The 68808-nt window shown below is 39.3% G+C and overlaps 1 protein-coding gene across 1 annotated transcript; it reads left to right on the top strand.

Moving 5' to 3' along the window:
• Positions 1-15804: 15804 nt before the first annotated feature.
• Positions 15805-62912, top strand: LOC105298820 (coiled-coil domain-containing protein 6). Its single transcript, XM_011370245.2, has 2 exons — positions 15805-16760; positions 62697-62912. Exons 1-2 carry the CDS (start codon positions 16449-16451, stop codon positions 62895-62897), a joined length of 513 nt encoding a protein of 170 aa, XP_011368547.2. The 5' UTR covers positions 15805-16448; the 3' UTR covers positions 62898-62912.
• Positions 62913-68808: the final 5896 nt, after the last annotated feature.

The raw sequence follows: 68808 nt of genomic DNA, 5'->3' as shown, positions 1-68808 counted from the left end.
AATGAGAGACAACTGCTACTCTGTTGATGGCTGCTGACCAGCTAACGAAAGATTTCCCACATCCCTGTTTTGCCTGTTGGAATTTCGAGTTAATTTCCAGGCTGCTATTTCAGCTAATTATTTTATCCAGGCACCATAGAAGGTCAGGACCCTCCACTTGTTTCCTGGGGGGCGGTTTCCTGACTTCTGTCTCAGCTAATCCACAGGAGCAGACGTTTCTTTATGTGGACTCTACTATCCCAGAACTGGGCCTGCTTCACCTTACCCTACTTCTTTGCTTATGGCTCATGTAAATTCAGGCTACCTCCTTCTTCCTCTTTCCCCCTACTTGATGTATAAAAACACTATATAAAACTCTGGGCCCACTGGCATGCTATCTTTTCTACCTAGCCTTGCTGCTGTCTTTCGACTCCATGCCCCAAGACCAGTCATTTGCCCAGTATTTTTGATTTAATAAAACCTTGCTTACAAAAAGAATTTCAGCTTGGGAAGTTAAAAATTTTTGGTTTAACATATGTATTTCATAAGTGTCATCGTACATGTCCTATTGCATATTATTAATAGATACATTGTCTGTCTATATCACTATTTATAAATTTGGTGATTACGTCAAGACACTGATTGCTACGTTGCCTTAGATATTTTTCCCCTTTATGGGGTTAATGCTTTAGCATCCAGAAACCAGCTTGTTGCTAAACTTCCACCCAATTATTTAGCACCTGTTGATGACCCTTTCCTACATCAATTATTTCATGCAGGAGGGAGATGTAGAATTCTGACCTTCTAATTATATCATCTCTTCTAGATTCACTAGCTGATATTCTTTTATAAAGGAGCGTTTATCCTCATTAACTGGGGCTGAATTATATTCTTCCTAAAAAGGCACAGTAAATGCTTAATTTTTTCCTTTATTTAAAAAATGATGCTTTTTAGTGGTTTTTACTAAAAAGACAGTTTCTACTCTTTGAAATAGAATAAAAATTCCCCAAACTAAAATCAAGAAATTATTTCTAATCTTCTCAGTAAACGAAAAGAAAACAGAATTTTAAGTACAATCTACAAAATGTAATTTATTTCTGTAATTATTATGTCATTACGTAAGAATTAAACTGAAAACATCTTCAACAACAGATTTTCAAAAAGCAACAATTAAGTGGCTAATAACTCATTATCATGTATTATCATTGCAAACGTTACTTTAAAAATCATATTGAAATATCCTTCTTTAAAGGAATGAGTAACCAATTAAAACAAATGTTTTATTTGCAAAAATGTGAAGTTATTACACCAAAATTATATTTATTGTCATTTTATAGTCCAATAATGTTACCTTACTTAAGAAGCCAAATCACAGAGTTATGGGGGAATATAATACACATATATTAAGGTTAAAAAGTAAACTATTATTTCTTTAACAATTAGTTGGTCACACAGTTAAAAAAAATCAAAATTTTAGTAAAGAACATATGGTTTCTAAAATTTATTTTGGAGTAGATTCCAATAAACATTCATTCCAGGGAATGTTATGGGGCCTAAAATTAGAAATACATCACAATAAAATAAAAACAAAACCTATATAACCCAATCCCCTATGTTCATTTGGTACCTTAGTACCTTATCCTGTACCACTCCATTCCTTCTCAAATTATGGAAATTTCTTCATAAATTTGCTACTCCGAAAAAAAATACTATACTGGTATTAACAACATTATACATAGTTTTATCATTTTTTCCCCTCTGAGGAATAGGTAATACAAGGCCTTTAAATTTTTTGATTAGTAGTTTCCTAGACAGAAGAAATGTATTCCTAAGTGGTTAGCCCTTCCTGAGAACCTTATTAAGAATTTTTTTTTTTAATTGATGACCTTCGAGGAAAGATAAAGAAAAGAGAAAATAAAATGCTCACAGTGAACAACCTAAAAAATCAAAGGATAAAGGCAATTCTCCATATGATAGAAACTTCTCTAGAGAATTACCTTTCAGTTTTGACTACATGAGCTAAATATCAAAGGCATGTTTGAGTCTACCTCATTCTTTTTTGACAAACATTGGACATTGATCAATGCATTGACATCAAGAAAATGTGACTGAACTCCAGCTCAGGAATATCCATAGCACATAGCATTCCGGGAGTCGCAGGCAAGACAAGTAACTCGCCAGGCTCTCATAGTTTCCCAAAGTGTTTTTTCCCATGCTACTCAAAGGGAAGGTGGAAAATATCCTTTTCTGTTCTGAAAGTTCTGCTGTAACACTTGTTTTGAAATGAGAATTTATTCTAATGCAGTTGATGTATTAGAAAACGATTTGAGCATAATGCAAACTTTGCATTTGCTTATATGTAATTTTGTCTGTGAAAAGATTAGGTGAATGTAGAACACTGCACACAGCTGAACTGAGCTTTAAAATCGACTCCTCACCAGTTTACACTGAGGCCATGGTTCTCTTGGACTACTCTCAGGCAATGATTGAGTGTGGGAGACGTCGAAGGCAGGCCCATTCCTAGGAGATGCAGGACTCATCTTATATGTCACCTTGGCTCAAGAATTCCCCAAAGGCTTTGTTAAAAGTTTCTTAAAACTGTAGCGAGATCTAAGACTTTTCCTACCCAAGCTCATCCATCCCTCCTTTCTCTTCTCCACAGGGATTAGAACTAGCATTGCAGTTTCCTAGCCTCCTCTGGCTCCCTTCCCTTTTTCCCTCATAGGTGTTTTCCCCAATAAATCTCTTGTCTCTTTTATCCTGTCTTCACATTTACCTCTCAGAATACCAAACCTAACACAGGGATCAATGGGAATGTTGATGAAAAAAATTGGCTATGTATTGAAAGGTAGCTGGTGGGTATGTCTGACCATTTACTGTCCCCTCAAATGGAAGGGAAGTCATTATACAATCTATTTTGAATCTATTATAAAACTTCCATAGTGAAAAGTTCAAAATGGAAGGAAGGAAGAAAGGAAGGGAGGAAGGAAGAAAAGAAGGAAGGGAAGAAAAGATAGAGTAACAAACCTAGATGAGATGATCATTCAAGCTCAATACCCTATTTTGTGATCACTGGTTCATCATATGAGAACATGCATTTAAAAAATGAATAAACCAACTTTTTCTGTGTGTGTGGCCTTGAACATTAGCAGTCATCCTTCATTTCTCCCTCCTCCACACCTTGGAAACTACTAAGCTACTTTCTGTCTCTATTGATCTCCCTATTCTGGACATTTGATACAAATGGAATCATGCAATGCCATTTACGTCTGTCTTCTTTAATTAAGCATAATGTTTTTAAGGTTCATCCAAGTTGTGCCATGTTTCAGTACATTATTCCTTTTAATGGCTGAATTATATTCATTGTATGAATATACTACATTTATTCATCCATCAGGTCATTGACATTTGAGTTGTTTCAATTTTTTGACTATTATGAATAATGCCGTGATAAATATCTGCATCCAAGTTTCTGTATGAACATATGTTTTCAATTCTTTGGGGCATATACATAAAAATAAAAATACTGAGTAATACGTAACTCTATGTTTAACATTTTGAGAAACTGTCAACCTGTTTTCCAAAGTGGCTGCCAATTTACAATCCAACCATCAATGTTCTCATTTCTCCACCCCCTCACCAACACTTAAGAATGTCTGTTTTTGTTTGTTTCCTTCTTTGTGGTGTGAAGTAGTATCTCATGATTTTGATTTGCAATTCCCTAATGACTAATGATACTGAGCATCTTTTCATGTGCTATTAGCCATCTGTATATCTTCTTTGGAGAATTGTCTGTTTAAATCCCTTGCTCATTTTTTAATTGGGTTATTTCCTTTCTATTGTTGAGCAGTAAGAGTTCTTTATATATTCTAGATACATTCCATTGTCAGATATATGATTTGCAAATATTTTCTTTCATATGGGATAGCTTTCATTTTCTTGATGGTGTCCTTTGAAGCATGAAAGTTTTTTTAAAATTTAAGTTTATTATTAGTTCAAGTATACAGAAGCATGAACGTTTTTAATTTTAATGAATTCCAGTTTTCTACTTTTTTCTTTTGCCACTTGTGCTTTTGTTGTCATGTTTAAGAAACCAACGCTTAATTTAAATTCATGAAGATGTTTTCTTCAAGGAATGTTATAGCTTCAGCCCTTTCATTTAGGTCTATAATCCATTTTGAGTTATTTTTTCTATATGGTGTGAAGTAGGGGATCCAACCTCATTATTTTACAAATGGATAGCCAGTTGTCCCAGCACTAATTGTAAAAGAGACAATTCTTTCCATATTGAATTGTCTTGGCATTTGTTGAAAACCAGCTCACCATAAATGTAAGAATTTATTTCTGGACTTTTAATTCTATTCTGTTGAGCTATAGGTCTATCTTCATGCCAGTACTACATTGTCTTAATTTCTGTAATTTTGTAGAAAGTTTTAAAATCGGGAAAGGTGAGTCTCCAAATTTGTTCTTTTTAAGACCACTTTGGTACTCTGGATCCCTTGCATTTCTATATTAATTTTATGATCACCTGGAATATTTCTGTGCAAGAGAAAACTGAGGTTTTGCTAGGCATTGCATTGAATGTATAGATCTATTTGGGTAGTATTGCCTTCTTAACAATATGTCTTCCAATTAATTGTCTTTCCATTTATTTAAGTCTTCTTTAAGTTCTTTCAATAATGGTTTATAGTTTTTAGTGTATAGTCTTGCACTTCTTTTGTTAAATTTATTCCCAAGTATTTATTCTTTTTGATGCTGTTGTAAATGGAGTTATTTTGTTCGTTTCAATTTTAGATTGTTCATTATTCGTGTATAGAAATACAACCGATTTTTACATATTAATCTAGCATTCTGCAAACTTAGTGAACTTATTAGTTCTAATAATTTATTAGTGGATGTTTTAGGGTTTTCTATATTAAAAAAACCATTTTATTTGTGAACTGACATCTTTTTATTTCTTCCTTTCCAATCCAGATGCCTTTTACTGCTTGTTTTGCTTAATTGTTCTGGCTGGAAACTTTAGTACAATGTTTCTGAGTCAATGTGAATGAGTTTGTGGGTTGGCTGGGAGGCTCTGCTTCAGAATTTCGTTTGGCCATACTTGTCTGAAGTTAGCTGGATTCAGCTGGACTTGGCTATTTCCCAGCTCTGAACAGAGGCTCCAGACTACAGGACGCATGTTGGGTTTAGGTCCACTTCATATGTCTCCACATTCTCTTTGAACCTGCAGCTACCAATGGTTGATGGATCACAGGAGTTCAAGAGATAGACTAAACCATGAAAACACCTTTAAACCCTCTGCTCATGTCAATGGAACAGGAAGTGCACTCTGCTGCTGGAGAGAGGACACTGCGAAGGTAAGTGGGAAAGGGGTAGATGTATATTTTTATTAGAGAGGAATGAGTAACTGGGACCAATAAGCTCAATACTTTTTAAAAAGAATCTGGAGGTAAAGATGGCATTGAAACAGATTCAAGAAAGCGTATTAGATCTATAGAACTCTTTTCTGCTTAAGCATTTTGTATGGGCAGATTTTTTCAGCTCTACTATTTAATCAAACTAGTTCATTTGTTCACTTGCTCATTTATTCATTCATTCAACAATATTTACTGCTTTTATCAGGCAGCTGTCTTCATACAACCCTCTCCTCATAGGTGCTAGAAATGACTCCCTTGTCCCTTCAGGTCTATGAGTGCTATAGGTTCCAGCTCCACTTTTTGTGTGTTTCTTTACACTCTGCTCATACTTCTGTAGTGTTTTTAATTAACTTAATTTGAGACTGTTACTTGTTTCTTGTTGGAACCATGACTACTGATAAATCCGTTAATTGTTTCAAAATAATAATACTAGTGAAATACCAAAAATAAGACTATGTAGTATGAAGTTTTACATTTACTGTACTTCCTTTTGTCCTAACAATATATCCCTCTAGGAATACACAGCCAAAATATTGTGTTTTATAGTGTGTTACTTTTCTATTACTGCCAAAACATATCACCACAAATTTAGCAGCTTAAAACAACACAAATTTATTACCTCGGAGTTCTGTAGGTCAGAAGTCCAGGTTGGCTTGGCTGCTTTCTCGGCTTCAGGTTTCACAAGGCCAAATCAAGATGTTGGCCAGCCTGGACTCTCTTATCTGGAGGCTCTAGGGAAGAATCCTCTTCCAAGTTCATTTAGGGTATTGCATAGATCAGTTTCTTATGAATGTAAAATTGAGCATGGGGTCATCATTAGCTTCTAGAAGCCTCTTTCCATTTCATGCACAAGGGCCTCTCTATCTCAGTGCCAGCAGCCGTATGTTGAATCTTTTGCATGCTAGAATCGCTCTGATTTTCTTTCTGCCACGTGTCTTCTGTTTCCAGACAAAGTTCTCTGATTTTAAGCGTTTGTGTGATTAGATTGGACCTACCCAGATAATACAGGATAATTTTCCTATTATAAGGTCTATAATCTTAATTATATCTTCAAAGTCTCTTTTGCCATTTTAATGTAACATATTTACAGATTCCAAGGATTAGAGTGAGGCATCTTTGAAGGGCTGTTGTTCTGTCTACCACATATAGACATTTGAAAAACCTTTCTCTCTGTGGTTCTGCTACCAACTTGATATATAATTAAGACTATTTATTTCAGTTAGTCTTTTTTACACTTTTTGTTTCAAAATAATTATAGAAGAGTTGCAAGGACAGTACAGAGGACTCCTATATTCCTTTGTTTGAGTTAGTTTTTGATTTTTAGGAATTTATTTTTTTAATTAAAACACTTTGTTGTCTTTTTAATTATGTAAAACATTGACATGGTTCTAAATTCAAAACTGTATAACCAGGTAGCTTCCAAGGTTTGGCTTTCATACTATCCCACTTTGCTCTTCTTTTTCTTGTGTTTATGAAACTACTCTCTTCCTCCCTGTAATCTGCTGATACTCCCTGTTTCTGATACATCCCTCGGCCTTCTTTACCTGAGACAATTATTCTTCAGAGGTTATTCTCTTTTTCCTCCTATGTCTTCTATCAGGAAAGGGGACCGAAAAAGTATGATAAAGCTAAAAGAATCTACTGCCTAAGTAGGGCAGAGGCTGGTAGAGGCTTAAGAGGGAATGTTCAGGGCACATTCCTAATCACCAACCACACGCCTGCCTCTGCTCGAAATCACTAGATATCAATAACTCTTATTAGAATTACTTAAACCAACCTTATTTCCTACACTGTAAAACATCACCAATAGTACAACCCATGGTCAGTTGAGTGCAGTAAAGAAACACTTCCGCATTAAAGAACACATAGACCATAGGGTGCATCCATGTTTTGAAAGTGTAAAAAGTGCAATATAAAATTATATCTTAGAATGAGAAATATGGTCCAAATCATCCTGTAGTTAGATTAGATCTATCATGAAAACTGTCTTTATTATTTACATTCTTTCCATTTTTTTCCAAATTTATCAGAGAGATACCACAGCCTATACTTTACTTGGAAACCATATTTTAAATTAAATACAGTTGATTCTTGTTACTCATGGTAGTTATGGTCTATACTATCTCTGCAAACAGTGAATTAGTCAATTAGCAAACACTTAATTGGGAGCCACTGCTCCTAGGGGAAATGCAGAGCTAGGTTCCTGAGAGCCTCTGGTCATAATGTTTTCATCAGTCTATCAATACGTAAACTTGTTTTATGTACATTTCTCTTTAAAGACACCTTATTTGATATATGTTATGTGTTCAATAACACTGAAATCATGGCCAGCAGCACCATAACTCATGCCTAGAGGCAACTTATCCGACACACATTGTTTTTTCCCTAAGGCATGTCATAGTCTTCTGCTTAACAACACTGGACCACACGTCAGTGCTACACTTGAGGGCCATTTTAAACAGTGAAATCATCAACAAAAAGCACAAAAATACAAAACACAAAAAGGCTCTAAAAAGATCATGAAAATGATACTTTGCACAGTATAAGAGCTGAGATGCAGAGTGTTGCCTTGTTTTATTTCAGCTGGGAATGTGTGTTTCAGGTGTCTTGAGTTTTTCCATGCTGCACATGTCTACAAATGCACACAAAAGCACCACATGTATTGATTTGGGAGTTACAAATAAATTTTAGGGAGTAAACAAATTCACAAATATGGAATCAGTGAATAATTAAGATCAATTATATTTCAAACATATGGAAAAATATTAAACAGCCAGGCATACAGAGCCAGTCTTGTCAAATCTTAGCATTTTGTTACGTTTACATATACTTATTTTTTAAAGAAATAACACATTACAGACACAGTTGAAGCTCTCTGTTATCTTCTCTCTCTTCCTGGAAGCAACCACTGTCCTGAATTTAGTGTTTATCATTATATATGCCTTTATATATTTACTACATATGTAAGTGCTTACAAATGATTATTGTTTTACCTACTTTTGAACTTTATATAAATCGTATCATATGTACTATGTTTCTGTTACTTGTTTTATTTCCCTTTAGCATGTTTTTGAAAATTATCCATGTTGATACATATTGCTCTAAAGAATTTATTTTTCTTCTGATACAGAATGAGTTTGTCTACTTTCCTGCTGATAAACATTTACTTGTTCCTATGTTTTTCTCTTTCATACAATTCTACAAAGATTCTTGTTAATGTCACTTTGTATAGAAGTGTGGTTGTTTTCTAGAATGTATACCAAGGAATTGTGGGCTTATAAAAAACATGCATTTTCAACTTTATTAGATATTACTGAATTGTTCTCCAGTCTATATTTCTATGAGCAATGAATGAGAGATGAGAGTTCTTATTACTTCATATTCTCACCAACTCCAGATTATGTTAGATTTAAATTTTCTTGCCAATTTAAAGGCTATGCAAGAGTATCTCACTGTGGTATGGTTTGAATTTCACTTATTGCTAGTGAGATTGAGCATTTTGTCATTTGTTTATTGGCAATTTGTTTTTCTGCTTCTGTTGAATTGTCTCATCAATATCCTTTGCCTTTTTTTAAATGCATTGTCTTTTTTCTTATTCACTTGTACTCGTTGTTTACATATTCTGCATACTAACCCTTTGTCAAATATATGAGGTACAAATATCTTACCTTCAATATGTAGTCTTTCAGGGATCCAGGCTGACAGGGTTTCTGCCATCCTGAGCTGATGTCCTCTATGGTGTTCCTGGTGGGTCACCATTACAGTTACTTATGAAAGAAAAGAGCATGAAGGACTGTGCTTGAAATTTTTTATTCCTCATGTGTGGCAGTGAGTGGCATGTATCACTTCCATTTGTATTTCACTCTGGAGAATATTATCATATGCCTACACCTAACCGAAAGGTTGGGAGATACTGTCTGGTTGTATGCCTAAATAGGAGAGAAGAAGTCTGGTGAATAGTTAGCAGTCTAACAGCCTTTAACTTTCTTTTTTCTTTCATTTTTTGTGTCTGTCTTTCTTTTTTTATTTTCTTTTTTGCACTGCCCTTTTCTGGTTTCAGTATCAAATTTATTGTTCTCATAAAATAGCTGTGACTTATTTCCTTATTCTCTAATTCTCTTATTCTGGAACAATTTGTAAAAGACAGGGATTATTTGTTCTTTGGTAGCACTTTCTTATAAATCTTTCAGACCTCAGGGGAGAGAGTTTTTTGTTTTTGTTTTTTGGAGGAACATTTTAAACTTTTAATTGAATTTGTTCAATGATTATATTCAGGTTTTCTATTCGTTCTTGGCAAACTATTTTTTTCTACAAAAACTGTACATGTTATCTAAATTTTTATTTCTTGCTATAAAATTGCTTAGAAGTATTTTGCCCCTTGTCCTTTTTTCCTTGCTGAAACTTACTGTTTGTCTGGTATTTTGCTACTTTAGCAGTATCCCACATTTTGATAAGTAGATTTTAAATTATCATTGTTTTAAATGTTAATTTTCATATTTAATTCACTTTGGACATCTTATTTAGAAACTATTTGAAATTTCTAAATATACATATTATTTAAATTACATTTTATTAATAATTTCTCATTTGCTTGCATTATGATCAAGAAGATTGATACTGATTCTTTGAAAAGGTAAGAGATCATGGTTGTTAAGAGTATATGCCCTATAATTAAGCATTTATCCTACCTTTCCAGTGGGAATTGTATATCAGGGCAATCAAATAATGAGAAAAGGCTCTTCTTACAAAAAAAAAAAAATGACAGCTAGTTGATGTAGAAAAAATTACAGAACTAAACAAACGCCATTTTCTAACCTTTAAAGAAATTACTAATTGAAACTAGGGTCATCTATGGGTATTGAAACCATTAGGTCACGTGGCGATGGGAGACAGAAACAGAATGTATCCACTGCCAAGATATCACTTCACCAATTATTTTCTGGGAGAAAAACTATAGCATTGCAATAATGAAACCTAGATGTCACCACTTTAACTCAGTGATTAATTTCAGCGTTCATTTTTAGACAATAACCAAGCGTATATGCTTCCTGATGTATTGCGATCACCTATGATGCAAAAATTTCCACTTGAATGTAGATAAACTTTAGCCCCAAACTCTGGTTTATAGGAAACACAAAAGGCAGAGGAAAAAGTTAAGACAATATAAAAAGGAAAAATTGGGCAAACCTAGAAATAAAACACTCTACAAGTGTCTTCAGTATTTTAATGACCTGCAAAAAGTGAAGGAAGGATACATATCTGTCATGGAGAAGAGTTTGGGAATCGAACTGTGAGTTAAAAGAGACTTAACTGTAAATGCTCTATGTCTTTTAGGAAAAAAAAAAAGGGAAAATACCAGAAGAAATATGACCAAATGGCAAAACTTATAAATTTAGGGTATTGAGAATGTGTACTTTTGTGGATCTTTTTAAATTTCCTCTGTAAAAAAAAAACACAAATGTATGTCTGCACACTGCATTAGTTTAAACCCCAATCTTCCAACTAGTCAGTGGATGACCTTGGGCAATTTTCATAGTTTCTTTTAGCCTGAGTTTCTTCATCTTTAAAATGGGGATAATAATAGCACCTACTCAAGTAGGGTTGTCGCAAAGATTAAACAAATTAATAAGCCTGAAGCACTAAATCATTTAGCCAATGCCTGGCACAGAGTAAGCACCTAATAAATATGAGATATTTTGAGATGAGCCCTGCTTTGTGGTCTAGTTCACTGTCAGTTTTGGTAAACTGTGCACCTGAACAGAATATTTGTTCTATAGTTGTTGGGGGTATATACGTATTTTAAACATACTTAATTTTATCTAAGTCAGCTCCAGCCAACACTTGTCCTAACTGAAGTTCTAGGGATACCATCCAATTCTTTGTTTGCTACTTTTTGTTTAAGATAGATTATTTTTCTGTGTGTTTTATACTTTTTTATTGTAATCTCATTTTATTTTTGAGACTGCTTCCAGAGTAAACTTTTGCTTGCTTCTGCCAGCTGCACTTACAGATATTACCATCACAACACCAACTATTTTTTGTAGTTTGGTTTTTTTTTGCTTGGATTTTACATAGAGTAAAAATACCCTTTTTAGGTATGTCTGATGAGAGTTTACAAATGTTTATATTTATGTAACCACCAGCACAGTCAAAATATAGAACATTTCTATCACTCAGAGAGTTCACATTTTAGCCCAACTTTTAAGATATAATGTCATCTTGAGGATTTCTGGATCATATTAGTACAAATTGTATTTGTGAAGCTTCTGACTCCATGAGGTTTAGGTCTAGATTGTAACTTTTCCAAAGAGATTTAAAAAAAACAACAACAACTCTGAATCCAGTTTAATGCAAACAAGCTTCCTTGTTATTTTCCTGTTTGCTGGTAGGAAAACTTTTCCCCTAGTCCAGTCTTTCAGTGTGTGTGTGTAGCTCTTTGATAGTCTAGCATTATTTAGGTGTCTTAGTTACATCTTCCTGCCTTGCTCCAAGTTCTATCCCTGATGGACATAAAACTCAAATGTCATGGTTAATAAGACCCACAGTGCTGTTGCCCCAGTTTCAGCTGACAAGTTTTTAGATACATTTTATTACAGTCTAACATACATATAGAAAAGTACATAGATCATAAATATATATAGCTCAATACCTTTTCAGAATCGAACATACCTATGTAATAAGTACCCAGGTAAAGAAAATGAACATTACTAAAAATTTCCTAGTATCTTTTCCAATGGATACTATCTCCTCCCAAGGAGAATCATTATATTGACTTCTAACATTATAGATTAATTTTCTTTATTTTTGAACTTTAAAAAATGCAATCATGTGGTGTATACTCTTTTATGTCTGGCATCCTTTGCTTATCACGTTTATGAGGCTCATTCATGTTGCTTCATGTAGGTGTAGTTTGTTCATTGTCATTGCTCTGTATTATTCCATTGCATGAATATAACAGGATAGTACTGTAGGTGGATATTTGGGTTGTTTCCAGTTTTTCTCTTTGCTTTTGGAAACTTTCTAGCTCTGCTCCCTATTTAGTAGAATTTAAAAAGCATTTCCTGGTCAGCAATTCTGTATGATCTGTGTCAAGACAAGTTTTAGGTTTTACAGCCTGCCAAATCTCCTGACATATAAGTCATATGTTTCAGTTTTTGTTAAAATTCTTACTTCATTCTCATCTGATTTACTTTTAGCCTTTGACTTATTTCTTTAGAAAGCCATTTCGAAATGGCTTCGATTCTGGTGAACTAATGAGTGAAAGCAAACATGAAGCTAGAGATGAAATACATAATTAATATTGTATACATGATCCCTTGCCTGGGCGGGATGCTGCATATGCAAGGCTAGTTTGACGTTAATATGTGTGAAATATTAAAAAAGCATGTTAAAGAAATGGGGTGGTTGAAGAAAAGCAATGGTATGAAGTGCAGATATGGTTGTTTGGGTCCAGGATCTCCTGGCTAGTTGACACTGGGAATATGAAATGAGAGGGAGACTCTCTTGATGAGTCAGTGGGATGTAATCTATGTGTTGCCAGAAGAGCCACTGCAAAGTGGCTCTACTTTTGTCCTGCAGAAGTAATTGTTCTCCTAGATTAGTGGTTGTCAAAGCGGGGCAATTTTGCTCCCACCATGGGATATTTGGCACTGTCTGGAGACATTTTTGGTTGGCACGCTATTGTAATCTAGTGGGTAGAGGCTAGGGTAGAGGCTGCTAAATATCCTATAATGCACAAGACAGACTCTATCCTCACCCCCTAAACAAAGAATTTTCCAGTTCCAAGTGTCAATAATGCCAAGGTTGAGAAACCCTGTACTCGACCTAGGGACTAGACATAACTTCTAAATCAGAAGCATATTTAAATAAACACTTTTTATTTAAATCAACTACCTTTCAAGAAATGATAGCACCACAGTGGCAGATTCTTCTATGATTCCGTACAAATTCTGACATTCTGCAAAAGCTACTTCATACTTGTCTCACTTGAATTCTTTTCAAAACTGTAATGATGGGTCCTTCAACCACCAAATCCATTCAGAATTTGAATAAAATCATTCATATTTGACATTAATGTAACTAGATATGTACAGCATTTTATTTATAGACATTAAAAATTAAACAACAAAATTTGCCTATGATTTATGTCATTGTCAATTGCTATTGAAAAGTCCAAGGCCATAGAGTAAATCAGCTGCACAAATGGCATAAGACAAAAAAAGATTTTGATGTTGTGCCTTGCAATTAGACTCTAAGGCATTCTTTGTTGTTACATTTTTGCAACTCGAATTTAGGGTAAAGGTAAATTTCATTATTTATCAGATAGAAGTGATTGTCTAAATTTGTCTCTTCTTCCTCCAGGCAGCACACACTACCATTTATTCTTCTAATTCATTTCCCCCAGAAAGCTGAGAAAGGTTTATTATGATATTATTGGTTTTGTAACTAGTTTTTTTTTTTATTGTAATGTGATTCCTGAACAAATGTCTGTTTATAAGGGGAATCACTTTTACAAGAAGTAGAAAATTAGACATGCTTCTGCTTTGCAATAACAATAAAAACCACAGTGAAAAAATATTCTCCTGTTTATTCCTACCGGTATCAGCAGGGGAGCTTTAGAAGATAGCTTTCCCCCTAAAGTCTCCTAAACACGATTACTGCCTAAAAGCACCATGTCAAAATGCAGTTTTCCTCCAAATCCCATTGAAGCCCAATACATTCTCAAGCTTGCCCTGACGTGGGCCCTTTAAGAAAGCCAGGCAGTTAAAACCCCACCCCTCTGCTGACTTGAAGCAGTAAGTCTGCCTTTCTGGGGCAGTTGGTGATAAAGCTGAGACTGAGCGGGCTTTCCCTCTGCTCTTCCTGGAAGGACTGTTTCTGTTGCAATAAACTCCAAACGTAGAAGCTTTAACACACTATGGGTTAGGGAACAATAGAAACTTGTGAAGTATAGAAGCCAGACCCACTCTTTAGATTCTATCATGGTGTTGAATAAAGTGGAAAGAATGCTGTTAAATGTTGGGTTTTCCCCTGTAGTGCTACTCCCTGCTAGCTTTACTCTTCCATCTCACCCAGCAAGTGAGTTTTCCAGAAGCCATGTCCAATTTAAGGAGTTGCTTGTCTCATGTACCACATCTCCAAAATGAAAAGTCAGGGAGAGAAATAAGTTCAGTGAAAATTAAACTGGATCCTTCTAACCGAATTATTTACATTGGCTGTATATTTCTGAAGAGCAAAGCCAACTTTTTTCCCCACGCCATACCAAAAGTGACTAAGTTCAGAAGTCCTCTGGAACTAAACTAAAAAAAAAAAAAAAAAACACCCCCCAAACAAACAAACAAACAAAAACCTAGGAGAAATTTGGGGCTTAATTGCATTTGGCATTTCCGAGCTGTCTGCTAAAAGCAGCCATCTTGGTAAAAGATGATGTCATTTGGAACACTTGGATTCGTTTATTCCGAGGTACCAGTTTCCATTAGCTGCTGAATAACAGTTTAATCATTAGATCACATTTAGGTTTAAAGATGATGGAGGAGTGGTTGATTATAAAAATCATTTCTTTCCCCACCTCTTTATCCTTGTTAACACATTACAAACTTTTCCACAAGTTCAAAGCAATAGGAAAAATTTTGACATTTTTTCTTGTTGTTTTGTTTCCATGTGTTTGTTCTTCCCTTGAATAAGCTTGGATAATAAAACCAGCCTGGTCAGTTTCACTTTCCAATTTTTATACTTTAGTGAAAGCTGTTTTGTGTCAACAGTGTCAAGTGTTTAGAATCATCACCTGCTGGGCCAATTTCCAGCAAACCTTTCTTTTGGAGGGGAAAGGGGTGAATAAAATTTTTGATTTTAAATTTCTTATGCTACAAAAATAGAACCGTGAATTAGACCACATTAATTAATCTGATTTATTTTCGACATATTAAAGTTTTTTAGGAGTGGGCAGGACTATAGTAAGGAAAAGTGGTGGTTATATTGCATTCCTATTTAATCATTGCTGTTTTTATAGCATAATGCTGTGTCTGCAGTTATTTTAGAAAATTGGCACTTAAAGAGAAGTCTTTCAATCAACCAAGTGTTTATCTTTTTTTTCTTTTTGGATTAGACATCAGTGTCTTAATCGTATTGCGTGACATGTCCTGGCACCGTTTGCAAGATGCAAAGAGAAAAAAAGAGTTGCACCTTGTTTAAACAATTGAGTGCAGTGTGGTTTATGAGATTGTTAGGAAGAGCAAAGAGGGTGTGGTGTGTCTCTTCTGCAAATTCTTCCTTAACCAGGTTAACCTGTGGCTGTCGTTTCATCCCATTCTGCTCCTTGCAGGGTAACTTTCTGTTCTCTTAACGCTATTCAAAGCCTCTCAGTCAGTCAGGCTCACTAAGAGAAAACTGAAAGCGCTGCGTGTGTGTTTGAAACAGACAGAGGGAGACACCAGCACACACAGTTGGCGGAAGATGGGGCCACGACTCAGCTGGTGCTGGATGCCGGAACCCGGCTGACCTTTCCACGTGTCCCCAGCACCTGCAAGGCTAGTAGGGCATTGGGTTTCCTTTTCCCAGGAGCGGGGGCGAGCCCGGAAGAGGCCCGACGGCCGTCTGCTTAAATCAGGGCGCTCGGAGGCCCTCTCTCGGAACACGTGCGACCCGCGAGCTGCTGGTGCGGAGGTTGGCCTGGCTTTCCCGCAGCGTCTGTACCCGCGCGTCCCCAGCCCGCCGGCCGACGCCAGGAGGCGGGCCGCGGCGGCGACGGGCGGGTCCCAGAGCTTTCCGCAAGCTTGCAGGGCGGCCTAGCGAGCGCGCCAGGCCGGGACAGAGCGAGCCTCAGTGCAATACTGCCCGAGCCCGGGCGGGGTCTCTGTTCTCTGGCAGAGGAGGTCCCTTGGCAGCGGGAAGCTCCCTCTCTTTCTCTCGCCGCCGCTCCGAGTCTGCGCCCTGGTGCCAGGCGCCCAGCTCGGCGCTCCCCTGTGCTCGCCCGGCGCCCACTCATTCGCAGCCCAGCCTTCGCCGCTGCCGCCGCCTCCCTGCTCCTCCTACTTTCTCCAGCCCGCCGCGGCCATGGCGGACAGCGCCAGCGAGAGCGACACGGACGGGGCGGGGGGCAACAGCAGCAGCTCGGCCGCCATGCAGTCATCCTGCTCGTCGACCTCGGGCGGCGGTGGCGGCGGCGGTGGCGGCGGGGGAGGCGGCGGCGGTGGGAAGTCGGGGGGCATTGTCATCTCGCCGTTCCGCCTGGAGGAGCTCACCAACCGCCTGGCCTCGCTGCAGCAGGAGAACAAGGTGCTGAAGATCGAGCTGGAGACGTACAAACTCAAGTGCAAGGCGCTGCAGGAGGAGAACCGCGACCTGCGCAAAGCCAGCGTGACCATCGTGAGTGCCCCCCGGGGGCGCGCCGCAGCGCCGACCTCCGCCCGCCCCAGGGAGAAGCTGCACCCTGACCTGGGCAGCCCCTGGGCTCCCCGAGGCTCCTAGGGACCCGCAGCGAGCACAGTCCCTACCGAGACCTGCCGGCCTCCGGAGGGTGGGGGAGAGGATGGTGTCCCTTCGGGGGCGCGCGGGTCTGTCCTTTTCAGGAGTCGGGGCCCCTCATAGGGTGCGGGAGAAGGCACTGGGACAACCAGCCGCGTTCCCTTTTCACCTCTGCGGAGGAAGCCCCTCCCGGTCAAAGCTGGAGGCTGGCGGCGTGGCTGGGGGGCGGGGTGGGACTTCTTCAGTCCTAGCCTGCCTGAGGGGTGCGTCCACAATCTGGAGAGCCCTATGCTGGGGGAGAGGGAGGAAGATGGGGCCTGTTCCGGGGGCCTGGCTTGAGGTGCGGGGGGTGCGCAGCTGGGCTGGGCACTTTGCTGGCATCAGGACGGCGCTAGCTGGATCGCCCCGGGAGGAGGCGGGAGAGAGTGGCTGGGAATCCGGGAAGTGGAGTTTTCTGGCCAGGATCGAGAGGGAAGGGCGGGTACCGGAGCTGATGCTCCTACCTCCGTTGGTAGTCCTTTCCTTGGTAGGGAGGGTGGAGGTGGGTGGTGGCGGAGGCGGTATACAGCCGGGAGAATGCAGTAACTTACACTGGCCTGGACAGAGTGAAGGGTATGAAACCTGGGCAGGCTGAAAGCAGAGTGAAGGGTAGCGACTCCTTCGCTGAGCAAGATGTACGTGTGTTTGTTTTATTGGTGGTGAGGTGTCTGGGGGTATTTTGCCTTTGAGTCCAGATATTTGATTGGAGAACTGGCTGTCTGTTCTGTTTCCAGCCGTCCCCCAGAAGCTCCCCGGGAGAGGGTAGGATTAGATGTGTAGGTCTCCTTCCCAGTGTAGCAGGCGTTTAGAAAGGCCACTATAGTTGTGATGGGGCGAAACATACCTGGAAAAAGTACAGTGTGTGCTCTCACCTAACATCCTTGCCAGCTAGCCGCATCATTAACATGCAGAATCCCCATACAGACAACTCTATTCAGATCAAAACAGTTTCCCAGCGAGGAGCAGAGAAGAACATGTTAAGAAATCAAGGGGATAAATTGCTGTAGCTGCTGCACAATGGCTGATAGACTGAACTTCAGATGGACAAAAAGGCATGAATTGGGGCATGGATCAAAGATCACACTGTGGAACTGAACTGGGGAAAGTTTGGGATGCCCCTGTGCCAGGAAAGTCTTTGGTGGAGGAGTGTGTATATGTGAGTGGGCGTATATCGGCTCCCAAATCTGGCTTATACATCGGAAGTGGATGGCATTCTGAATTTTGTTTAAAAAGCAGGTTGCCACCAAAGTTTCAGTATGATTGGCAGCCTAAATAGAAATTGATCATAGAAAGACACCAGTCTTGGTGAATGGAATTGGAACTGTGAAGTTTTTGAGGTGCCCTTTTGGTAGGAAGGGGGAGGAATTTGCAGAGGCAGCCACTTCCAAGCCTCCTCTGTAACTTTCTTGGCCAAGAGAGTTGTCCGCTGAGTGAGGGTTTGAGAAGAGGGAGAAGTTGGTGGAAGCAGTTTAAAGTTTGAGTTAGTAAATGAGAGGGTTAGTCTCGGAGAATGTGAACCACAGAAAGTAGTAAAACATATGAAGCAGAATCTCGAGCCTCTTGCATACAGTGAGCAATTCAGGTTGTTTTTGTTTATTTGGGAGGGAGAACTTGGGTTGGAGATGCTATGAAAGGGTTATCTGTTTGATACTTGACCATATTGTAAGTAGGTCTGTAAATTGTACACAAACACGTTGGTTTTGCACAGACAATTTCATTCCTGATGTGTAAGATCAGAGGCCTTCTGAACATTTGGCTTGAAGAGTGTAAGGTGGTGGCTTTATTTCTTAGCATTTACCCTTAGCTACAGCTGACATCCAACCAAATATACTTTGTGGCCTTACTGAGTAAAGTTTAAAAATTGCCTTAGATGACAGCTTACAAGTACCAGAAACCTCTCAGTTCTTCCTTAATCTTTGATATGTTCAGGGAGACAAATAAAAGTGCTTGCGGTTTATCTGGTTCCCTAGTACTTGGTGGGTGGTTACTAAGACATATGCAAAGAAGAGATTCCTTTAAGTTTTTGAGAATTTTGTTAACGGACCTTGGACCCAGATTGTGTTAGGGTGGATTGTCATTTGGGAGGAGAAATGTGTAACTGCATGAAATGGATCCATGGATATGAGTCCCTTGAACAATGCCATGTCATTGTTTGTCAAGATTAAGCTACATAACCCCTGATAACTTTAACTTAAACATAGCCCTTGCTAATAGCTGCCTAAGAAGTTTGTGACAAGGTCTAGATGTTCAATTAAGTGAAGGCTTTGCTAGATTTTTCCACTATTTTTGTTAATTTGAAGCAAAGAGCGTATCATAATCCTATTACTTGCTTTCCTGGCTCTAATTAGTTCCTCTAATATTAAGTGTTGCATTCTTGAGCACTAAAGGTGACTATGAATGTCTTTTCCTGAATGTGTTCGGGAAGGTACATTGCCAGACAGCCATACCCTGAAACAGAGAGAGGCACCCTCTTTTTTCTTTTTTCCTTTTTTTTTTAAACAGATTTTATTTTTAGAGCAGTTTTAGGTTTGCAGCAAAATAGATCGGAAGGTACAGAGATTTCTCATATACTCCCTGCTCTTTCTGCCCTCCCCTATTATTAGTATCCCCCACCAGAGTGGGACATTTGTTACAACCAGTGGACCAACACTGACACATCATGATCACCTAAAGTCCATAGTTTACATAAGGGTTCACTCTTGGTGTTGTATACTCTATGGTTTGAACACATGTATAATGACGTGTATCCTTCATTATAGTATCATATAGAGTCGATCCAGTGTCTTAAAAATTCTCTGTGCTCTGTATTTCCATTCCTTCTTCCCCTGGCAACTACTGATATTTTTACTGTCTCCATAGTTTTGCCTTTTCCAAAAGTCATATAGCTGGAATCGTACAGAGTTGTAGCCTTTTCATTGGTGTCTGTCTTAGTAATGTGCATTAAAGTTTCCTCCATGTCTTTATGGGGCTTGATAGCCCATTTCTTTTTAGCATTAAGTAATATTCCATGGTCTGGATATACCACGGTTTATCCATTTACCTGCTGAAGGACTTGGTAAGTTTTGGCAATTATGAATAAACCTTCAGTGAACATCTGTGGGCAGGTTTTTGTGTGGAAAGAAAGGGTTTCAGCTCATTTGGTTAAATAGCAAGGATCACAATTACTGGATTTTGTAGTAAGAATACATTTAATTTTGTTAAGAAACTGCTAAACTGGCTATAATGAAAAAGAGTTCCTGTTGCTCCACATCCTTGTCAGCATTTGGTGTTGTCAATGTTTTTGATTTTGGCCATTCTAATAGATGTGCAGTGGTGTCTCGTGCCCTCCACCCATTTTTTAAGCCAAGTCCAAAGGCCAATAGAAGTTCTTAACCAATGGTTATTTCTATCTCTTTTGATGGTATGTAAGTGCTTATTCTGATCAAGCTACCCAATTAATAAAGGACTATTTTCATGGGTCCGTGTCCTCAACATTTAGAGGTAAACATCATCTATGGGGAAGACTCAGCTGTACGAGGCCCTTCATCTATGTCTACAAGTACCAAGTGCATCTGGGAGTTAGAGCTTACTCCTAGTATTTTATTTGGGAATTAGAGGTGGAATGGAATGTTTTTGAGTGATTCTCCAATTTCTCCCAGAAAATTAGCAGTGAAACCAGGCTGCTGATTATAGATCATAATTTCTTCTTTGAAGTGGAGGGGAAAAAAAACAACAAATGCTCAGTCACCCTGTTCAGTAGCTTATAGATGTTAGGTTAGATCTATCTGGCTTGTACTGCGAGTGAACTGTAATTGGAGATTATCTGATGCAGTATAGTGAGAGGTATCCAGGCGCGGTGGTCTCTGAGGAGTTGAGGAAATGCAATTGTGGGCAGTAATTGGATGGCTTCAAAGTTCTGGACTGGTTGCTAGTATTCTCAGAGTATAAGCAAGGTCTCACACCTGGTGTGGCTAGTTCTCTAAGGCAGAGGTCCCTAATTCCTGGGCCTGGGACCCATATTGGTCCATGGCCTATTAGGAACCGGGCCACACAGCAGGAGGTGAGTGGTGGGCCAGCGAGTGAAGACTCATTTGTATTTGCAGCTGCTCCCCAGCACTAGCATCACTGCCTCAGCTCCATCTCAGATCATCAGGCATTAGATTTTCATAGATGCACCAGTCCTTGGTGCCAAAAAGATTAGGGACCGCTGCTATAAGGTGTGAGCCTTTTTTAGACCAGTTCAGCCTTTCAGTGTTTGGTTTGAAAATAAAGGCCTGTAATAAATCACTAGTATTTAAGTATCTTTCTAACCATAAAATTAGTCCTTTATAACAGCAATACATAGGCGTTTGGAAGTTACAGTAGAAAAATATGTTGGTACCTGGCTATTTTAAACATCAACAGTGTAATGGTTTCATATAGTTAATGTTGTGGATTTTGAATTATTTACTCTGGAAGCCTACTACACTATTTTCCATTTTTAAGACTTCATTTTGGCAGATTCTTTATCAGATCACCATTGCCCTTGTATAGTCTGTTTCTTTCTTTCTTTTTTTTCTTGTTTTAAAAAAAATCTTAGATTCGTATGAAACTTTAGACACAACTTTGAGAAAAGTATGACCTCATAGTTAGGTCTAATTGTACATAAGTTCATTCTTCCTAAAGATGCTATTTTTATATTCTAGTTAAAGTTCTTCATATTTGTACATTCCTTCTGTATGTTTCACATTATCTATATTCGATTAGGAAAAAAAAAACCTTAGAGGAGTTTGTGACAGTCTTTTACAGTGTTCTCCTTATTTATTTTACTGGGGGTGGGGAATAGTTCAGAGAATCACCAGTATCTGGTTTGTGATGACTCTTGTTTTAGAGCGGAGAGATGGCCTCAAGCAAAAAGTCTGGCATAGTCACTGCTTGCTTTAAAACTTTCATTGGCTCCCCATTGCCCTCTGGATCCAGGTAAACGTTCTGACGGTGCACCAGCTTTACACAGTCTGACTCCTTCTTGCTTCACAGACGCAACTCTCACATTCTCGAAGCTCTCACTAGGCTGAACTCTAGGATGTACCTCCTGCTCTTAATTTCTTCCCTACTCCTCCCCTCCCTTCTACTTCATAAATCCAAAGAGACGGTACTGCCACCCCTAACGCCACCCCAGTATACACTGGCACTGCCTCTTCGTCAGCCACACACTGGGTTTTGTGCCCATTCATGTCTCACAGGACCCATTTGCCACTCGCCTCCCCATTACATAGGTCTCCCCCAGGGGATGTGTAAATTCCTCTGGGGGCAGAATTTGCCTTGCTCAGTCTCATTCCTCAGTGCCTGGCATGCGATAGATGTTCAACAGTTGTTGATGTTGAGTTGATTCCAGAGGCATTGGGCGATGAAGTGTTTTTTGTTGTTTGTTTTACTGGGGTGAGGGAACGAATACTGTCTTCTGACCTTGTGCTAGTAGTCACTCTCCTGCTTGTGTCCTGTTCAACAAACACCCATTTTCTCCATAGATGGTTGAACAATCTGGGTGGATGAATGGATACATTGTATACTTTTGGGGACCACTACAGTCAGTGCGTTCCCCAAGCCCTTGCCTTCCAACCATGGGTGATGTTGTGGGCTACCTTGTAGCGTATACCTAGGTGTTCATGATACATTTCACCTCTGAAAGGGGACAAAGTGTCTTCAGGTTCACCTTTTAAAGAGTTTTTGAGCAAGGCTTTTAGGGGAAGTGGCTCTGTTGGAAGTATTCATTCAGACTTGCCACCTCAGTTTTGGCGATGGTGACAGATCACTCCAGGCGTTTCTTAAGACTTTCTTTAATGTCGAAATGCCCCCCAGCAGCCTCTGGAAAACAAGCATAGAGCATGATGAGGGGAATATAGCAATGCAAGTACTGGTGACCTGCTGAAGCTCCAATTGAAGTATCTGCAAATAGGATTGGGCGACTTGCTGAATCCTTGTGCGTGTCCACGTGTGGCCTGCAGAGTGGAGTTTGGAAGGTTGATATAGTCTCACACACAATGTACTTGTTTTTTTTTCTCTCTCTCTTTCTTCCTTGAATCATGCCTTGCAGAGCTAATCGCTACACCTTAGAAATGTTAATCTGAGCTTTTAAAGTACAGCCAGAATGAGCAAGGGATAACACTCATCTTCCTTGTTCCCTCCTATACTTTTTTCCTCTTTGGGTAGGTGTTTTTTGTTTCATTTTGTTTTGTTTTCGATCACAGTGCAGTTGCTTTTGAATAGATTGCATTATTGTCAAAGCTAGAGAAATAAATGTTCACAGGTCCAGTGTGTTGGTGGTGGTTGAAATTTTCTTCGCAGGGAAACTAATGCTCTGGAAAATATCTCTAATCTTCAGGATCTTGGAGTGGTGTTGACTTGCAGACCCTTCTTGCTTCCCCCAAGGCTGTCAAATTTTCTTATCTTTTAGGGCTGTCAGGCCTGCAGCTGTGAATTTTATCCCAGTGCTCAAAACAGTAAATTGCAAATAGGACTTCATGTAGTTGTTCTCATCTAGGGAGAAGAATGCTAAAAAAAAGGTTGATCGTTTGATTGACGGTTATTTGGCATTAACTTACCCCTTCCTTATTATTGGTCCCTAGATATGATGTGTGGGATGCAGTTTAATGATTAAAATTCATTCTAATATTTGTTTAATGCTGGGAAATTTGCTGTAATTTTTTTTCTCTTCCCTTTGCCTCCTTATTAAGGCACAAAGTAGCCTATGATATATACAGCCTGAAACAGGCGGAATTCAGCCTACAAGTACTTATGAAGAAGGGCTGACTGTGCCAGATACTCTGAAATATCCAGAAGGAATGTAAGGGCTTCTCCAGCAGCCTACCAAGGATTGTACTTGACTTTCATTCAGCTTGGCCCTGGCTGGGTCCTGTAGGGAATTCCAGCCTGGAGTGTCATGAAGTACAGAAATAACCAACATATAAGTAGAAGTAAGAAAGGAAGTTCACGCTGACTCCTGTAGGGATGCCCAGGGAGGGCTCTGTTACCTTCCACCTTCCTAACCTAAATGGAATTCATCTACCTCGTGAATCTCTTTAAAGGACACAATATGTCATATTTGCTCAGTTCAATTAGTTTGTAGTTTATTGTGTAGGGCAGAGTTGGGGAGAGTTGTTCTTCAATTTGCCTCTGTCGAAATGGCATGGGAGGCTTCTGCTTTTAATTTTTTATGTGGTGTTTGAAAAGAAAGGACATTGATGTTTTAATGTCATAATTTGCATCTGTCTATAGATTGAAATTATCTAGGTTGTTTTCCTTCTGTTCCTGTTACACTCTGGGGCCCACTCATCTTGCTTTCACAGAATATTGCTAGATGGACTGGAATTTTCTAAGTCTTCAGTCTGAAATTGTGAAAGCAAAGACTTTTTCCATTAAAATTAATTAGAGATACTAGTTTATGGCAATTTCAAATTCCAGTGTTTTTAAAAGCAGTGTTGATTGACAGGATAATCTTCCAGGCATCTGTTCCAGATCAGATCATCTTGGGTGCCAGGTGTGTGTCTGGGGTGATCTGGGTAATACCCTCCAGGGCGTCTGAGGGCACTTTGGGATCACATGAGGCCACTCAGTACTGAGGAGTAGAGTCGGGATATTCAGCCAACACATAGGTCATAATTCAAAAACGTTTTAAGAGGAAGGTGAAGGATGAAAACAGCATGGAGTGTGGGTGAACTAAAGAAAGTTCTTAGAAATCTAGTACCTGCATTAAACACTTCATGTGTTGCTTTCACAAGTGAGCAGTCTTGTGTGTGATTAAAAGAGCTGAAACAAACTTGAGAGAAAAATCATTTATTTGGTTTTTAATTGTGTTTGCATTTAAGCAGTAATTTTTTTTTTCAATTGTCCTAATAAGTCAACTCAAATAATAACTTCTATTGAGGTTTTCGGTTGTTGTCTTTTGGTTCTTCATTGGACAGGCCTTAATTTATCTAAACAAAGACATTTGCTGAGAGTCAAAACATTGTGTCTCAGCTTCATTTAGTAGCTCCCAATTATAGAAACACTAAAATTTGAGGGGGTAAAAATCAGCTAGATGATTTTAACGTTTTTGTTAAGCAAAGAGTACAATTTTACTATAAATAAAGTAGAGGTTAGAACTTCTTTTGGCTCAGATCACTACCTGCTAAGGAAAGTATATGAACTATTTCACGTTATTTTGAAACTCGAACACATGTTGCTTACTACTGAGAAATACATTAGGTACTCGGAGAAGAGGACCAGTGACTTTTTTGTGTTGTGTGTGATTTAAAGAATTGTGGTAAAATAGCATTTCAGACACACCATAATTTAAGAAAGTTTGAAGAAAAGCTTGAAGAAATTAACACTTCTTATGAACGAACATCACGCCACTTCCAAATCATTTGGTGTTGCTGTGATAACAGCCAATGTTTGCCCGGTGCTTCCTAAGGGTTAGGTACCGTTGAGAGGGGTTTGCGTATGTCTGCTTGTGTAATCCTCAGCACCATCCCGTGTAATCAGTACTGATGTTATCCATTAATACAGACTTGTAGATTTAGGCCCATAGAAGTTATGTAACTCGTCTGAGGTCCCATGGCTATCTGGTGGGGCTGGAATTTGAACCCAGGTCTGGCCTCAGAGCTTCAGCACAAGACTACATAGCCTGTGGGAGGGTGAGATAGAAATTAATTTACGAATAGTTTTATCTTTATCTCACTGTAGGTGTTTTAGTCATTTCTGCACTGTTTTGTTCTTTCAGTTAAAGTAGTCACGACTGCCGCATTACCACAGCAGATTCCCAGGATGCCAGGCCTCAGGGAGTGTTTCCAGGGCAGCAAACTCCCTGCCTTGGAAAAGAAACAGTGACAGGGAGGGCGCCTCCAGTTCTTGGGGGCGACCTGTTCGTCTCTTGCTGGCTCTGTCTCCCTCCAGTATTGAGCCTCAGTCTGTTCCACCCCTTTACCCTGTCCAGTGTACCCCAGGAGGTTGCCACCTCTGCTTAAAGCACAGCAGCCATCTAGATTCTCCATCCCAGTCTAGAATCAGTCTCTTTGTAGTACCTCTGTTATAACCTCTATTTAAAAATAGTCCAACCAGCACAGTAATAGTGGATTTTTTTTCAACGCGTGTATTGATCACATGCTGTATGCCAGGCAGTGTGCCACATATAGCAACTGGGATGAGACTGCACTTGGGGACTTGGGACCGTAGTCAGGGAGCGTTCCTTTTCTCATGAGGTGATGATTAAGCTAAAACCTGAAGGATAAATCGAAGTAATCTGGAGGAAGGTGGGAGTGCGGGCGGTGGCAGAAGGAGGCGTTCCTCCCTTACTCATGCAGAGCCTGAATGAGGGGAAAGAAATGAAACCGAGGAGGAGAGCATGGCCTGGGTGGCAAGCCTGGTGCGCTCTGTTTCTGGGTTCCATCCAGGGGCCAACTGTAGATGAGGGGAGGGAGGGGGCAGGGGAACAATAGGAGCATTTCTGCATTTTCATAATTCTAGCTGCTTAGTGCAGACATTTATTTGTGTTTTCCTTCTAAACTATTTGATGACAGGTACTTTTGTCAATATATTGTCTATAAAATGATGTCTTATTCCATGATAATAGCTATATATTACAGGCTTACCATGTGCCTAGTACAGTTCTGAACTTTAGGGACTCACTTCATTCTCATAGCAACCCATAGCTATCTTCATGTCACAGCTGAAGAAATGAGGTTTAACAGTCTCAGCAACTCTCGAAGGTTGCAGTAAGTGGTAGGACAGGGATGTGGGTGCAGGCAGTGTTGATGGTGTCTTGTGTGGTGACTGGCACATAAAAACCCTACCTTTTGAAGGATCATTTGCATTTTTCCTCAGCCTTAACCCAGTAGCTGCTTTATAAAGTTTGTGGAATTTATTTTGGGGAATGCCCAGGTCGACTTTTTATGAACTCTTAGCAGAGTATGATATACTTACAGTAAAGTACACAAGCTTTGAATGCACAAATTTATTAAAAAGTACTCAATGAATTGGCAAAGGAATTTAATCATCACCTCTCTCAAGACACATGTTATTATCAGCACCCCTTTGAAGCTTTCACCCCACTAAAAAACAGTAACCTTGTTCTGACTTCTATCACTATAGATTTGCTTATTTTTGAACGTCAAGAAGTGGCTTTATACAGAATGTATTTTTGTGTGTGTCTAAATTATTTTGTTAACCTAGTTCATACATTTACTAATATTAAACAGTATCTATATTGTTGCATAGAGGGGTAGTTCTTTTTTTTTATTGCTCTACAGTACTCCACTGTATGAATTTTCTGTATCTGTGGAATCGTTTTCAGTTTTAGCCTTTGCCCTCTGGGTAGTCCCACCCCGCTTCCCTCATTGGGCATTGGGACAGTGTAAAAGGAGTGTGGCACAGCAGAGGACATAGGGGCCTGTAGAACGTGGGCTCTGGTTCATTGAGGTTCTGGCTACCTTCCTAGCCAAGTTATATTGTATTCAGTGTCTTTGAGCTTCGGTAGACTTAACCTGTTAAAACTAGTCTTTAGGGTTCATAATAGTCTTGTTTCCGTCCCATTGTTTTCAGAAAGATCAAATAAGACACATGAAAGTATTTTGGTTATTTGTGAATTATTAAGTAAATGATAGCAAAGATTATTAGTAAACCCCTCCCCCCACACTTTTCTCTTGTTCTCCAAAATGTATTTCAAAATCAAAACTGTTCTTGATAATCCTGTGAGACGATAGTAAAATAATGTCTGGAAAGCTGAGAGGGGGCGGTTAAGGCAGCAAGCACCAAGCTCTCTGGAGACCTCGGGCTGGGAGCTCTGTAGCCCGGCTTCTCAGGGCCTGTGTTTCTCTGGCACTTGAGGATGCCCGAGAACTCTGGCTGATTCCTAGGGTTTGGTGAGTCAGGATTAAATCAGCTCGTGTGGCTGTGTAAAAGTTACCAGGACAGCAGGAGGCAAACATTTTTCCTAAACGATCCATTTTTTTCTTTTAGGTCAGTTGCAGGGCTCTTTCCATTATTTCGTGAAAAAAAGCTGACGTGCCTTTTCCCAGTTTTCTGTCTGTAGCACTGTGAGCAGGAGCCAGTCAAAACCAACTTCTCTGTCGTGTGGCTTTTGACCCTGTTTCGCGGGGGTATGGATTCCCAAGGCTGGACTTTGATGATTGAGACACGAGTGCCACTCCTGCTTAGCTGCTGGTCTAAAGGAGAGAGACCACCACACGGATGTCTTTGGCATTGACTGACTTTACGAGAGTGCCCTTACAGTACTCAGTGACAGGATAGCCCCAGCTTGTGAGCTAGGGGCAGGTCTATGGGAGACCAGTAGTCTCTCTGCAGGGGACTCCAAGTGACCAGTAGTCTCTCTGCAGGGGACTCCAAGTGACCTCTTTTCTTATTGTTGCCTCTGGATCGCTCTAGCGATAGAAGTGGTAGCCTGGGAACTTTCGGAAGGTTGAAGGAGCCTGCTTTTCACCAGGAGTCTATTGTGGTTTTATTATCCTGGTGCAAAGGCTTTTGGTATGATGAGAGGGGACAAGGAGGACAGTTTGCCAGGGACTCAGCTGGCGTTGTAAATAAACAAGTTATAGTAAGCTGACTTGAACCCTGGATTGCTGTTAGGTTTTTGGCTATCAGCAGTCCACCAGGGAGGTGTGGCTCTAGCCAACACGGTATGGAGTCCTTGGTTTCTCTGTACCTCCCTCCCAGGCTACTTAGAATGCCTTCCCATTGAGCTCTTTTTCAGGTAAGGGAGATTAGTACTAATGACTTTAATCCCTTATTTGGTTGGTTCTTACTTGGCCCAGAGCCTTGTAGCTTTGGGCCATTGGTACCTGATGGGCGATGTGAAAAGGCAATTGGAATTGACTTATTTGGCCACAAATGGAAACCAGTCGATTCTGCCGCTTTTCATAAGTACAGTGCGTTCTTTTCTAGCTCTCAGATTCCCGTAGACTCCCCTGCTCACCTTTTTTGTTTTTATGCTTTTAATTTAAGTGTTGCAGATTAGCTTTCTCCATTAGGCCGTCTGTGTGAATTATCCCTCCTTTAAATTTTATTTAACTCTTTTCTGTTTTTCTACCCTAAGGTTCTTTTAGAGAACTTGGTATAATGGAAAGAGACTTGGAAACCAGATAGGGTTGCCAGATATAGCATATAAAAATACAGGATGAGAAGCTGTATTTAAATTTCAGATAAACAATGAATAATTTTTTAGTATATGCAGGTCCTGAATATTGCATGGAACATACGTATACCAAAAAATTATTGTTTATCTGAAATGCAAATTTAACTGGGCCTATATTTTATATAGAAAAACAAACAAACAAGCCTGTACAACTTTTTAAAAAGAATCTCAGTTCTGCTCCCTCTCAGCTCTGTAATCATATGGTAACTTATCTGACCCCTAAGCCACCATACCTTCTCTAAAAAGGGATCATGATGTCTTACTGCTCAGGTTTTGGGGATGAACGATGTGATTTAGGAAAGCCCTCAGGATGCATTCAGCATATTTTCCTTTTCCCACTTTATCCAGCCAGAGATTATGGATCTGCTTCTTGCCCATCTTCTCCGCTGTGAAACCAACCACACAACTGGACATTATAAGTTGTCTACCTTCCCAGGATCTAGGAATCAACCAAATTATCTAAGAGTGATGCCACTCCAAGGACAGAAAATGGTTTAAAAATAGCCATGTTAAAACTCAACACAAGAAAAACGAACAACTTAATCCAAAAATGGGCAAAAGACTTGAATTGACATTTCTCCAATGAAGATATAAACATGACTAATTAGTACATGAAAGGATGCTCAAGGATGGTGTTCAGTTTAAACATGTCTGTGAGCTCTCTCCTTAGTGTGGCTCTTTGGGGTCTTCTCAGAATGTCACTTCCTGTTCTTCTGTAAGCTGCTCTCAGTTTGCTTTCACTTTTTCTGACCACCTACCACCAGCTTCCTTATTTCTTCCTCTCTGGAAGCCAACTTTGACTGTATCTCTTAGGTGTCTCCCTGTATTTGGCCACATGTTACCAGCCCTCTTGTTTCATTTCTCCTTTCCTTTTGAGCCTGAAATGGCACAGAGAGAACTGGGCTTCTTGGCTTCTTGCTGACTGTGGGGCCAGGTAACAATCATGTATTTTTTTGGGGGGGTGGGGGGAGGCCTCAGTTTTCTCCCCATTTCACTTAGAAGGCTTGTTTAGGATTTAGGGATTGCAAATTGGCAGCCTGCGTTTGGTCGGCAGGTGAGTGGTTTGGCCTCAGAGTTTTGAAGGAGCTTTGAAAGAGAATGTCGTATGAAAGGCAGAGACACTCTAGTTTGTCCTGGGTATCACCTCTCTCTGTTGCTTCACATGCACCCCTGCAGCGTCACATGCTTATTTACTTCCTTCTCTGATGGCAGTTGAGTTTGAGACCCCTGGAGCTATGCTGCAGATCATGACTAACGAAGCCAACGTGCACCGTTTGATTTAGCTCTTGAAACAAAACCACGGGGCACAATTATTGCAGCTTTGCAGACTGAGAGATCCCAGGTACAGAGAAGTTAATTTGCCAGGGTCATTCATCTGGCAGGTGGTAGGGCCAAGATTTGTCAGCCTGGCTTTGGAGCCCCTGTCCTTAAACCACTGTATTATATTTCTGTGACCATTTGCACTGTGAGGGTCTATGAAATTCCTTGTAGGAGTTCAGAATATAGCACAGTTTAGTTGGTTTGTATTTTAAATTCCTAATCGTCTGGGCAGTTGCTCTAATTCTCGAGTAGTGAATCCTTATAATAAATTTCCCTTCAGGATCCTCCTTCTATTTCTTACAGATGTTTCCATGAGTCGCCTCTTCCTGTGGTCTTTCTCTAACCTTTATAGATAATGAGGTTTCGTTGGTGTTCATTTAACGTAATAGTTTTTGGATGCCTGCTAAATACCAGCTTGAGATGTTCTTTTAGGAACAAGGCAGGGTATGAATAATAACTGAGTGCCTTGCCCTGGGCTAAGGGCACCCAAAGCAGAAAGAGACCTTGGACCTGCTGTGAAAGAACACAGGGGCTGGTCAGAGAGACAGGTGAGAAAGCAGTGACGACATCATGGTTGAATGAAGCCGGTAAGTTGGCTTTTTTGGGTTCACACAGGAGAACAAACCACGTGGGATGAGAGGGAGAGAGTTTAACCCAGGGAATTGGTCATCCCAGTGGTAGATTTGCTGAGAATGTAACTCGCTGGGAGATGCAGTGAGGCAGCCTAGGGCTTTGAAACACCAGGACACCATCTCTGGAGGACAGTGTGGGGAGGCTAGTTATCAGAGCCCAGGGCAAGGGTCACTAAGAGAAAGCTGGAACAAGGGGGAGCCTGGAGACGGGAATGCTGCCCAAGGTGGAGAAGAAAGGGGAGAAACACCCTCATTCTTCCTACTTTCCATCCAGATCCAGTTGGAGGTTAGCTGATTTCCGGGAACTGGAAGATGCAGCCTGCAGAGGTCACTCTACCTTGCAGAGCAGGGGAAGGACAATGGAGGGATCTTGGGCCAGACAGACCCAGGACTGGCTCAGGAAGAAATGAAAATGAAATGACTATTTTGGCCTGGGCAGTTGTTGAATACTTCACGGATGACAGAATGTTGGAGGGCTTGTAGGCTTTTATTCCCCCAGGAAGATGTGAGTGAAGGCGCTCCAGGGCATAGGAACTGCACGGACAAAGGCATGGCAGCTTGAAACAGCAGGCTTCACTAGTAGCATCGTATGCAACTCTGAATGGCTGAATTGATACTTGAAGTCTTCCATCCCTCTTTCTCTGTCTCAGAATCCCCTTTCATGGAATGCTTTCTCATGTGTCCATGTTGTCATTTATGGCTGACCTGAATTTTCTCACAGGGGAAAGCCAAGCAGGGAGCTGCACCCTGAATATCCTTAAGACCAGCTGCTTCTGACACAGAGCATGCATCCTTTAACAGTGATAAAGAGCTTGGGATGCCTTGCTGACACCAGAATGGAGTTCATGGCCAGTGCCATTTACATTCGGTGCCTGGGTCCCATTGCACCTAGGGCTCTGATGAGGATGCTGATGCCTTGGGAGGAGACATATCTGCTCACATTGGTGACTTAGTGGCCTTGTCCCCTAGCCCAAACATCTGGCACTTGGTCATGCTGTTAAAATATGTTTCTCACATTCCCCTGCTGTGAAATTGGTTTTTATGATGATAGAAGATTTTGTTTAAGCTTTTTTTATGGACATTTTCAAGCATACACAAAAACAGAATGGATTTACAAACCACCCAGCTTCACAACTTAACACATGGTCAGTCTTGAAATTATTTCACCCATAAATAGTTCATTTTGCATCTCTGATAAGGATTTCATAACCACCATACTGTTATCACATCTAAAAAATAGTAGTGTATTTTCCTTAGTAAAATCATGTTTGAAAGGTAAATAGCAGAAGCTTTTCTGGAATTAAATATGTTATTCTTGCTTCCCTTCTGCTTTGAGCCTTTGCCCCCATGCTTTAAGGCTGTTGGCCCCAGATCTAAATCTCTCTCCCTCTAGAATGTTGACAGCAGGCTTTGGGACCTTTTACCTGCTGGCCTGTTTCTTGGTATTAGTCCCCCAAGCATCCTGGTCATGCTGGTTTTGCCCTCAGGAAGGTATGCAGACTGGCTTCCCAGCCACAGTGACACACAGCCGGGTGAATCTCAGGTCACCATCTTGTACATGTGCATGTGGGACAAGAATCTTGGTTTTTCAGCTTGGCTGCAAGGAAATCTGAAGTGAGGCATTCTTTGCTGTCTTCCTTTTAGCTGGGAAATGTCCGATGAGCATCCTGGAGGAATTATGCTGTAGGAAGGTGGCCTGGCATCTAGAGCTTCTAAAAAGTCTGGTGTAGTGTTGTGTATGAAGCCACGCAGGGCTGGAGAGCACAAGACAGGAAGCTGTGGGCATTGTGTGCAGACACATGTCTTATGGCCAGGTAGAAAAATGAGACTCTTACCCAGGGTCCTCAGCTCTGAAATCTACAGCTTGTGTAGCATCTGTAGGATGATTTTAACTCCACTGTGTCATTTGAGTCTTGCAACAAGTCTATGGGGTACATAGTGGGAACCTCACAAACAAAGGATCTGGGGCAGAGGTGAAATGTTAAATTATTGGCCAGGGAATAGTGCTGGTAGATGGGACAGGCATGAGTGCAAGGTAGATGGCCTCACTCCCAGGCCAGGGTTCTTTCCACTCTGTCAGTTTTTTTGTAGAGAAGGAGAAAAGTGGTCAAGAAGTTCAACACTTAGAAACAAAGGAGACTGAACATAGCTTTGACAGTAATTCTTGAAGGAGAATGAGGTAAAAAGTAACAAGTCTCCATTTACCGGAAGTTATCCAAATACTTGCTGGACCTCTGCAAGATGGATCACCAGATGTGGGGAATGAGGCCTCAGTGGGGGCTGGGACAGGATGGCCAACTCCTTCGCTTATAAGATCCAGGAAAAGAAATGTGGACAGTTCTAGCTGTTGAAATTACCTCCAAGGGAAGGTCCAAATTATTTTACTTTGCTCTCATTTGCCTGTGTCAAATATTGTTTAAAGTGGGCCGCTGACTTGGGGACTTGGGACTTTGGTTATTTTTGGAGCTGTTGCTCTTTGTGGGTATAATTTGACCTTTGTCAATAGCCTTTCATCTTTCAGTCAGTGGTTCCCAAACTTTGCTGTCCATCAGAATCACCTGGAGAACTTCAAAATTCATGATATCTGGGGTCACATCCTTCAACCTCTGGAGAGAGGAGCCAGGCATTAGTATTGTTTTAGATTCTCAGGTAATTTAAAAATTGCTTTTGACCCAGCAAGAGAGTTTGGCAACCACTGTTCTATACATTTGTGAATACATAATATTTTCACTTGAGGCTTGAAAAAATGCTGCCCTTTTAAAAATATTCTTTTTGTTTTTTTCCCATTAGTTGTTTTTTCCAGCTTTATTGAGAAATAATTCACATACAACATTGTGTAAGTTTAGGGTATACAACGTGTGGATTTGATAGACTTGTATATATTGCAAATGTTACTACAGCTAACACCTGCATCACCTCACGTAATTACCTACTGTTCTTTTATTTTTTAACTGCATTTTTTGAATAGGAAAGACATCTTATGATATATTATCCCCTTCCCTTTTACTCAAAAGATGCTATGGATGAATCTTTGTTCTACGACTTTTTTTCTTTCTCAATTATATTTTGGAGATTTTTCTGTAACGGTACATTGATTACTTCCTCATTCTTTTTTATGCTTGCATAGTAATTCATTGGGTATCTAATATGTTTTCAGTCTTTGGTCTCATAATGTTACAACCTTGAACATGGATCATTTTGTATGGGGGTGAGTAAGTATATCTAGCGGGCTACATAGCATTGGCTACTGCTCACCTACCGCTCACCTACCTCATATTATGTACCAGCCACTCTCTTAAACCATTTCCTTATAGCAGTTCATTCCTCATATCAGTCCTGTGAGGTATCTCTATTTTACAGATGAGGAAACTGAGGATCAAAAGGATTGGGCAAGGTGCCAAGAGTCACACCCTAGAGAATCGCACAACCGGAATTCACACTTAGGCAGATTGACTCCAGAGGAATTCCTTCACTTTGAGATACTGCCTTTCAGGGTAAATTCCTAGAAGTGTCATTGCTGGATGAGATGTGCAATTTATGTGTAATTTGAATAGTTACTACCAAATTATCCTCGTTAAGACTCATACTCATTTATACATTTATACTTACATTAGCAGGATACGAGGTTACATGTGGCCCCATACCACGTTTTTATCAAACTTGGATTTTGCCAATCTGGTCATTGAAAAATGGCGTCTTGGTGTAGTCTTTGCATTTCTCTCAAGGGTGGTACATAAGCATCTTTTTATATGTTTGTAAGAACGTTTGTATTTCCTTTTCTTTAAATGCCTAGTTCATAGTCTTTCTCATTTGTCTATTGGGATGTTGGTCTTTGTCTTCTTCCTTTTCTCTTGGCACTCTGTCTATTACAGAGACTTGCCCTTTTTTCTAATTTTGAATTGCAAAAAAAATTCCCACTTGTCATTTATCTTTTGAATTGGCTTTAGGTGTTTTTTAAGCCACAATGAAGTTTCTTTTGTACTTTCTTACAGGCATTTATAATCTACAGGAAATATTGTTATGATATTATTGCAAACCTTATGTTGTATTTACTGTTGAAGAAAATAGACAGACTACTGTTGTGTTTTTGTTTAAAGAATATACAGTGCATTTAAGAGAATTTCAGAAGAAATAGAAGTAATGATGCTAGATATTCTTTTAAATCTCATTAAACTACTTAATTCATAGCTGAATATTAGAGACATATCTTCTGGTGTCTTTTCCCCTCTCATTTTTCTGTACAGTTATCACTTTATATTTCATATACGATCTTGAATTAGGAAAAATCTCCTGTGATGAATTGTTTGCATTCTGGATACTACTGTATTCTTTTCTTCTCTCCAGAACTTTCTTAAGAGGACTTGAGTTTAATTGGCATGATTTCTCTGTCCTGGTCAGTTTCCGACTCTGTTTATCTGATGGTTTTGTTTTACTCTGCAGCATTTTCCATTTCCCCTGCTTAAGATAGATTTAAAGCTCTGGACCTTAAATTTAATCTTCTTTCGTAATGACCAGTTAGCCAGTCATCTTTGTTCGTGCCAGGTACCTTGCTAGGGTCTAGGGCACGGTCCCTGCCTCTTGGAGCTTATATTCTAACAGGGGGAAATAGACATCAGACAACTAATTTCGAGTTACAGAATTAAAATTGTGATAGATGCTTTGAAAGATATGCAGATGGTTCTCAGAGGATATGATAGGAGGAACTGAACTAGTTTAGGGCAGCCAGAAGAGCGTCCCCGAAGTGACATGTGGCCCGCCATTGTCTGAATAATGAATAAAAGTTAACCATGCAGAAGATTGGTAAAAGCGTGTTCTGGGCCAAGGGAACAGGCCATGCAGAAATCTTGAAAGCAACAGAAGCATGGTAAATTTGAGGAACTGAAAGAGAAGTGTGGTCGGAGTATGATCTGGATGTGGCCTGAGGAAGGATCTGGAAGTAGGTGGGGCCAGTTTTGACAGGGTTTATAGTCTCTCTTCTGACGCTACTGAGTTTGTGAATAAACCCTGAACCACTAGTAAAATACTTAAGACATTCATTTGAAGGGAAGAGACCTACTCTTTGGCTTTGTCTGTTTGTTTTCAAACTTCTGAGCTGAGAATACCTTACATGTCACTTATTGTTAGTCTTACGCTTTTTTTCAAGTGATAAACCAGGGAAATCAAATGATTTATCCCGAATCCACACTGGTAGCCTACAATAGTGTCAGAACTTGACTTAGGTCTCCTGATTTGTAGACTGTGTTCTTTGTACTCTGCACTTCCTCTTCCCTCTGAAGATAAGTGTTCTGACTAAAAATTAAAATCTGTTCTGGTGTGATTTTTTTTTTTTTACTGATTTATTTGAGAAATGTTATGAAAGTATGAAAATTAAATCATTTAAGAATTTTGTTGGGTAACATTTATTAAAAATACCACACAAAAAGGGAGACCGTCTTCTGGAATGTGGGATATGCTGAGGCCATGTCCATGCTTTTAATCCGACAGTGTCTGATACACCCTTTAGTATCTAGAGCATCGAATTCAAGGAGCAATGTTGGCATATGTGCCTTTTAAATTAGGAATAGGTTTTTATTCCAGTGACTATGCCAATCTAGAACTTTCTTCAGATGAATACATTTGGCCTGCAAAAAATGGCATTTTAATCCATTCCTTTTTAGTTTTTCATTAGGATGTTTTTTGCCAACAGTCTTCATGTTTTAAAATCCAAATGTGGCAAAAAGATTTGCTGCTTGTTAAGCAAACCTCCTGACTTGGCTGGGGGATTGAAGAACGAATGAAGATGGAAGGACTATAGATATACAGTAAATGTGTCCAGAAGAAATTTCTCTGTTCCTGTCCCTAATGGAATTTCTTAGCGTCTTACTAATGTCTTAAGGAGTCCTGTAATCTGCACCTGCAGTGAGTCAAAGACCTTTCCTTATTGGAGTCTGTGCATTTTTGTGTTGTAGTTATCTCTGAAATGTCTCATGTGCACATTACAGATCTTGGCTGCTTAAGTTAGAGATGGAAAGGGGGCCTGGAAGAAAAAGTGGATTCATCAGTACTACCAATGAGGTGGGCCAGAGGAGAGATTTTAGGGTGAGTAGGGAGGAATGATTAATATTAGTCTTAGATAAGCAGGGGTCAGATGTAGGAAAGTTACCTCATGTATGGGACAGCTGCCTGGGACTGTGAATGGAGAAGAGGCAGGTCATCCAGGGTGTGATCTGGATCTGCAGAGGGCACCAGGAGCCCGAAAAGGGCTTGCTTACTTAGCAAGTTTGTAAGGTAGAGAGCTCTTCAGGTGTTTCCTGCCCAAGGCTGTCACATCCCTTTGCATATTGGTGGGTTTAAGACTGTAGATGAAGACAAGCAGGAACAGCCCACTGGCATTTTCCCCAAAATGTTTTATGTTCTTTCTTTACCCCATTCCATCATTGAGTATTATTAAGTGCTCATCTCTTGTTCCCAGCACTGAGCCCTCTGCTGTTATTCACTTTGCAAAGATCATCTGAGACTTACATTTCACAGGTACAAAATGTATAGTTTCCATGTTAAAATTGAAAAATGTGAATAGTTTTATATTTTAGGAAAGATAGGTTTAAATATTAAATAATTGGTGCTTTTGGAATTCAAGCCATACAAAAGTGAAAGCTAAGTCTCTCTTATCCTTGATCCTGGGTTGTCTTCACAGGCATAACCACTGTTACTAGTTTCTTTGGCATTTTCTTAAGTGTTTTTCTGGGTGTATTTTATACAGATACAGGGTGGGCTTGTATTGTCCCCCTTAAAAACGTATGCAGAAATAGGAGCACATTGTACATGATGTTCTGTATCCTGTTTTTTTTTTCATTTAATACATCTCATGAGTTCATCCCTATCAGCGGGCATAGAACTGCCTCATTCTTTTGAAGGGTTCCCTATAAATTATTCCATGAAATGTGGGCAGTTTTTATTTAACTCTTCCTCTTTGGATTGTTTTCAGTCCTTTGCTTACTACAGATAGTCACATTCTTTAAGAATTTTTTTTTAGCAAGAACTTTAGCAATAGTTCATGAGTATTATCTGTAGGATAAATATCTAAGAATTGGGATTACCAGTTCAAGGGGTGTGTGTTTTTAAATGTTCTTGTTTTTATTCATATGGGCAATATTAAGTCATTTTTTATTGTCATCTCTTTTCACTAGTGATCCTTTCTTTTTTTATTCTCTCGTCTGTTTTGGCCTTTTCTTTGTCCTTTAAGTAGAAACATCTTTTATTCTTATACTGAGTTTTGAAGTTCTGACAACAACACATCAAACTTTATCTGGTGTATACTGTATACAAAGTCTTTAGATCCATTTCTTAAGACAGGCTCTACTTTGATCATCATCAGTCCACGTGATAGGACTTTTAGCCCACATTCTCAAGGAATTTTAGGGAGTTTTAGATTTTTAAAGTGGATTTCCTCATTAAGTACATAGTCAGCTGAGTTCAGCCCAATTTATGTAAGTTGAACCAGTGAAAGGAACACCAGCTTTTAATATTTGGTCCATTTGGACAGGATTTATAATTTGAGCAACCTTGCAATAAACATTACTTATTAATTAGGTTTTTTCCTGTCATTAACCTGTGCTTACATGGGTTTAGTTGATAGAATAAGAGCAAAGAGAAGAAAAAGGAAAGCCTGGATTTCTTAATACAGAGCCTCGGGGAGCGGGGGACGAGATGGCTCCCACAAAAAGTACTAGCACTGCTTCTGATATTATTCATGACAGTTGAATCATCAGCTACATCTGAGTACCTCTTAGTTTTTGACCCTTTCATCCTTTGCAAGGTACTGATGCCATCATCTCACTTGAAAGTCACAAGAGTTTATTTTCCTTTCTAGTTCCCTGTCTCCCAACTCCCAGGATCACCTCCCATTCACTGTTATACTTTAGTCTTCTGTAGAACTGACATATTGTATGGTTTTTGCAAAGACACAGTGTTTAACTCCAAAGACTGATCGTCAGATCCATTGCTAGAACAGAGAAATGGAGATGAGAGAGATCATGGTAGGCTGATTACTTAGCTTGGTGTGACCCTTCAGAATCCCTCTACTCATTATGTTTTCAAGGTAGCAGTATATATTTTTTTTCTTTTTCCTATCGAATTAAATATTTTTCAGATAAAATGTAGACAGATCAGTGCAATGAACACCATATACTCCTCACTTAAATTCACCAGTTTTAAACGTCATACCATTCCTACGTCATAGAGACTTCTCCCTCCCTCCCTTCCTCTCTGGCTCTGTTCCCTTTTGCCCAACCATCTGAAAGTAGGTTTCAGATGTCAGATCACTTCACTCCTAAGTTTTCAGTGTGTATCTCCCAGGGACAGGGACATGGGAGTAAGAATATTTCTGAGGCTGCCATCCACCCTGTCACACAGTGTCCCCTTTATGGGGACTCACAGAAGAAACTGTTTTTGTAATACCAAGTAAAGCTCCTCAGTTTTAGGACAACAAAAACTGCTAGGCTGCGAGGACACGCAGAACTAAATTTTCAAAATGTGTATGACTTATTGATTAGCATCTGTGTAACTTTTAACTTTATTTGGCTATTAGACTTTTTTTCCCCCCTGATCATTCTAGCCTTCTCTCCTTTTAAAACCTTATATATTTATGCAAAGAGCATTGACATTTTAGGATGAATTGGTATCAAAATTAGCGCAAAGGGAATCTGAAATTGCAGTAGGCACTCAGCTGACCCCTAAGAGAAGAGTGGGTTGTAATTGTCTCACTTCACTATGCCCCTTCTGGGACACCAAGACGAAGCAGGTGGAATTTCCCCCTTCTAAAGCCCAACACTTTGTTTTTTTTTCTTTTGACTACGCTGCCTTGATGTTCATGTGTAAAGCATTCTCATCTGAAGGGTTACAGGGCAAGTCACACTCTGGTGCAGGCCAGCTTCTCAGGGACAGCCCGGGCCTCGCATTCTCTTGGGGAAAGCTCTGCCTGCTCTGACCTGGTATGACTTTCGGTCCCAGGGGCCCACGACATTGTAGGAAGTGAGCACCCCTTACATGGTTACATCTGTGAGAACCAAGTGAAGACAATAGAGAAAGGGTATCGATGGCATGGTACAGACAGTGCTACAGCAATTTCGAGAACAGAGACGGGTATCATCTGAAATAGCAGATGTTGTGGACATGGCCAGAAGGCATGGTGAGGAGCCTGGTGAGACTGGCTGAATTGGTCTGGATGACCCTGGTTGGGGAAGGAGAAGGTGAAGGAGTGTGGAAGGGGTTAGTCAGAGATGCATGTCTGCTCTTTGCCATCTCCTCAGACCATGTCAGAGATGACCACCCCTCCCGGAGTTGTATAGAGGAGATGACTGGGCAGAGACTGGATGGCAGGACATCCAGCTGATTGGTTGAATCACTGTATTTTCTGTACCAGGTACTAGGCTGCGGACAAGCATTATCTCACGAAACCCTCAGAGCCCTGTGAAGTGTAAGCAGTTATCATGTACAGATGGAAAATGAGGCTCAGAGAGATTACGAAACTTAGCCCAAATGGTAGACTTGTGCTACCTTCAGAGTCTCAGTTAAGTGGTGGCTGGCATGCTGTTTTTTCATCCTTATCCTCCCCCTTTTAAGACTTTTTTTGAGGTATGACTTAGATAATATACATGTATGCTCAATATACGGCTTGGTGAATTTTCGCAGATTGAAGGCACTTATATAACTTGCACCCAGATCAAGAAACATTCCCAACACTCTGGACCCTGCTTTGCCCCTCCCAGTCTTCATCCTTCATCCCTCCAGGAGGAACCACTGTCCTGAGTTTGAACTCTGTTTAACTGGAATCATACAGTCTGCACTCTTTAGTGTTGGACTTCTTTCTTCCAGCCTTATGCCTGTGAGATTCACTTATGTTGTTGATCTCTTCTGTTTGAGATTGGGCACAGGACCCAAAGTGTCTAGAAAAACCATTTATACTATAGGGCTATAACGTCCTCTTATTGTGCAGTTGGTATTTTCAAAAACTTATAGATTTGTCAAATGTAGTGTATTAGGTATCATCACAGTTTGCCATGCTTTGAACTATAGAAGCAAAAGCTATCTGGTTTTTCAGAGTCCTTGGTGTAAAGGATTCGATATATTAACAAGGCAATACCCTTTAGTGTTTTTAAAAGAATGGAGTAAAAATTTTGATGCATTCAGAGTCTCTGCTAGAGAAATTTTGTCTTACCGACGTAACATGCTTTTATGCAGTAACCAGAATCCTAAAAAGTTTGTTGGTAAATGAAGTTAAATTTGGTTTTATCAAAATATAAGCATATGTAGGATATTAATGGGGAAAGAAATTGGAAATTCGCTAAGTGAAATGTGTGCCCTTTTGCTAGGAACACACCTGTCATTGAACAAGTTGAGTATTACTCATTGCAGCCAGAGTGAGGAAGAACGTGTGATGAGATTTGGGTTTGGGTTGGGTAATCTTGAGAGGGTCTACAGAAGCACAGGTTCTCTCTAGATTTGATGTTTTCAAAAACTGGGGACAGTTCTCTGATTGGGTTCTCAATAAATCTTACCTGTAGAGTCAGGTGAAAGCTGTAATGGGTAAAGAGGCAGCAGTCATTCAATTTAGCCAAGAGAGGAGGATGTTGGTATTTTCTGGATTTCCCAGTGATCTGGTTTTGTCTCATTTTATCATAGTTTCAGAGTGACCTTGTTGGCTGTGGAAGTCCTACGAGATTGTTTATGTCCTAGAAGAGAACAACATGACCTAGCTGTATATGTCAGATCAGTTTATAATATTGAGGCTTACCTGTGACCTTCAGATCAGCTCATGGATATTAGGGCCTGCTGCTGGACTTCTTGTTTTTTAATGAAAATTTCTAGGCTTTTATTTTTCACAAATCTATAATACAAATGTTCTTAAAATAGGAGTGACCTTTAGTAGATACTGATTCCTTTTAAGAATCTGAGCAGAAAGTATATTTAGAACATTACCCTTTAGATCCTGTTTTCAGGCTTCATAGTGATTGGGGTTGCCCTGTGTGGACTGTTTTCTTAGTGGTTTTAGGTAATCCTTGTGAAGTCACATGGGCCTTTGGCAATTGCTTAATCACATTTGACCTTCTCTTCTTACCTGTTGAGTGAGGGTACTTAGAACAGTGACCCAGAATTCTTAATGGCCCCTTGTGATGTAATGGTTCGATCTCACAATCAGATCATAGCTGCTTATTTCTATTGCACCTGCTTCTGATAGGGATTCGAGGTGGTAGAGATGATGTCTTCCCTGTAAGCACTCTAGCCACATCTTCCTTCTCCTCCCTTCCCTTCTGGCTTGGCCTGCATGAACAGTCACAGTTGGGATACACCTCCCTGCCTACAAAGAAAACATTTTCTGAAAGGGGTGGGATGTCTTCAATCTAAGAAAATTTCATCTAGGTTGCTCATGCAGGTACTGAAATATGTCACTGTGATTGCTTTTTAAAGCAGGGTTTGAGCAGACGGCTTGCACTTTGGTGAGCCTGGTGTTCTGATTGGTTGTGAAGAGCTAGGGCCTTGCACACACTCTGGGTCACCTTAGACTCCTGACCCTTTCACAAGGGCTAAGAATGGGACTTGACCAGAACATGCTTTTCTAATTTTCTTGTCTAACAGCATTTAACCTTATGATTTCTGTCACCTGTCTTTTGCTACTAGAATGCTTGTAAACGTAGTCTTATCTGTGAGTTGCAGCTGTGTGTGAATTCTCATCCTGTTTAATGGAGCAGAATGTGAAACTGGCTAGTGAGAACGGTGAGTTTTACCTAACAACATCCAGCCTGACAATATTTGAGAAAAGGAAGGGGCAAAGATGAAGAAAGGAGTGTTTGGATCAATGGAAAAAGAGCTTTAAACTGATGCAAGGGGTGGAGAAAAAAATGAGAGGAGATAGGAAGTTGATATTTTTGCTGTCAAGTGTGGTATTCTTGTTCGTGTTTTGAGGTCCTAATTATATTTTTGTCTGAATATATGGGCATTTATCCTATTACCTATTGAAATGCTTTTAAATGGCATCTAAATTCCATAAACACTCAGATTTAGTTATGTATACTCTTTTCTGATTCCTTAATCTCTGTGTTAATAACTGTTTTGATTATTATAACTTTATAGTAGATATTACTATTCCATACTGTATGCCAAATTCTGTCACATTGTTTTTTGTATTGTCATGGCTATTACGATTTTTCCCTCATATGTCATGTCCCTTAAATCTTGTGGGGATTTTATGTTGGAGAGAATTTATCTCTTACAAATCTTCTATTTATTCATTTATTAAGATTTATATTTCTTTATTTTAACCCTCTAGTGTGGCTCCTAAAAATACTTCATCTAGGATTTGCAGGCTCGCTGTCTTTTTTCAGCTACCTTGTTCTTGCCATTGTGAGTAGGGTTTTTTTCTATTTTACTTTCTCATATTTAGGGATGACTATGTGTTTTTAATATATTGTATGGCTTCCGGTTACCTTGCCGAACAACTGTTAGTTCATTCTCTTGCACTTTCTGGATAGATGACATCTGGAATGACAGATTTGTATCCCCTCTTTTCTGCCATCTTCCAGTCATCGTAAAATCAGGTCATACATTTAAATTAACATGCTTAGCTATTTATATCTAGTAAACAGGAGAGTACTAATTTAAACAATGTTTGCTTATTCCATGGGCATTTGTAGGTCCTGGATCAGTCTCTCCTCTCAACTGGGTACTGATATCTTTGGTACCTTTTTATTGGGGCATGTTTTTGTGATAGAATGGGATTCCCTAACACTACCCCAGCCATATCATAATCAAAGGAAAATTGGCTTTATGCCATTTTCCACTTACATGCTGACCTTGGAAGCCAACTCTAACATAAGAAGCACCCCCACCATATTTCCTTTCTGTTTATTGCATTAGCCAAGACTTTCTGTTGAATAATACCCATGATGGCAGTTGTCCTCTTGTTCCCAACTTTAATGGGAACACTTTTAGTGCTTTATTCTTAAATATGTGGTCTGACAACAGCTTTTGGTAGAAGCTTGGACATAGGATGTTGGCTTTGTTTTATTTGCTGTCACGAATGAGCAGAGTTTTGTCACGTTTTGCATTTGTGGAGATGATATTTAAAGCATATTAATGTAATGAAATATAATAATATGTCATCTAACGTTGAACTACCCACTTTTTTCTGCGATAAACCCTACTAAGTAATGATTTTTTTAAAATACGTTACTGTATTCATAGTCATTCTCCTAATATTCAAGATTTCTGTACATCTATTACATAAAAGGCTTTTGGCTTTTTGTTATACACTTTTGGAAGCAGGGTCATTTTAGGGTAGTTTGCCTCTTTAACATTAAGTTATAATTTATATAACATGACAGTTATCTTTATCTTAAAAATTTGGTAGAACTTGCCTTTAAAAACCATTTGGGGCTTGTGTCCTTTATAGGTAGGAGAAGCCTTTTAAAAATGGCAAAAGCTTTCATGGTTGGAGAATTGTGATGGCAAGTAACCTCTTTAGCTGGGCATGTCACACCTCAGTGCTGAGTCTTTTTTTAAAAATTACAGATGTGTAAGCACATTTGTGTCTGTGTTCATGAATGTTGCTCACACACGTGCTTGGGATTGTGAAGTTGCTCTTTGAGATTTTTAGCAACCATTTTTTCAGAAGTACATAATTTACTTTAGTATTTTGGTAGGAGTCTGTGGTAGGAAATTATGTCCAAAACATCAATGCTCTTGGCATAGTATCAAACACATTCATAATGCCGTGTGGCTCACTTAGAATGGTCAGAGCTTTTGGCTTGGTCAGTTTTAGCCAGTTTGGTGCCTACATAGGTCTTAAAACATGAAATCGAGTACAAGGATTTCTACCCAAACATGATATGTTTCCTGAAAAACTTTGCATTCTGCAAAATCACACACTAAAAATATTAGGGCTTGAGGGGATGTTAGTGTTGGGGCAGCCCACTCAGTCAGTCTGTGTGATGCTGTAGCTGGAGAACTAACCAGCGTTCGGTACCTTGCGAGATGCAACTTGGACTTGTGGAGTAGTTTTCAACAGATCATCAGCTGTCAGATAAACTGACAATGGTTGAGGTGCCCACTGGGTGCCCGAGACTCAGCCTTCGGAGATAGGTTTTAAAAAGTTCTTTGTCCTTTGAGTTCATCTGGACGAGAATTTTTGAACTCGTCGACTCTTCCAACCCCTTCTTTCCTCTGCATGCTCTTCTTCATCCTCCAGAGTCCATCCCAGGCCATATCTGGTGAGTTGCCGAGGAGCAGATCTCTGCCAGACTTTAAATGTTGTTCTTCTGATAACAGATAACTATCATCTCTTGTAGAAACTTTGAAAAACAGGTTCAGTGTACAAAGACTGTGTCATCAGTGATATCCCTCAGAATCGCCTCTTTGGTCTGGTTTATGTGCTTCCAGTCATTTCTAATACATCCAAGGATTGGTGTGAATCTTTTAAGCAAGTAAAATTGAGATCATGGTATTGCTTCCCAGTCTTTTTTTTCCTCTATTGAACACATATCATGAAAATTGTCACTTGTTCTTAATTATGGCTGCATAATTAATCCATTGTTAGGATAATTAACATTTATTCCTATATTTCTTTTATGTACTGTAACAAATCACCATATGTTTCGTGGCTTGAAACCACACAAATTTATCATCCTATATCTCTGGTTAGAAGTCCAGGAGAGGTCTCATTGGGCTAAAATCAAAGTCTGGCAGATGGGGCTGCCTTCCATTCTGGAGGCTCTAGAGGAGAATCTGATTCCTTGCCACGTCCAACTTCTAGAGGCTGCCTGTATTCCTTGGCTGGTTCTCCTTTTCCCCATCCTCAAAGTCAGGAATGGCATGATGAGTTTTTCTCATATGGCATCACTCTGACCTCCCTGCCTCCATGTTTCATTTTAAAGATCTTGTGTTTACATTGAGCCCTCATATCCCGGGATAATCCTTCTTTGAAGTCAGTTGATTAGTAACCAGAATTCCCTCTCTTCCCTTAATTCCTCTTTGCCAGATAAGTAATATATTAACAGGTTCTCGTATTTATGACATGGCTATCTTTTTTTGAGGTGGGTCAAGTATTATAGTCTGTCCACACTAGTCTCCTATTGTTCATAAATTGGTTGGTTTGCATTCGTATGGATGACAATTCATTGAACATCATATGTCATACTCTGTGCATCTCTGGTTAATCAATGGACCACCTTTCTGTAAATGGAATATTTCAAAGTGATAATTTTAATGTTGGACAAAAATTATCAAGTTGCAGAAACTTCAGTCTTGGTTGGGTAGTAGAACAGAAGGCAAATTTGGTGCCAAAGAGAAATTTTCAGAGCTGGGAGCGGACCAATTTATCTCTTTGTTCCATTCCTGTTAGAGTGTAAAGTTCTGTCTCTCATTATAGCTTTATTATATTCTCTGTGCCTTCTGGCAGATGTAATACACATTTACTACTATATATTTGCTGGATAAATGAGTAAGGAAATTAGTATATACACTTATTACCCACACACACGCATGTAGGCACACTTCACCATTAAACTTCTTCTACTTTGTTTCCTTTCCAGTATTAAATCTCAGTAGATACTCTGTCTGAATTACTAACCATGGTTAATTTTGCAGCATTTTGGATGTTGACAGCTGTTTTGTGTTTAATGTAATACTGCCTCAACATCATTGAAGTGGGGGACATTTATTCTCATATAAAGCATTTAAGATGGAAGGTTTCAACTGTTCTGTCTTGCTAAATTTAAAGGCTAACTATGTGTCCTGTGTTCTCTCTCTTTCTCTCTCCTCCCCCTTTTGTAAAATACAGAAACGGTTTATTATAAAAATCTTCACAAATTTATATAAATACCAATTGCCAGAAAGAGGAGACGAAACCTAGAATTACTTGGAAATAGGCAGAATAAAATGACACATTAAAATACAGTGCCACAGTCCCTCATCCATGGGGCCAGATGCATTTGAGAATTAAGGGATTTTTTTGGTTGTGAGGTTGGCAGCGTATTCGTTTTCTAGGACTGCCATAGTAAAATACTACAAACTGGGTGGCTTAAAACAACAGAAATTTATTTTCTCACAGTTTGAGAAGCTGAAAATCTGAAATCAAGTGGTTGGCAGGGCCAGGCTCCTTCAGGAGCCTTTAGGGGGAGGAGCCTTCCTTGCCTCTGCCAGCTTCTCCTAGTTCCTGGTGTTCTTTGGCTTGCAGCTGCAGCTCTTTATTCTCTGCCTCCGACATCACATGGCTTTCTCCCCTTTCGTCTCTGCATTTTCCCTTCTTACAAGGACACTGGTTATGTTGGATTAAGGCCCACCCTAATGGCATCTTAATTCAAGTACATCGGTGAAGACCCTATTTCCAAATAAGGTGAGAGTCACGGGTACTTGGAGTTAGAGCTTCAACATATCTTTTGGGGAGACACCATTCAACACATAATGGAGTAGGGTATGGAAAGGTAATACTGAGCACATGCCACCTATGACAACACCTCCAATGGATTGGAGCAGCATTCTGTCCGTCACCAAACGGACAGAATTTTAGTTTGCTAAAATCCCCATGTCTTACCTGTATACCAAAACCCAGAGTTGGGGAATCTGCTGGAAGAGCCTCCAGCTAATACAGTATCAGATAGTGTTGAAACATGTTCATTGTAACAATTCTTACTGCAGAAAGGATTGGACACATCTGGACTGTCAGGAACCTGGTTTGGGTACTTCAGTGAGAGAGGATGGGTATTCAGGATATTTGTGACATCAAAAATAGTTGGAGGAATATTTAATCACAGAGAATACTTACAATAGAATAAGAGGGGTGAAGGAATATGCACTCCCTATAATGTGAACCAGTTTTATCACGTATAAGCATAGAGTCTAGAAGGGATGGGTAACAATGTTAGCAGTGCTTTTCATAATAGCAGTGTTTTTTTAAATAAATACTTGGGAGTTTTCTACTTCTCAGTAATACTTCTGTTCTTTGTTATTCACTTGCTTCTCTCCTCTCTAAATCCCTTGATCTGGTGACTTTTACTCTTGGGGGAGAATTGTATTCCCTTATATTTAAACAGAACTGTCCTCTTTTGCTGCCAAGTATGAATTTGGAGAATACTTCCTAGGAGTTGCTGTTCAAAGCAGGCTAAGATACTCCACCGCCTCACAGGGCAGGATGATGCTGTGGGAAGAACACTGAATGAGGAATATAGGGAGATTTAGGTTCTGGTTCCCACTTCCCTACCGACCAGCCATCTTCCTTGGCCTGTGTCCTCTGGTGACAACAGGTTTTCCCTAGAATTCCTGTTGAGGATGTGGCTGATATTTTTCTCAGCTGTTGTGTCATAAGAGACTTTCGATTGTCTCATATTTTACAAAGGGAGAAATGCAGGCTTAGGAAAGAAGGAAACCTGCCAAGGTTAATTAGGAGTTAGCATAAAACCAAAACCAGAGCTGAGGTCTCCCAGTGGCTAGAGTAGTATCCTTTCATTTGTTTCTGGTTCGCCAGCTGGACTGCTTGTCGGAACCTCTGGGCCCCATCCTTCAGCTGGCCCAGTGTGTCAGCAGAGGGGCTGGGCATCAGATCTTTTTTCTAAAATGAATATTAGATAATATTAATGCAATCTTGATATTGGGCTTTGGGAATCCTTTGCCTACAGGGCATCCCCTCACAGATGCATGTGTGTATGTACAAGGTGAATATTCATTTTTACAGTACTTGAGTGCTTAGTATATACAGGGCAATGTTCTCAGCCCTGTGAATGTTTGGGACAAATTAGTCACTTAACTCCAGGAGTACCATTAACATTTCCTGGGCACAGTTCTATTTTTAAAAATTTACAATAATTTATATACATGACATTTACATACATTTATATCACATAATAAACTTAGAATTTGTATTTATTAAATGAATGCATTTTGTATATCCTCATTAAAGCTTTACTCATAGGCGGTATGGTAGGTTATGGGAAGGAATTGCTATTTCTGAATATGATGGGACACCACTGGAGGACTTGAAGCAGGGCAATGAACTGATGCGTTTTCTGCCTCTAAAAGCAGTTTGGACACAGAATGGAGTATAGATTACAAGAGAGCAAGAGTGGAAGAATCAGCAGGGCCAGTTAGGTGACTGTTGTAAGCCTGATGGAGATGATGGTGGCTGGAGCAAAAGCAATGAGAAGAATAGAAAGAAACATTCTGGCTCTATTTCATTTGAAACGAGGCTTTCTGAGGATTGAATGAGCACAACATAGCGAGGGAAAGAAAAACCAAACCTTAGTCAAGAGATGTGTTTGGGGTTGGTTATGTTTGAGGTGATGTGTTTGGGGTTGGTTATGTTTGAGGTGCCTTTATGAGCTCTGGTTGGATTGGGTAAAAAAAGTGGTTGGTTAAGGGTCTTGGAGATCTGAGAGATTTTTCTGGTTAAGTGGTCTCGAGTGCCTCTTAAGTTGTATTTAAATTCAAGACTCTGGGTTATAGTTTGTACCATTACACCGAGATCATTAGGGCACGATAGGTCAGAAGCGTGCTCTTTTCTGTGGCTCCCATGGCTTTTGAAAGACAGATAAAAGGGCATTCTTTTTAGATATAGGATGTGTCAAGAGTCCCCAAGACCACCCCCAAGTTTGATTTGCTAGGAGAACTCACAGGACTCAGTATCTAGTCATACTCCCAGCTAAGATTTATTACAGAAAAAGGCTACAAAGCAAAGTCAACACAGAAAAGACGCATGGAGAGGAGTCTGCAGGAAGGTAGACATAAGCTTCCAAAAGTTCTCTCTCAGTGGAGTCACACAGGATGTACCTAATTCCCCCAGCAACAAGCTGTGACAACACATGTGAAATGTTGTCTACCAGGGAAGTTCATTAGAGTTCCCAACCCCTAGGCCACGGACTGGACTGTTACCAGTCCGTGGTCTATTAGGAACCGGGCCTCACAGCAGGAGGTGAGCGACGGCAGGCAAGGAAGCAAAGCTTCATCTCTGTTTGCAGCTGCTCCGCAGCGCTAGCATCACCACCTCAGGCTCTACCTGAGATCATCAAGCATTAGATTCTCATAGGAGCACTGGTCCCTCGTGCCAAAAAGGTTGGGGACCGCTGCATTAGAGTCTCAGCACTCAGGGTTTTCATTGAGGACTAGTCATGTAGGTACCCTCTGCTTAGCATGTACCAGTTATCAGGATGGTGGGAACTCTTCCCAAATCTAAGTTCCCAGTTACCAGCCAAGGGCTAACCTTGTAAGCAGACTTTCAAAGGGTAGCAGTTAGACGTGCTACATAGAGAGAGTGACTTTTCTTATCCTGCAATCTCTCTATAGACTTGAATCCATATCCTCACTGGTCTTCCTATGGCAGACCTGCCCCATGGTCTCTTTGATATATCTTTCCTTACCCTTGCCAGATACACCTTTCTTCACTATCTGAAAGAGGAGTGAGAAAAACATGTGGCGTAGAGCTAAATGACCAGAGCTTGCTGTCAACACACAGGAACAATACATATGGTGTGTGAGCCATCAAGAAATATGTAATGTCATACTTGCAGCAGCAGTGGTAGCAGTAGCTTAAAGTGATGCTTTTGCAGTTCTTAAAGACTACCTGTCAGCCACCCAACGTCTCTGTTTGAAAAAGGAAATTACAGGGTATCCCCTCCCAAAGATGAGCTGCTTTGTGATGCTCAGGCATTGTGCGACAGCACAGGTAATGTTGATTTTAAGACCAAGTGAGTAGATTTTGGCTTTTGGAGCATGATGCTACATCCTCGGACCAGTGGCAGATGTCGTTACTGGAATGGTGGGGTAGGCCATAGAAGGCTGGGAGCTTTGTGGCCAGTCTAGGGTTTAGGTTTGATCTATAGGCCAGTAATTAGTAGCTTAGATCCTTGGGCAAGTTGCTTGATCTTTCTCAGCCCCTGTCTCATGTAGGATGTGGGGCTGAAATGTATGCAGCCAGTGTGCGGATTAAATGAGGTAATGTGTGGAGGAGCCTGCTACAGTGCTAGAAATATATTCAATACTTAAACATTGACTGCCATTATCATTTATTATAGGAATGGAGTCCATAGAGTTAAATATCCATTTATAAATATATATATATATACACATATATACACACATATATATATATGTATATAATAGAAAGTTTCTGTGTTCACATTCACCTGTGCCCCTCAGTATTCAGCAGGTATTGGAGTGCTATGTGCCAGGCCATTTCTTCTGTTACAGTAGTGGACAAAATACTTAGCTTTTTCTTTTGTGTAGCTTAATCTCATTTTAAGCCCCTTGATTCTGCAGGCTATTTTCTGCAGTCAGGATCATTCCAAGGCCGAGTGCTAAATGTATGGATTAATGATGCTACTTTACTTTAATTGCTGGGAAGATTTTATACCCCTCCAGGACAGGGACAATGTCTGTGGTATTCCCTGCCATATCCACACAGTGCTTGTCATGTAGGAGATTCTCTATCCTATGTGTTGAATTAAATTTAAGAAATCTAATGACTGTAGTTGCTGCTTCCATTTGTCAGCTGTCCTGGGTGGGAACTTATTATTGGGGGGAAGCAGATGCAGGATGCTTCCTGCACACATCACCCCTCTCATGTCAGAAATCGTGGGGTCGCATTTAGAAATAGAAGGCTCCTGGTATATGGAAACTTCGAGTTAGGCACATGGTAAATGGTGCATGGCCAGTATTCAATCAGGAATAATATTCATTGGCAGCCAGCTTTACCTCCAAGGTGAAATTGACTGCTACTGAGTTTATTCTTTGATCAAATTTTTGTTTTGTTTTGTCATTTTAAATTGCCTTTATGATTTCTCTGGCTTTCAGAAGAGTCAGAAAAGAGGTGAATTCCTCAGTCTTTTTAGCCTGCCTTCCTGTTCCACAGAGGTCACTTAACCACAGCGCCCCCTATTGATTTTTTGGAGCGGAATGTGTTTGTCTGACTCCTTTTCTCCATACAGACAGCAGCTGAGTCATAACCCTCATTTTCCAAGCATATAGACCTATAGACATTTTATATCCTATTTTTCAGGCTTCAGTCACTGCCCCAGCACCAGGTTTGGAAATCTCAGGGTATTGGGGGGTAGGTTGAGTTATAGAAGGTGTGGCATTGATGGTTTTCTTGTGAAAAATGATAGAGACTGCAGTTTTATGAACACATCTTTCAAGAGAAATGGGTAACTTACCCCATGGCTTCTGAGTCAAGATATACCCAGGAGGTAGTAATTTCATTAGCATGAAGATCATGGATTTAAGTTAATCAGTGATGTGGCTCCCAGAAAGAATACTGACATGGTCATTTCTCCATTTGTTTCTGTCCATAGATCTGTATCTGTCTAGTTTGTGACATTTGTTCTTACAAATGTATGTGGTTTAAGACTGTTAGGCACAGAAATCTTTTTACGTATTGTTTGTAGATCTGAGATTACCCATCATCACACTGCAGGACCAGTTCCTGTGCTGATAATTAGGAAAATGGATTGTTAGGATTGTTACTCCACTGTGAGACTCTACATTCTCTAATGCTATCAACAAGAGAGGAAATGAGTTTTAGCAGTATGAATGTATCATGTAAGGTTAAAAAGAAGAGAGCTTCTGACTTATACATAAACTTATACGTATACTTAATTCGGTCGTTAACAATGCAGGTAATCCTCTGACTTATACATGACCTAAAATACAAACCATATTCTAACATTGCTTCTCTCCCATGCTGATAGTTGCAGAAAAACCTTGAGAAATTTTAGGAAATCTGTGCCTTCAGAAATGGGGAAGAAGCTTTGAAAAAAGAGAAGTATCCTGGTTGAGTGTGGTTTATTGAGAATTATAGGCAGTGTTTTACTGCTCTTCCCATTAAGAGATGGAGGCTATTTGAGTCTACTTCCTACCCTCTTGATCTTGGATGGTCCAGCTCAGCTGAATCTCCAGCTGATGGCAAGCCTTATGAGTGAGCTTGGTGAAACCAGCCACGGAACCACCGAGCAATAGAAAACTAATAGAATGAACTTCTTTTGGATAATGATACTCAGGCAGGGATCCTTTATGCCCACCTGTACTTTCAAGAATAAAAATCAGGGTTAGGAAAAATTCTCACATTTTAGTATAATATAGATCATTCTGATTCCTTTCTTCTCAGTTGCCAGCTGAAATGGCTGCCAGGTGCTCACACCTCACAGAGAAGGAAAGTAGCTGATTTGGGGACATGATTCATTTTGGGGAAAGGATCGTTTGGGAGTTTTGTTTGGGGTAGGGACTTAGAACAATTTGAGTGTACTACTTACTGATCTGGTAAGTGTAACAATAGGAGAAAAAGAATTCTAAGAGGAACAATGAGAAAATGCCAAAGAAACTTTTGAAAAGTGTGCCTTGAATTGGCTCTCTACTTGGAGAGGGAAATCTTCCTTTATCTTACTTGTATAGGATCTCTTTTCTCTTAGGAGCCAGCTTCAGGCTACTTCTTTTTACTTAAATCATGACATGAATGAGCTTTTGAAAGTGGATTTTGGGAATTTAACCACAATTTATGTTGTTGCAATAGAAAATGCCATCCTAACCAACTGGTAAATTAGAGCATTTATAACTTTAGAACATTAATAGGTGGGAGTCTGCCTATAACCATCGTAGACTTGATATTTGAAAGATGGACTATTTTTCAAGTCAGTGAATTGTTATAGTGATGTAAAGTTAGGGCTTTTTCATATTTTACGTAATTTTGTTATAGATTTGTGTCTAAGTCGGTTTCTCTTTTGTTTCTATCTTAGGTCACTTAACATTTTTTATATTCCATTGATATTTCTTATACTAACATAAAACATGCTCGTTAGAGAAAGAATGCTTTTTTAAAAATAGCTTTATCGATATATAGTTTAAATATCATAAAGTTCACCCATCTAAAGTATACAGTTCAGTGGTTTTTAGTATGTTTTTAGAATTGTGCAGTCATTACCATAATCTCACACATTTTCACCACCCTAAAAGAAGCTTTGTGCCCATCAGCTGTCACTCATTCTCTCCCCACTTACTTGCTGCCACGCCCCCTCACCCCTGCCCCACGCCTCATGCAACCACAAATCTTTCTGTCTTTATACATTTGTCTTTTCCAGACATTTCATATAAATGGAATCATATAATATGTGGTCTTTTGTATTGGGTTGCTATCACTTAGCATAACGTCTTTGCGGTTTATCCACATTGTAGCTCGTATCAGTACTAAGAGGGAAAATGATTTCACTACCATGGATATATAACCATTCGTTAATGTTTTTATTGTATAGTGTCTTATTCAAACAAAAATGATAAACAGATCGCGTTAGCCACACATGTAAGTTATAAAACATGACAAAGTGAACTCCTGGATTCTCACCACTCAACTTCAGAACAAGAATGGTACTGATACTATTACACCTACCCAGGAATTTCATTCCTATCCTGTTCCCCCGAAATGTGTCCCTAAACATTGTATCATTTATCCTCCTTGTTTTCTTTAGTTTAATAAAATATGTATATTTTTTGTAGTTTCTTTTTTCCCCATTCAATGTTATGTTTCTTAGATTTCTTCACATTGTGTTTAGCTGTACTTCTTTTCATTTCACTGCTTTTTAGTTTTCTGTGTGAATGTATCGTTTCTCTTCTGAATAGATATTTAAGCTGTTTCCAGTATTTAAGAACAAAAATGCAGTGAATATTTTTGAATTGTTTCCTTGTACATCTGGGTTTCTCTTGGACCGATACCTAGCAGTAGAATTGGTTTTGTAGTAGAGTATAAGAATATTTAAGTTTTCAAAATACTGTACCAATTCACATTTCTGTCTTCATTATGAGAATTCTCACTGATCCACATCCTCATTAATGCTTTGCATTATCAAATGTCTTAATTTTTCCTGCTCACGGTGTAGAAAATGGTGTTCTTAAATGATGAACTTAATTTATACCTTCTTGGTTATTAGAGGTTGATTATGAAATTTTTTAAATTGCCATTCAAATCTTCATTTTTCTAAAGTTCCTGCTTATGTTTTCTATTGGATATTATATTTCTTGATAGTACTTATTTATCTATTCTGGATACTATTCATTGGTTTGTTATGTGTTTCATAAGTTTCCTTCAGTTTGAGGGCCGCCTTTTCACTGTTAGTGCTGTCTCTTCTCAGGCTGCCTTCAAGATTTCCTTTTTCTCTTTGATTTTTCAAGAGTTTAATTATCATTTTTACAGGCATGTATCTGTTTTCCGTTGTTTTGATTGGGGTTCTCTGAGCTTCTTGGATTTTTTATTTGTTTTTTATTAATTTTGGAAATCCTTTACTCCTTTTAAGTAACTCTTCTGTCTTGTTATCTTTCTCTTCTAGAATTCTAGTTACACTACCATTTGATATTGTTCCACTGATGTTCTATCTGTCTGTCTGTTCTTCCCACTCTTTCTTTTTTTTTTCCAATTTTTATTTCAGTTTGGGTAATTATTATTGACTTATTTTTCTATTTATTGAGTCTTCCCTAAGCCACACCAAGTCTACTTATCCCATCGAAAGGATTTTTCGTCTCTAATATCATGTTTTGTTTTGTTTTTTTATTTCCATCATTTCCACTTAGGTCATCTGGTTTCCATCTCTACTGAAATTCCCCACATATTCATGCATGTTCATCTTTTCCATGAAATCTTTAACATTTTATTCATAATTATTTTAAAATAATGATATGATAATTCTTACAACCATGTCATCTCTGAGTCTAATCTTTTGATAGCCGTCTCTTGAATAGATTTTTCTGTTCACTTATTTTTGTGTTTTTTGTAATTTTTTTTATTGACCACAGATATTTCATGTAGAAGACTGAAATAAATAGTATTTTTGCCCAGAAATGAGCATGTCCCTTTTTCTTCTAGGTCATTAGTATGGAATTGAGTCAATCTAATCAGTAGTCGAGCTAGGTTTGAGTTTTGTTGTTGGTTTTATTTCTGTCATCATACCACAAGTTTTAAGTTTCTCTTGTGGTGGGCTGCTATTACTTTATATTACTTAAAGTGGGGCCTGGTATACCCTACTTTCCTCAGTGTTCTAGCTCTACCTTCTCAGCTTTCAGCAGTGTCTGAGTGCCTGGGCTACAGTCTAATCTTCACACCCTTGACCTTCAGCATTAGACCACTGCTGGTTGTTTCTCATCACTGGGCTCATCGTAGAGGAAGGGGGAGTGGTTCTCAGTTTCTGTGGTTTAGTCACAGGTAGGTTTGTGTGCCTGGGCCATGGAGATATGGTCTTCTCAGCATTCCTGCTCTGTGGCCAATCTCTGTCTCGAGTCTGCTGTGGGTTTCCTGCCTTTTTCCTGGAGGCAGGAGGTTTCCTCTCCTCCACATGCAGACTGGTTTTGCTTCCTCCTCTCCTCCTGAAACAGGCAGGGGCTCTGCTTGGGCCCTGGGAACTGGAAGGTTTGCTGTTTCTCCCAGAGTGGCTTAGGCCCTCCCCGTCTTTGTAAATTGAGATCTAATTTGCATACCATACCATTCACTCTTGTAAAATGTACAATTCGGTAGTTTTTAGTAAAGTTAGGCCACCTTCACCGCTATTTAATTGCAGGACATTTTCATTACCCCGAAAAGAAACCCCTTACCCTTTAGTGGTCACTTATTTTCCCCCTACCTTCAGCCCCAGTCAACCACTAATCTACTTCCTGTCCCTTCAGATTTGCTTAGTATGGACTCTAAATGTCTAAGTTTAGTTTGGACACTAAGTATCCAAGCAAGTGACCAGTGGACTCATCTTTTTGAATTGGGTGTGGACCAGTTTGGATGGTGTTGAATTCATGTGGTGTGAGGCACGTATGCAGAGTTGTGTTCTAGTCATGTGTAATAGGACACGCATAGAGGGGTATGTGTTGGTCTATTGTAGATCAGTGGTGAGGTCTTACACTAAAGCTGGTTTGTCAGTAAAACTTGGTAACCATTAGGGTCCTTTTTAACATGAAGATTGTCTGAGTTCTCCTTATCCTGAAAGTCACACTTTGTTGCTGTTTTCTCTCTTGCCCTGCAGTCCTGTAACAACACCTAGGTATGTATAGTTTCTGGGGGGGAGTAGCAGTTGCGAGAGCTAATCATGATTCCGCTCTGATCCCTGTGTAGTTATTGATTTGGTGGCAATACTGGAATGGAATAGAATAATATAAGTGCTTTCACTTATTGACAGTAATTGCTTTTACTGTAAAATAGTCTGTAATCTGTAGAGGAAGCACAAAATAACCTAGTGCTTCCACCAACTAAATAGAGAATTGTAATTCTTAAGCATGTAATTGAAATCATCTCCTCGTTCTTCTAATAGAACAAATGCATCACCTGCCACGTACCCCTTCAATGCTGACACTTAAATATTAAGACAATGCTAAACCCATTGGTATGACCGATATTTGAGCTAATCCTATGAAAGCTGCCACCAATCAGTTATGAATTCTGCTGAACTCTGAGCATCTCCTAGAACAATCAATAGTGCACTGGTGCACCTAATAGATAATAGTGGAGAAAGAACAAGATTTTATTCAGTTGCATGGGTGGCTCCTGCTCTTGTAACAATTTGGTGTCAGATGCTATTTCAAACTGAGATGTTAAGATCATCAAAATATGGACTGTGACTAGTCAACAGAATAGTAAATTTAAATAATTAGAATAACACATTTAAATATATTCCTACATTTAAATAATTTAAATAAAATCATAAATAGAGTCTGCCTGGATTCTTTCCCATTAAAGCTTTAAACTATCTTAGGTTTATTATTTTTTTTTGTTATTAAAACAAGTCAGCAATCAAAAGGAATTTTTCAAAACAAATGCAAATGTGGTATCTTGGTAGTCACTTGAACTTCCTTGATTATGTCCTTTACTTATGGCTGCTATCAGATAGATATTGCCTGTATTTCTTGCTTTGGAAACTGTCCTTTTTCTTATGCCAGACAGATCATGAATTGCATCATCCTACATAATTTTGGTTTTGAAACTTGGATTTTCTCCTTAGCAGTGAGTGCTATTGTTGAGAGTCTTTGAATTCTCCTTCCTGTACTAACCCTTGCTCTCCAAATGCCACTGATAAAGAACAGAAGCACTATACAATCACATTGGAATCTCCTATCAAATTTGTGCCTTGCTCATAATTGCAGTGGGTTAGAATGAGCTGTGTTTTCCTTATCTGCAGAAAATTGTGCTCACTTACAGTATGGTTGCCTAAATAAGTGGTCACTCAGAAGGAAATAATTTTCTCTAAGAATTTTTTTGGTGTTTAATTTTTTCCAGAGGGCTGGTATATTTCTCCTTCCCTCCTCATTTTTTTGTCCCCCCCTTTATAATTTTGTTCTTTTGGTAGGATGGGGAAAGAATGATGGAAAGATGTTTTATGCTCTAGTCTTCATATTAGCAGACATGGAGTGAGTACTGCTGGGTAAGGGGCAAAATGACAGACAATAATAAGTAAGATTATACCAAATTCATTCCATTTCTAAACATAACAACTAGAACCACATTGAACATGAAAACATAATCACAGATTTTTTTATTTCCCTCAGATTTTTCCAATTTCCAGTCTACAGAAATGCAAAAACACTGAGTAAAAGGCTTGTCCTCCTTCAAAGAGTTCCTAATATTTTTGTTCATATTTTTTTTCAAGAGTTTATGGAGTTATAGGTAAACCTTGATTCACTTACGTAGCTTTTGAAATACAGTTTTATTTTTGAATTTGAATGTGTTTAGGTATGCTGAGATTTTTAAGCATTTCAGATTAAAAGAGAAATATATTGATAATACTGATAAAATTTCATAAAATAGCCAGTTTTGAGACACCAGCTGCAAATGGCATCAGGGGCTTGCTTCTGTATTCCTAGGCTACTGTCTGCCCGTTTTGGGCTTTTTTGTAGGGAATAAATTGCAAAGGTAATTCATTTTACGGCTGAACTAAAAAGGCCTGTTTTGGAGTTAGGGGAGGAAAAAGCAAGGACTAAGACTAAGATTGAGGTAATAATACACATAGAGTGGGGGACAAAGCTGCGGGGAAAAATCAAAGTGAATACCTTCTGCCTTTCTGTGATGCGTGGCTCATACTCTGGTAATTAAATTTACCCATGGTTGTCAGTACACCTTATCCGATCTTTTAAAACAATTTTCTTTGAGGCTAATAGGATACAGCATCTTGTCTTTTGTCCTCATTTATGTGTTAATTCCTAAAATGATCTGTGACCAATTGGAAAAAGGGTAAACTAGGGCTTTGTGTTTAGGGGGTAGAGAATTTTGTTCTCTTGTTGGCTGGGTTTTTGGTGGATGTTCAGATGTTGTGGGAGGCAGAATAGCAACCCCCCAGTGAGAACTAAGAAGTGACAAAAACTTAGCTAAGTAGAAGGCCTTTAATAAAATCTGTGTTAGGCCCGTCAACTCCTTACTCAGTATTGGATGGGCTTTAACCAGCTTCTGTAGAACGATTCCTCATGTTATTCATGGTATGTATCTGAAAGTGGCATTTTCCTATTAATGGGCTTTGCCTAGAAATAAGTGACTATTCCAAAGTGGTGAATAATGAATGATGTTTGCTTAGGCTCCAACCTCTCACAACAGGTGACATGTAACTTGCTTTGGAAGGTACTTTTAGAGTAGACCTGGCTCTCTTCAATATCTCCCTGCCTCCATCTTTTAAAAATTTGCTACTTTCCCTGGTGTTAAAGAATAAAAATTCAGCCAAGTAAATTTAAATATCTAATTGGCTTTATTGAATGATTCATAAATTGGGCAGCACTCATCTGGTACATAGAAAGATGCTCCAAGGAGTTGTATGAAATGGAAGGTTTTTATAGGTAGAAAGAGGGTGGGACAGGGAAGTTAAGAATGCATTATTTCAAGGTTACCTTCTTGAAGGCAGCGAGTTTTGTCATACATACTTTCTCACTAGACCTGACAGGAAAGTGCAGACTGATAGGTTTTAAAATTCCATTCCTGGCCCTTTTGAACCAGGCTTCTCTTGCCCAGGCCCACTTTCCCTTCAAATAAAGCTTTTCTTTTCTAGTGTAAATACAACACAACAACACAACACAATACAACAAAATACAGTTCCTGAGAGAGGCTGAGATGCAGTTGGTTAGGAATTAGGTCTTGGTGGGGCTTTTACCATAGTGACTCCATTCTGGATCTGTTGTTTCTTTGAACACTGGAAAGAATTGCAGAGAAAACCAGGTGTTCTGTGAAATACTGACCCTGCTAATTATCAGAGTTCTTTTTCTTAATTGAGATGTAACTCATATACTAAAAAATTCACCCTTTTAAAGTGTACAGTTTATTGGTTTTTAGTATAACCACAAGGTTGAGTGAACTTAGCACTAATTCCAGAAATTTTCATCTTCCCAAGAAGAAACCCTGTATTCATGAGCAGTCATTCCTTATCTTTCCCCCCCATCCCCCGCTCCTAACACCCACTAATCTACTTTCTAATGTTCTGTTTTCCATTAACTCTGTTGTAACTTAATGGTTAGATGAAATGGGGGGCGGGTAGAAGCTACATGAATAAACTTGTTGGGTCTAGCCTATTATTTTCAACTTCTCACTTCTAGGCCCCAGTGCAAAGGGAAGCTGGTCTGGGGAGCCTGTGAGTCTTGATTCTCTTTTACTGTTTGTGATTAAATTTACCAGTCTAAAATAGTGAATGGTAACTTGTGAAAAGTTATTGAGACTGACTTGATAATGAAATTAATTTGTGGCAAACACTCTTTTGAATTCTAAGTGCAGAATCACCAACAAAAGCATCACAGTTCCTCTACCTTTTGTTCTGTAAATTTTACAATAATCAATTTAAATTATACAGGACTTCTTCAGTCAAAACCAGAAAACAGGTAGCTTGAACAGATAACAGGCATAGATATATGTGTCAAATATGCCTTTAATAAATCCTTTGGATTTCTCTCCATTGCCCTAATATGAGATCATGAAGGATGGATTTTGAAGGCAAGTGGAGGTTAATTTAAAGGAGGAGGAGAAGCACCGATCCTCAGCAGATTTCCCTGAGAAGTAGAAAGAATAAGACATTGAGAAGTGCTAACGAAAATACAGCAAACCACTGGAGACCTAGGGGAATGCTCACTTGATGCTCTTAGCTGGTAATAAAAATTTATTAGCTGTGATGTATTCTTAATTGCTCAACTCTCCTGGCCTATCCCAAATGATTTCTTAAAGAACCAGAGTGCTGGACCTTCTCCTGAAGTTTCCACTTTTTATGTAGCTGTGTTTTTCAGTCTGAGTACCACATGTGGCGCTCTTTTGTGGAATTGCTTGGTAAAGCAGTTCCAGGAACTGGCAAACTTCCTCCAGGCCACTGTGATGGAGAGAAGGGAGGATGGATACCACCACCTGCCGCCACCCCGCATACCGTGCCTGTTAGGAAGTAGGTGAATATGTACGGAAACCTAAACCCACCAGAGTTGGGAGTGGTTGATGGACCTTTTACAGTAAAACCTGGTAATTGTTTAATGCAGGTGCCCGTTAGTCTCCTGTCCTCTGTCTCGCTTGTTATTATGAGTGACAGGTGCCCGAGGCTTGGAATTGGCAGTAGCTCTCCCACCCTTGACTTGGCATTTGAAACAGGAATGCATTAATCGAGATTAACGTATCAAAATGTTGTGGTTTAAAAAGTGTTTTGAATAGAGTTGAGTCCCTTTGGAACAAGTATTCCTTTCTGAAAAGATGAATTTCCTTCAAGGGTGGTTGGTTTTTCTGTTTATTCTGTTAAAACATAGGTAGGGGGAGGGATCTACAAAAGACATTTTCATCTGCATTGAATTGTGCCTGACCCCCTTTTAGTGTTTTTTGAAATTCAGTAATGCCTGTCCTTGCCCTCACCTCCAAAAACTTCCCGGTAGAGAAATAAAGTAAAAAATGAAACTCCGCTTATCTACCCCTACTCTTCACCCCCTGGATTCCCACTACTTTGCAACAACTGCTTTTTAACCATTTGGTTTATTTCCTTCCAGTAGCTACTCAATGAACGTGTAAATGAATTCATATAGTGCTTTTTACTGACATGTCCAGACCCTCCCAGTATCATCATAAAGGTGACATAATATTAAGCAAGTTGAATTTCTCTGCTCCAGTAAAAAAAATGTTGCCTAGGTATTTTAATTACAGTAAGCCCTCACTTAACATTGGAGATAGGTTCTTGGAACTGCAGCCAAACAATGTATAATGAAACCAATTTTACCACAGGCTGATTGATATAAATAAGAGTTAAGTTCCTACAGCATCTCATCAGCATTATAACGAAACGATATTAAACAAAGTGACGTTATGTGAGGACCTGCTGTATAACCCTTTGAGATGTAGTGACTTATGGAGAGTTATGAGTTGATGCACATACCCCAGAATTGAACTTATTTGCCATATGAGAAGGAGCTTTGTATTCTGATTATTGACTTGGGATTGCTTCTAGAAACTGCAAAACAGTCTTTCTTTGTTAATTTCTTTGAACTATCCCTTTAAGAAGAGGGACCGAACGTAGTACAAGGAGGCCCTTTGGAGTAATAGCAGTACTCACGTTCATGGTTGCTGATGAGTTCCTCTGTTTTGTGCTTTTTGGGGTGTATTGGTTCAAGTTAAAAATAGAGCTCTAATTAAAATGGGTGTTCTCTCTGGAAATAAGAGCTATATTTCAATTAGCAAATTTCCTGTTTCCTTAACATGTGTTTTTTTTTGTTTGTTTCCTTTTAATTTTTTTTAAACAGCAAGCCAGGGCTGAGCAGGAAGAAGAATTCATCAGTAACACTTTATTCAAGAAAATTCAGGCTTTGCAGAAGGAGAAAGAAACCCTTGCTGTAAATTATGAGAAGGAAGAAGAGTTCCTCACTAATGAGCTCTCCAGAAAATTGATGCAGGTAAATTATCTTTTCTCTCCTCTCATCTTCCTTGCCTGTTTTCCTCTCTAGGAAAAAATGACTTTGATACAGCACTTTGCTTAAAACATTTGCTGATGAGGTTGTAGCTAATGTTCTTTGGAGATTAAAAATACTGGGTAAAGATGGCAGCAGTGTATACTCAAGATTGTGGTGCCGTAGCTTACCTGCTTAAGGAAGACAAGATAGTCTATATGCTGAGCATTTCAAGAAATTGCTGACGCTGAGGCCTCAGATGGTAGTAAATGCTGTATGTAGTATTTTGGAAATATAGGATTAACACCAAGTATGAGATTTCTTTCTCCTTTTATGATGAATATATAATGAATACATAAACATTTTTGGCAGCCAGAAGTGGGTCTTCTGCACTGAAATATGAGGATATAAGGTAAAATGTCCATTTTAGAGGGGGAAAAAATAAGTACCTGTGCTCCGTGGTTAAAATGATATATAATCATGTTCAAAGGTAAGTAATATGTTACCGAACAAATATCAAACTGTTAAAACTTAACATTAATCACTAGTAGTATATAGAAGATACCTCACAAAACATATAGGGAGGTTTGATTATTCTAATTCAGAGACTCTCCTCCCTTCCCTTTTTTTTCCTTAAAGCTTACTGGTAAAGTACAAAAGTAAAATTCATTTAGTGCAAACATTTTGGAGATTACTTAGTATGAACGTAAGAGTATGTAGGATATTGAGCTTTCATTATTTAACATAGCTTGTCCAAAATAGTGAACAGGTAATAAAATTATCCTAGAAGTACTATTAATATGTACATTTGTCAGATGGCTCTGAAAGGCAGAAACACCCCCTTGTATTTCCTGTTCGCTGTCATCACTAACAATTTCATTCATTAACTTGGTTGGCATATGTATTTTAGTGAGGTTATAATAAAAGGATATTTGAGGCTTTTAAAAAACTTCCTAAGTTTTTTTCTTAGCATCCATGCCATAGATTATTCTATAAAAGACCAGAAGCTTTAGTATACAAACTTTAGCGTTAAGACCATACAGTGGTCCGAGCAACTGTTAACTCCATCTTCTTTTATTCTCATTTTTCTATCTGATTACTGAAGATACCATGACAGTCTTGCACAAAATTTGATTTATATGGCAGTTGTTGAAATGTGAAGAATAGAGGTTCCCAGGCATTAGCGTCTAGCAGAGTTTTATGACAGAATTATTGCACGGACACGTTTTTGTTCATGTGCATTCCGATTTTGAGAAAAAATGATGGAGAAGTTTGGCCTTTGACTATATCTCACCTTGGCAGCATTAGACGACTTATTCCTCATGTTGCTTCTAGAACTATGAGATGCACATTGCTTCTAGATCTATGAAGATGCAATTATGGTTTGTTTTTCTGTCTTTGATGTGTGATCAGGTATCCTTATTTTTAACACTGTAAGAAACCTTTTTTATTTTCAGCGCTCGTGGTTGTTTGTATTTGGAGTCTTTGACCAAAGTACATTATAAAGCAGTCAGAACCTAGCCAATCACATTCCTTTTCTCTAAAAGACTCATCTTCGTTGTGAGTACTTCTGTAGTGTGTAGTTGATAATCAGCCTCTCATTCTCTGACCATCACCACCCACCTACTTTCCAAGGACATTTAAGATACTAAATATGACTGAAAACATAAGAGCCATGTACAAAAGAAAAGGAAGTTAGTTATAGTAATATACTTGGCATAAGAAAGTTTGGACTTAAAATTTAAGCTCTGAGCATCCTATACAGCTATAACCTGGAGAAATATAGTGATTTTCTTTCGTAATTCTTATATCTAAAAAAATAGTTTTACTTGGTCAGGAGAAAAAAAAATTCATGTATTAAAAAATTAAATTTTTTGAGGGGCATTGGATCTTTCTAAAGAGCTATGTCTGTTCTGTGTCATGGTAGGTGATATCTCACTGTAAACATCAGGTGGTAAATAACCCTAGAAGCTCTCTTCTATTGTTAGCCAGTTGGAAAGACCTCAGATAGCCGAGGATGGAAGAGCTGTGGGCCTGCGGGCCTGCGTTATCCATCCTCCAGGCTTCCCAGTATATATTTCCTTAAGGGTTTCAGCGAGTTCTTTGTTGAAGGCTCACATTTTCTGCCACCCAGTGTGGAAGAACTGCTCTCCATCTGGAAGGTTTTTAGGGTAATTGGTACCAATAGACTTTTCCAACTGTGTAATTACTTTAATACGGCTCTCTAAGACATTTGCTTCTGGATAGAGCTTTGTTATGAAAAGCCTGCTAAGAGAAATGGTACTGCAGGTGCCACTAATAGACAAATGAATGAATTGACCTTGTTCACCATGAAAGTATTTAGCATTTTTCACCCAAAGGCCACTGAGAGGCTATTTATAGCACAGTTTTGGTTTTGTCATTATGCTTTGGCTGTTGTCTCTCATAGTGATTGAACATTGCTTTTATGTGCATTTCAAAGGAATTCTTTGGGCCTGAGAACAAACCGAGATTATTGCTATGGAGGAGACACCTCCCTTCCAGTCTGCTATGACTGAACTGGTATCTAATACTTTAAAAACTGAATCAAGCTTCTTTAGGTGTAGAGAGGAAATCCCTTTGCCCTTTTAGAAGGTCAAGCTTGAGAGATAGTTTAAATTCCTCCATATATGTTAATGCGCGCGTGTGCGCACACAACACACACACACCCCGTGCAGCTTTTCTCCCTTGCTTTTGTGTCTGTCTAATAGATAGATACAAAATTATGTCTTCAGTTTATAAAAACTCTTGTCTGAGAAACCTGTGTCCTCAGCTCAGACTGTGGGATTAGTTATCTGACTAGTTAGAAATTGTCCTGTAAAGATCCTTCTTACACTTCTGGTAAGTTCAGCATAAGCCTGCATCAGAACTTAATTCTGCCCTGAAATGCATTGAAGAGAGGTAGTTTAATCGTAATTTGTAATTAAAATTTACAACAAATGGTTTGTGAGCAAACTCTTCATCAGAATTTGATATGAAACATGTTTATTAAATAAAAAGTCTAATGCGGTATAACACATGTAGACAACGATATTGTATTAGAATCATACTTGCTAAATTCCCACTCTTTGAGAAACGAAATATAATTGTCGCTTACACTCTTCTCAACCAATGCCACTGTCAAAAGTCAGCGCATACTTCCTTTTATTAAAACCCTGGAGCAGAATTGAGATAAAAAGAGTACTGGGTATTACATACATTTCTGATTCATTTCAATCTAATCCATCTTTCAAATTTCAGACTTTAAAATAATAAATAGGGTTATAGTATTGTAATTTTGATTTACATTTGAAGTTGGATGTGGTCCTCAGAAGATAATACCACTATAGCAATAATTGAAATTATAGGGGGCACGTTCTTATTGATTATTAAAAATACTTAAAAAATAAGTTTTCTGAATCTCTTGCTAAGTGGCGTGGCTTATTATTAGCTTGCTCCCTAAGATTAGAATGCCTTCTAGAATTAAAGTACTTGAAGTTTCCTAGCATCTATTGAAAGATGATATTTAGAGGAAAGGAAGGAAGTTGTGGGCAAAAACCACCGATAAAACTGCCACTCCCAAATGATTTATAGCTGAGCAGTTCAGAAGGATATCATTCAACAGCATTATTCTTTCATCTCCCTTAGCACAGGAATAAAACTGGGAGGGAGAATTTCAGCAAGTTTCCAAATCTGCCTGTTCATCTAGACAAAGGCATGCCATTCATTTGCCTTCTCCCTCTTTTTGCCTCAATTCTAGAGTAGTTTCTCCTTCCAATACCTTCTTAATTGATTTAGTCTTCTGGAGCGTATGCTTCCCAAACCCCAGAAAGGCTGTCTTTCTGGGTAGCAGACATGACTGCAGGTATCAGAAATTAGCCTAGACTCCCAATACCCTTCTTCTCAAGCATGTACACCAGAATCTGAGACTGCCTTTTTTTCCCTCCTAGTTACCTAGGTCATTAAGATGCAATGAAATGATTTTGTTTGTGCAGGCAGTAAAATCACATGTCATGGAGATAAATATGTATGTAACTGTTAATTTCAAGGACTGCCATTGCATCCATCCAAATGAAAACTTGGTTCTCCCCATGGCAGGGGAGAAGAGACTTAATATATTCTTCATTACAGTGGCTAGACCAGCGTGGCCCTCTTGGCTTTTAGTTTTTCAGGGCTGTTAATGCTGGTCAGAAAAAACTGCTGTCACCTAATAGCTTACAAAACCATCGGGGTGCATGCGCGTGCGTGCGTGCGTGCGTGTGTGTGTGTGTGTGTGTGTGTGTGTTGTTTTTCATTCCAAATTCTCTGATGTTCAGCTTTGTCTGTTTCTCATTTCTTTTCATGGAGCATGAGGCTTACACGTTGCATTCATGATACATCATCTGCAGAGAGCCCCCGGGATGTTTTTAAGACATTTTAGATGCTGCAAGCACCAGAGGCCAAATTAGAAACCAAAAATTTTCTGTTGGTAGCATGCCAGAAATCTCTCAGTCCAACATCATTTGCATTATGATTAGAACGTATAATGTTGACGCAGTTCTTTAGTCTTAAGGAAGCATTGAGTTTCTTTCAAAGTGTGTGTATGTGTGTTCACATTGTGGTTAGACTTGATGTACCAACACAGATTCCCCAAAATTAAGGGCAAGAGTAAGGGCTTAGAAGCTTCCCATTCTGACTTTGGACAAAATGTAAGAAAATGCAAGTAGAGAGAAATTAACAGTAAAAGGGAAAATAAAAATAATTAGATGAAGCTAGGATGAGAGGTTGCTTTATTCACCAGAGTAGGGGTGAACATTTTATGTTGAGTTGAAAAGGTGAATCTTGGTTATTGAAAGATAGCTATTTCTGGAAATGCTTTTTAAATGCTTGTAAAACTTTGCAGTTACTAATGTTGCATTGTTTTGCATTTTGGGGGTAGGTTCTTTTTTATTTTTAAACTATGAACTACAGTCAGCGATGTCAGTAATTACCTTAAAATACAGAGTTATAACTTGCTATCTTCGCCCTCCTCTTTATTCATAAACTAGATAAGAATGATGAGTCTTTTAATTTACAATAATATCTCAACTTAGAATGAATTCTTTCTTTGGGTGAAACATTCTCTATACCTTAGAAGAGGAAACTGCTAGTTTTAACAAAATGAATTTTCAGTGCAGTAGGCTAGCTCCAGAGCCTAAAGGGCTACTTATTTGTGGAGCATCTTTTTTTAACCTTCTTCCTAACCATACTTCTTTAAAGGTGTTAATACTTTTAAGTAGCATCATGCTATTGGAAATCTAGGAAACTTAACCTTACTTAGCCCTTTAGGTGTGCTGAGTGCATGGGAAGCCTCATATTGTACTGGATTCGCTCAGAAGTGAGGGTGTGATTCTAGTCCCTGTGTTGAGAATGCTGACAAGGAAATAACATTTAAATAATAATGAATTTTCTGGAAAGACCTTTTCCTCCCTTGCAGAAGTTATATATGTGCTGTCTTCTCTAGAAAATGACAGATTAGATTCACTGAGCATGAATGAAAGCTTAATAAAATACTTTTACATTTTTATTAAAAGCATTAAAAAACTAACAAGATAGTAAAGAACTATTGGGCTGAGAGTCAGGAGAACATGGGACTTGAGAGAAGACCCCAGCCTTTTGTCCTGAGAGCATTTGCTCTTCGTTAAGAAACAGCTGAGAAACTGAGTTGTGGTTTTGGTGATTGTATGGAGCTGGGGTTATAGAAATCAAATCTCAGGTCTGGCCAAAAGTGGAGACAATGAGAAATCACCCCTGCTTTAAGATGGCATGATAAAGAGCTACACCTTCAGGCTATAAGAGCATTTCAGTTTTACATCATCTGGGTGAACCAGAAAACATGAAACTTTGGTTTTGGGTTAGATAGAACCAGATTAGATGGTGTCTGGCAGAAGAGAATGCAGTTTCTGGAGGCAGATAACCATCAGTTGAGGCCACAGGTTTCTACTATTAAAAT

This window comes from Pteropus vampyrus, unplaced genomic scaffold (assembly GCF_000151845.1).
Source record: "Pteropus vampyrus isolate Shadow unplaced genomic scaffold, Pvam_2.0 Scaffold165, whole genome shotgun sequence".
NCBI lineage: Eukaryota > Metazoa > Chordata > Mammalia > Chiroptera > Pteropodidae > Pteropus > Pteropus vampyrus.
This window is presented reverse-complemented; position numbering and strand designations above follow the sequence as displayed.

Coding starts and splice junctions, on each gene's coding strand:
- LOC105298820 (XM_011370245.2), top strand. CDS start 16,449: ATGGCGGACAGCGCCAGCGAGAGCGACACGGACGGGGCGGGGGGCAAC. Junction 16,761..62,696: donor GCAAAGCCAGCGTGACCATC/GTGAGTGCCCCC, acceptor TTTTTTAAACAG/CAAGCCAGGGCTGAGCAGGA.